This window comes from Magnolia sinica, chromosome 11, assembly GCF_029962835.1.
Source record: "Magnolia sinica isolate HGM2019 chromosome 11, MsV1, whole genome shotgun sequence".
Taxonomy (NCBI): Eukaryota; Viridiplantae; Streptophyta; class Magnoliopsida; order Magnoliales; family Magnoliaceae; genus Magnolia; species Magnolia sinica.
In genome coordinates this window covers 77,081,113-77,153,201 of record NC_080583.1, presented here as the reverse complement: position 1 = coordinate 77,153,201, position 72,089 = coordinate 77,081,113, and the positions used below count along the sequence as shown (strand labels likewise).

The 72,089-nt window shown below is 40.0% G+C and overlaps 3 protein-coding genes across 10 annotated transcripts in view; 2 read left to right on the top strand and 1 right to left on the bottom strand.

Annotated features, from left to right (window-relative positions):
* Positions 1-3,366, top strand: part of LOC131219416 (tRNA (guanine(26)-N(2))-dimethyltransferase 2) — a 16,562-nt gene extending 13,196 nt beyond the window's left edge. Inside the window, exon 12 of the mRNA XM_058214539.1 lies at positions 2,943-3,366. Coding sequence (XP_058070522.1) covers positions 2,943-3,176 — 234 coding nt within the window. The 3' untranslated portion in view covers positions 3,177-3,366. The remainder of the gene's footprint in view (positions 1-2,942) is intronic.
* A 10,166-nt stretch (positions 3,367-13,532) lies between these two features.
* On the top strand, positions 13,533-54,785 carry LOC131219413 (uncharacterized). 8 transcript variants are annotated; one of them, XM_058214534.1, is made up of 14 exons: positions 13,533-13,698; positions 23,710-23,817; positions 24,335-24,469; positions 29,260-29,971; positions 31,429-31,557; positions 32,080-32,649; positions 33,142-33,207; positions 33,280-35,129; positions 35,633-35,718; positions 35,817-36,035; positions 36,551-36,679; positions 50,311-50,679; positions 52,461-52,576; positions 54,462-54,782. In XM_058214534.1, exons 1-14 carry the CDS (start codon positions 13,591-13,593, stop codon positions 54,569-54,571), a joined length of 4,707 nt encoding a protein of 1,568 aa, XP_058070517.1. In that variant the 5' UTR covers positions 13,533-13,590; the 3' UTR covers positions 54,572-54,782. The 8 variants fall into 8 exon arrangements, 6 of the variants coding, with proteins under 6 accessions (XP_058070517.1, XP_058070515.1, XP_058070516.1 ...); XM_058214532.1 differs by having other exon boundaries at positions 33,142-35,129; positions 54,462-54,783; XM_058214533.1 differs by having other exon boundaries at positions 32,092-32,649; positions 33,142-35,129.
* Positions 54,786-57,087: 2,302 nt separating this feature from the next.
* On the bottom strand, positions 57,088-61,285 carry LOC131219414 (UDP-arabinopyranose mutase 1-like). The gene is made up of 4 exons (XM_058214538.1): positions 60,920-61,285; positions 58,833-59,083; positions 58,561-58,729; positions 57,088-57,690 (listed from the first exon to the last, which is right to left on the bottom strand). The coding sequence occupies exons 1-4, from the start codon at positions 61,235-61,237 to the stop codon at positions 57,337-57,339; spliced, it is 1,092 nt and encodes a 363-aa protein (XP_058070521.1). The 5' UTR covers positions 61,238-61,285; the 3' UTR covers positions 57,088-57,336.
* Between the last annotated feature and the right edge of the window lie 10,804 nt (positions 61,286-72,089).

Here is a 72,089-nt window from a genome sequence, read left to right as displayed (position 1 = left end):
TTCGCTTAAGACTTTGAATTCTGCCTTGCTCCATACCTTTTATTTGCCCTTTAGCATTCTCAACTTCTCAATGAATTTAGACCCCGCCTAACCATATAGTTTGAACTCAGCTCACCACTATACAGCAGGAAGGAAATGGGGATGAATCCACCCGTATGATCTCAAACCTAAGGTGTTTAGCTCCCCAGGACTCGATCTTGGTAGTTGTGCAGATCATTTGTGGTCAAACATTCTTCTCAGTAGGGCTTTCTGGTAGCCTTCAGAAACATAACCTCCGACGGACCATAGATCAGAAATCTATCAAGTCTGCACATGATAGGATTCTCCTTGTTGTTAGTCCAAGTGAATTTTGGCACTGTGATGGAGAATGTCAATTAGCTCCATGCTTTCTGTGAACTGATTGATCCCATTCATGCTGGAACCGGTTCTGGACCCACCTCTTCTTGTATCGAAACCCGATCACATTAAAATCTCCACCAATGTACCATGGGACCCTCCACCTGTCTTGAACTCTATGTGGCTCCTCCCATAGTTCCCATCACAGGGGCACATCATTTGGCCCATAGACTACAAACAAGCACCAAGGATTTCCTCCATCTCCCACTTGCTCTAGCAGGAAAGAAACTGACCATCGGCCGACTGTGGAGCTAGATATTTTCAGTCATCGAGTTGTAAACGACTGAGATACACCCCTGATCTCCCTGACAATTTCAGGCTCTCCCATCTGCAGGCCCCATTATCTCACACCTCCTTGACTATCGAGGCATCCATTTCCTCTCTTTTAGTTTCTGGGATAATAAGGATTTTACCTTGTTTGACCTTACCATCTCTCTTACGGTTCTCCTCGTTACTGCCACCCAGCCCTCTGACATTCCAGGAGAGAATATTCATTTGATAGTCATCGCGTCTTCTCCCTTGCTATCTCATGTTTTCTCATAATTGATGCTACACTTGAGGTTTTGGATCTCTCTAAAAGCTTTCAGATGTTTGGGACACCTGATCATCCCTCTCTCCCTTCCTCCAGCTTCTTCCTCAATTCTCACCCAAGGTGAATCTCCCTTCCCAGCCACAATGAATGGTGCCAATGCATTATCGACGGCCACCAGGGCTGCTTCTTCTTTCCCTTCTTCGACCCAAGACACCCCTCCTTTCGTAGAACCTAAAACTACCCTCCTCTTTACCCCTCCTCACAGCTGATCCCCACCCCCCATTGCTGACCCTTCCTGACCTCTGCACAACAAGCTTCAACTTGGCCCTGAGACTCAATGATCCTTCTCCAATTCCCCCTAGCAAACACCATAGAGTGACTGTGCCCACACTCTTCCACTGACCGGCAAGGGCAAGAGGTCTCTTTCCTTGAAGAGAGCTCGAAAAATCCAGCAGGTTTGCAGCTTTTGGAGAAGCTGAGCTTAAGGATATCAACATCCCACAGTCTTGATAAAACCAGACTCAACACCAATCTGACACAAATCAGCAAACAGCATCTGCGACAGGGGCATCTCGTCCACCTTCAATAACTCCGAATACAACTTGTCTAGAATTTGAATTTTGAACCAGACTTGAAACACCTTTACATCCATAACCCAGACTTAAGACCATTTCACATCCCCATGCTGTGTCAACTACACCATACACCGGATTCAAAAGCTGGTGGAATCCATGGATCCCCCTCTCTACTAAAATGAGCTGGCATGATCGCCCAGCTTAAGGTGGACTGGCTGGAAGCCTCTTGATGACTTCTGATGGCAACGATGAGCTGTGCTGGACTGTGGGGATGCCCCTGAGCTCTCCTCTCTCCCGACCTCCTTTCCCTTCCCTTACAAGGCCTTGCTTCTAACCCACTTTCTCCTCCTCGGATCCAACCTCATCTCTGGCTCTTTCTCAGGGACCTTGGCACCCGACACCTGAGTTTCTGGCTTCTCCTGATTTATTGCTCAAACTGGATATCAACGGAGGTTCCACCATAGCTGAAACTGGGAAGTATAACATTTGCCAGAGTTCTTTTCAACTAGTAATTGAAAGTGAAGCTGCATATCAATTCACCAATTTTAAGAGAGAGAGAGAGAGAGAGAGAGAGAGAGAGAGAGATTTACTGAAAAAAACTCCCCACGGCCTGTGATTGTACCATACAATGCCTCCACCTTTTTTAAATTATGGCAGAGCCGTTTCCAGTGAGTAAAATTACTAAAATGCCCTTAGTTATTACTTCTCTTATCAGGGGTTAGAGCCAACGCATGGACCCATTATGATTTGAATTTTGTGAACTTTCAAACTCAAACGGTCTATGTTTAGGAATGAGTAATGCTATGATCCGCTCGGGAGCGATTGCTGTGTATTGACTACAAGTGTCCTCTCCCTTCCCATATTTAACTGGACCAGAGAGCACTACAACGAAAAGCTCTATAAGGGCCACCGTGATGTGTCTGTGAAATCCACTCCGTACATCAGTTTCATCAGCTCCTATTAGGACACGAGTCCTTAAATCGGTGGATAAAAAGCTCAAGTGGGCCACAAGATAGGGAACAGTGGGAATAATGAGCCCACAATTAAAACCTTCATGGGCTCACTGTGATGTTTATATGACATCAAACCCATTCATAAGGTACAGATGAAGGCAAAAACCCAAATATCTTGGCAGGCTCCATGAAGATTTCAGCAGGTTTCACATCCCAATCATTCCCGTCTATGGCCCACTTGAAGCTTTCTATCAGCCTGATTCTTCGGCTCACATTCCACCATGAACTGGCACAAATGATGGATGGAGTAGATGTCACATAAACATCAAGGTAGGCCCCACAATTTTTTGTTGTATACACTTCCTCCATTCAATTAAAGCAGGGAGGATGGGAATTACTGTAGCACTACTCTTTAGGAACTCACCAACTTTGGCCAGTTATGCCTTAAGCACTCTTTGTAACTCTTTATCTCCACATGTCAACCAGGCTAATTTTACAAGAGCGTTCGCCTCCCTTAGCAAAGCACAAGCCAAGAAGGTGGCCCGTTTCCTTCCGAATCCCGAACGGCATTGGGGCCCGAAGGTTCGTGCGGGTCGTCAAATCACAAGCAAGCATGCTTCTCTGTTGGGTCCACAGAATATCAACGAGCCTGCTAGTCATGAGGGAGATGAACCGGACCCCAAGCGCCAAAAGACAGATGAGGCCACACCAGATTCATGACGACATGGTTAGTTTTTTCTAGTTTAAGTTTGTTGCGGGACCCTTCAATGGAGGGAGAGGTTTTGTTTGTTTTAAGTTATTTTTCCTAATCTATGGTAAGCTCTCTAAACTATTTATTTTATTTTTAAGGAAATGATATAAATGCGCATATTGTATTCCAAAAATATTACATAAATGCCCAATTTGAGTACATCATGCAAGCCTGCCTTACATAATTTGAAGAGTAACGTAAGGGTACTATTGTCAATTTCTTTTATTGCAAGCTTTTCACTTCGAATCCTAACTTGCCCCAGTCAGGGCTGAACCTGTCGGACTCGCCGGAGTCTGGGGTGACTCATGTCTCGGGACGTATTGGGTCTGACCGAGTTGAGCTCGGTACTGGAAAAGAACTGTGGGCCCCACCATGATGTAAGTGTTTTATCCGTGTTTGTCCATTCATGTTGTGAGCTCATTTTAGGGTATGAGCCCAAAAATGAGGCAGTTCCGTGATAGACTCTCAGGAGTTTCAACACCTGGTTGAGAGTTAAGAGTACCCATAGGTGGTGATATCCCACTACTGCGTGAGTGTGTGTGGTGGTGTGTGTGCGTGTGTGAAAAAAAATAAAAAGGCAGTTCCAAAGCTCAAGTAGACCACACCATAGGAAGCAGTGGGGATTACGACGCCCACTGTTGAAACCTTCCTAGGGCTCACCGTAATGTTTATTTGCCATCCAACCTGTTCATAAAGTTGCATAAACTGGATGAAAGGAAAACATAAAAATCAGCTTGATCCACAACCTGTGGCCCACAAGAAGTTTTCAATGGTGGGCATTCAATCTCCACTGTTTCCTGTGGTGGGGTCCAGTTGAGATTTGGATCTGCCTCATTTTTGGGAAGATGCCCTAAAATGAGCTGGCAAAATAGATGGACGACATGGATAAAACGCATACATCATGGTGGGGCCTACAGAGCTTCCTTCAATACCTAGCTCAGTTACGGAGGGGTCACTACGGAATCCGAATCCCTTTTAGGGCGAGTTATATGTACTCGGGCAGCGCTTGATACACGGGCACTTGAAAATTTTGCATCAGCTTAAATTAAACCGTGTGGCTGAGTCAACAGTCCAAAATCAGATTGGTTGAGGAAATCGTATCCACCGCATATTTGTGGATGCTTGTTGAAATGTATTGGATGTTTTCCATTTTAGCCATAAGATAAACGCCCACCTGATGGATGGTCAGATGACCAAATAAGTGTTACTTTTGGTTCATGATACGTCTAAAATGGCAACATTAATTTGGACTGTTGAGTTTGACTTGCATGTACTTTTTAAGTGCCTGCGTATCATCTATCACACTGCCAGAGCATCAAAATATCTTCTGTCTTCCTTTTATTCGTTCTTTTTTTTACTCCTAAATCCCAAAGCTGCAATGGAGATGTTTTACCATGATCCACATGCCAGACCATGCGAACATCCAAGATGTGGGCCCCACTGCCCTTTGCCCAAACATCAGCCCAGCCACTCATCAGGTGAGAGGGGACATGTCATCCAACCTCTTCATAAGATCACAAAGACATGGATGAAGGAAAAACACAAATATCAGCTTTATCCAAAACTTATATGGCCCCTAAGAATTTTTCAACCGTACACGTTCTTGATCTTTGGATATGCTTCATTTTTGGGCTCAAGCCCTAAATTTATCTGGGAAAATGGATGGACGGAGTGAATAAAATACATAAATCACAGTGGGCCCCACAGATTACTCAGTAAGCAATCAGCTTCCCATGGTCTGATTTGACATACAGCTGTGGCCCAGCTAGTGAGTGGACTAACCTGATTTTCAAGAACAAGGGTCTTCATGGTGGGCCATACCCTTTTAATGGTACCGATGTCCTGTGCAACTGGCACCTTGGCCCCAAAGATTGTATGACCCCACAAGTTGTGGCCCCTAAGTTTTCTTTCTGAAAATGACCACCTATCTAGGTCTGGCTCATTGGTCTTCTAGGCCCACTCCATTCTGGGTTTATTTCTTATTGAACCCTGTGGGTCTGATTTCAACCCTAATTAATGAATGGAGTGGGACTATGCCCAAGCACAGCTCTTTTTTAGGCCCACTGGAACCTGTTTCTTGCCTGTATGTGACTAATACAAACCGGGTCAAGGCCAGATTGCTAAATGGGCCAACCCAATCAGGACCTTATATAGTCCAGCGCGAACATGGCAGCATCATCCCTACCCATGTTTTTAAGACTCAGTGAGCCCGATATAACCTCTCCGACTCGGACTAGGTACTCGATCTGGTTTGATGTCACGATGCGCATGAGTCGCCTTGGACTCGGGTGAGTCCTAAATCGACTCGGGCCGGAGCAAGCCCATCCAAGTCGTTGAGTCTTTTAACCACGGCCCGCCATACTTGGAGCCTGAAGTGCTGCCCAATGGGCTTGTCAAACCCTACCATAATCTGATTATCTACCTTAATAGAATGTGGAAGAAAATGTAATTTATATATAGGTAGAACACAAATCATGAAAGAAATTGGCATGTTTGGTAGACCTCTGAAAATGGGTTCATCTCTTTTTAGCTAATCATAATTTAATCACTATAATATAAATTATGATTAACTAAAATGTAATTAATTCATTTCAAGCATCTACCAAGTAGGCTCATAGATTTTTATGGCCCATGTGTGGATTGATTTTTGCATTAAACATACCTGGAAGGATTGGGAGATTGAAGAGGATATTTCTAACGGAATTAGACCTGCTTGGAGTGGAGGTGTAATGGTTTCATGCCGATAAAACTCGGGGAAAAGATAATTGACCAAGTGTGGTGAATCATCCGCGGGCTCTTGACATATGGTGACTTTAAATCAAAGCATCCAAATAGTGGGTCTTGGCTTGTAATCCCTAAAGTACATTGATTAGATTTACTAATAATCATGCACAATCAATTCTAGCACACCCGCATAAGTCACACATGATCGAACCAAACCAAAAGTCAACATAATGGTTTCATGCCGATAAAACTCGGGGAAAAGATAATTGACCAAGTGTGGTGAATCATTTGCAGGCTCTCGACATATGGTGACTTAAAATCAAAGCATCCAAATAGTGGGTCTTGGCTTGTAATCCCAAAAGCACATTGATTAGATTTACTAATAATCAAATTGGTGGACATTTAATGGATGAACAAAATGAAAGGCAGCCAACGGTTAAAATTCAACAAGCAAATGGCCATTGATAAGAGGTTGGGATAGTTCAATCAATCCTCCTTTTCATTCACTTATTAAGCAAATGAAAATGCTGCAGTTGTAAGTAAGAAATAGGAAATTGTTGTACCTTATTTTTGGACGTTCCTGAAATAGCAAATGAGGAAAGTACGTGTTATTGTATGGAAATGTACAGCATGTGAAGGATATTTAAAGATATTTGGAGCATTTTCCACGGAAGTACATTTGGCATTGAGCTAAATGATAAGCGACGAGACACAACTGAGAAAGCAAAAAAAATGATAAGAGGTATAGGAAGAGATAAAAGGATCCGGGATATCGACATGGCAATAGTTCAACTACTATAATCGTTGAAATAAAGAAAAGAAGCTCCATAAAATAAATTGCAACCAAGATCTATAAATAGCAAGAAGTTTGGCAAGGTAAATCATCTCATAACAAATCAAATTATAGTTCCTTATCATATCTTAAAGCTATCCTACGAGTAGTTGTAATCCTTATTTATAATACACTTGTGGTAATCTTTAACTGTAATCTGAGTCTATACTTCTGCACTGAACTATTTCCAATATTAATGCAATCACTTCACCTTTTAAAAATGTTATCTTATTGTTTCTCTATGTGATCAACCGTAAGTTTTTTTTTTTTTTTTTTGCTCGATTGTTTCATTTATAAAAGCCATTTTGTACGGAAGGCAATGTGTAACTCATCTTCAAAGGAAAAATCCACCCCCTGACAATCACCTGACCATCTTACAACCATATTGTGGGTGATTGAATAGGCAACCAATTTTCTAAGATCTCGATCATATACGCTCACGTTTGATGTATCTACCTATTTTAGGTGTTTTGGTTTGAATCAAGCTGCACAATCAATTCTAAGACACCTGCATAAGTCACACATGATCAAACTAAACCAAAAGTCAACATAATGACTTTGGCGAGGAAGGTAAAATTAATTAGGGTTATATGGGTAAGAAGGAGAGGACCATTGTTTTATCCTTCAATTTAATTTCTCTATTATGACCAGGATGAGGAACAAAACGCCCCATTTTTAGGCCAGATGATCTAAACAATGTGGATTGCATGCTCCCATGCATGTGTGGAATCTTGCAAATACGTAGCAAGCGTATGGAATAAAGAGAAGTGATCATCGGATAGCCCCCGAATCTATGAATAGATTTAAATCCCTAATTTAAAAAATAAAAGTAATATTATTAATGAAAAGTTCTGATTCAAATGCATCTCATGAACATATATAAGTAAAAGAGACCCTAGACTCTTAACCATGTAAGAAATTGAAAACTTTTCCAAAAAATGAAATAAATAATAAAAATAGTAATATATACCTAACCTATCAAAAATCATAGGAAGCTCTTGGATGACATGGGCCACAAAACAAACTCTTAAAACTCTAAAATAATAATAATAAATCAAACTTACTAAAAATAGTAAATTTTTGTTTAAACACATACTTCAACCTCTAAAATAATTGATTTTTGCGAAGCCCTCGGAAAACCAATAAATCTTAGATAATTGGTTAAGATATAAAATTCTCAAATTGCTTTTCAACCATATATTATACAAACACAAAATAAATAACCGATCACAAAGTTATGGCCATCAAAACTTATAGTCCGTGTCTAAATCATTTTTACCCTACTTTAAGACTTCAATCCAACTTCTTCCAATCATGGCCATCCATGAAGTCCATGTTCATTCTGGAATGTTTAAATCATACAATGTGATTTTTCAACTATCCATACCATCTAAATTACTATCATAGTCCTAAAATTCAGTCATTTGAAACTTTAATTAGTCAAGTCGAATCCAATTACTCAATTGAAAGATAGCTTTTCAACAAAAAGGAGTTGAAATTTGATTCAGTGACCTCTATAGAAGCCGAGTTCCCACTCCTCAACAAAACTTAGTTTGTAGATTGAGGGCCATGGTTGGTCTAATCCAAGCCGTTGATCTGATGGCCCCATCAAACCATTCCCCCAAAATCTCCAAAATTGGAAGATCCCAGTGTCGATTTTCGTAGCCTTTCCTCCATTAAATGTGTTTTGTTTGCAAAATTCTTTCTAACTATGTATTTGCATGCCAACAATGGGAAGGCTAAAGTGACCAATTGAGAGGATAATTTGAGAATGGTCCATCCATGATGGGGCCATAAGATCAATGGTGGGATAGACCAACCATGGCCCCACATCTACAAACTAAGTTCCATGTCTAAAACTAATAAAGAACGTACCTTTATACGTACCTTTATTAGACGGTTAGGATTGTTTGATCAATTCAAGCTTTAGCTGGTAGATATTCAATTGTGGGAATCATCATAGGCATTTAAAAGTTAGTAATTAGATATATTTTATTTGAACGAACTTTCCACGAGGTCGTTGCAGTATAGTGGTGAGTATTCCCGCCTCTCACTCGGGTGACCCGGGTTCGATCCCGGGCAACGGCGTTTTTCTAATTTTTATTTCTTTAAAACCATTTCTAGTGCCTGCGTATCATCCATCACACTCTCTAGAGTAGCAAAGTTTTTCTGTTTTCTTATTTATTTATTTATTTTCTTTTTATTTTTATTTTTTCTAATGAGAAATTATTTGATGGAAACCGTTTGGCTAGTGACTTCAAAGCTCTGTAGGCCCCACCATGATGTATATACTTTATCCACACCGTCCATCCATTTTTCCATCTGATTTTAGGGCATGAAGCCAAAAGTTCGCAGTTCAAAATCACAGATGGACCACACCACAAGAAAACAATATTCATTGAACGTCCACCATTCATAAGGCCCCTTGTAAAGCTTATTTACCATCCAACTTGTTGATAAGGTCACACAGTCTTGGATGGAGGGAAAATACAAATATCAGCTTGATCCAAAACTTCTAAGACCTCCAAAAAATTTTCAATGGCAAGTGTTCAATCCCCATTGTTTCCTATGGTGTGGTCCAACTGAGATTTGGATCTACCACATTCTTGAGCACGTGCACTAAAATGATATGGAAAAATAGATGGAAGGTGTGGATAAAACACGGACATCACGGTAGGGCTTACAGAGCTTTGACATTATCTAGCTAGCTAGTGTTGGAGTCACTAGCCAAATCCCATCCTTATTTGATACAAGGGCAGAGTATGGCCCTTGATACACGTGCACTCGTAAAGCATTACCTCAAATAAACCGACTAAATTGTACAAACCACTGTATTTAAGTCACCGTCCAAAAAATATCTTGGTTGAAAATTGCTAACCTCTGATTCGTGGATGCTTGTTTGTTTAATTAAGGCTATTGGATTTTCCAATTTTCAACCGTCCAATAAATTTCCACCAATCTGATAGGCAAATAATTAAATAAGTCTAGATTTTGGTTTGATGGTACATATGATCTTAGATCCGTAATTTTGACAGTTTATTTTAATTTATTTGCAACTCCAATATGTAATTTCTAAGTAATTTTTAAGTGCCTGTTTATCACACATCACACTCTGCCAGCGACAGCTTCTTAAAGATTTTCCTTTTTTATCTGATAAACATGGAATTGGATTGCGTACGTAGTAAACTCTACGGGGCCCACATGTGCGTATCTCATCAATAAGATCATTTCAAGGCATGAGCCCAGCATCGAAGCATATATGAAGCTTAGGTGAACGACACCATATGAAATAATAGGGATAATGATGAAAGTTAAAACTTTACTAGATTCCACGTGATGTTTATTTGTTATCTAACCTGCTCATAAGGTCAAAAAATATAAATGATGGGAAATACAAATATCAGCTTCGTTCAGAACTTTTGTAAACCCGAAAGTATTTCAAAAGTAGGTGTTCAATTTACATAGTTTATGCAGTGTAAGTCCACTTAAGCTTGATCCATAGCTCAAGTGGTAGACTGAGTGAAAGATACCCCGTTTCAATCAACACTGAGGTCATGGTATTGATTCCCTGGTGAAGGTTATTATATTTTGTTTTAAAATAGTATTAAAATTTGAATTTTCAAATTTTCGGTAATTTCTCTCCATGTTTGAAAAGTTGTAGTACTTTTGAGTTGTGGGTTTTATCCCACATCGGATTTGACATAGTAAACTATCTTGTATATAAGATAGTCTTTTTGCCTAGGACTTGAGCCCATTTCAGGGGACATGTGAATTTGGTTCTGTGGAGGGGCTATGTCAATAGCTCTAATCTATGCCATTGACCACACGCGCGCGCGCGCCGAGCCGAGCCGAGCGAAGTCCGAGTGGGCGTGGGCATGGGTGCAAGTGCGAGTGCGAGTGCAATGTGTGTGTACTCGCATGGGTGTGTGTATGGGTACTCGCAGGACTGTATGTGCGGGAGTGTACTCGCACTTGCGCTTTTTTATTTTAAACCAGAGAGATGCGTCACTTCCGGTTGGTCACTCTGTTGGGTTTAAACCCAATGGACCTAATCTTTTATAAAAGGTGCTTATGCACCACTTCGGAGTCTATATAAAGACAACCGATTCCAGTTTCAAATATACGAATTTATTATCTCTCTTATAAAACTCTCTCTGATACAATTTTAAGAATTTTACTGAGTTCATCGCCGAGTCAACTCAGCACTTTCGGATTAAACTGCAAATAGTTCGAGCCCGTGTACAGTGAGTGCATCACTGGGACCGGGTCATAGTCGTTGTATCCTGGAGGTCGATTGCTTTGGAAACCTGTTGCACTTGGGACGCTGTCCCAGGGGAGTAAATTCGATTTCAAGCCGAGTGACTCAGTCACGCATCGACTCAATTCAATAAGTTCTTCTTTCTCAAAATTTATTTTTTATTTTTTTTTGTTCTCGATTTTTATTAGTCTATTTAATTCAACCAAATATTCTAACAAAGGTAGCTAACAGTGAAGTGTGAACTGACAGTGGGGTGTACTGACAAGTTTTTTTTTAAAAAAAACAAAAGCTTTGAATATGCTTCAATTTTAAAGCTCATACTTTTACTCTGAAAAAAAAAAATAATAATAAAAAAAATACCTGATGAACAATGTGGTTAAGACACATACATTATGGTGGGCCCTATAGAGTTTACTCAATATGCCATCAGCTTTTCATGGAGTTAAATGGTAGGCAGAAGGATGATGCTTGATACTCGGGAACTCACCAATGGCGGCAAATTGCCTGGTGAACAAACTTCATAAGGCCAACGTTACGTATGAATTTCATCTACACTGCTCCATGTCGCTTGTTTTAAAGGATGGGGCAAAAAATAAAATAAATCTAAAGCTAAAGTAAAAACCATAATGCAAGGAAATAAGGGATATTGAATGCCGGCCATCAAAAACTTCTTAAGGCCAAAGGGGTTTTGGAACAAGCCGATATTTAAGTTTTCCACTCATCCCATGGGATCTTAAGAACATGTTGGATGGCAAATAAACAACATGAGAGGGCTCCCCTACCCTGTGGATTGCCAGCTTTGGAAAGTGCTATGTGGGTCCCACTATGATATGTGTTTTATTCACATGTTCATCTATTTAAATAGATTTTAGAGAAAGAGAGAGAAAAAAAGGGCCTTAGAATCGAGATTTTAAAGTTAAAAGTAAGGCTAGACATTGAGCTAAGTTGAGTCGAGGTGAGCTAAGATTGACTTGATCTATTTGTGCTCTCCTCAAGCTTGCAATAGGAGCTTGACTTGTTTGTCAAACTTTTCGAGTCAAGCTCGAGGCGAGCTAGTGGATCGAGTCAAGGCAAGCTTACCTCGAATTGAGTCGAGCCTGCTCCAAAACTAGCATACAACTTACACTCGACCTAACCCATAACCAATTCAACCCAGCCACCCGACCTAGCTGACCCAACCTGTATCTAACCCAACTCCCAAATCAAATATTCAATTAATAATATATATAAAATATTAGATAAAGTCATAGAGGTACATTGTTGTTAATGCTAAAAGAGAGAGAGAGAGAGAGAGAGAGAGAGAGAGCTCAGGTACGATGAGTTAGGCAAGGAAGGAAAAGGGTAAGAAAGGGACGGATAGGTAGAATTTAAGTTTTAACTTGTACACACACGAGTTGAGCCAAGCTGAGTTCGAGCCGAGTTAAGATCCATTGCGATTGAACTTGGCTTGTTTAAGCTTAGTTCACCTCAAGTCATCATTCAAGCTAAGCTAGATCGAGCTGAGCCGAGCAAACTTTTCAAGCTAGCTTGGGTAGTGTACAGCCCCGGTCGAAAGCAAACGTTACTGAACTAATTGCTGGATCGCATCCCATTATTAGCTTTAGGCCTACCCTTTTAGATTATTTTAAGTCATGACCCTGATCCAAATATCAAGTGAATCACATTACGAGACTGGTAAAAAACTTACTAAGGCCATTGTAATTTTTATTTTCCATCCAACCTATTGATTAGGTCTAACGTTACCTGGATGAAATGAGAAAACAAATATCAGCTGCATCCAAAACTTTTGTGCCCCCAAGCAAATTTTAATGGTAGGCCTTCAATCACCACAGTTTCATGAGATGTGGTCCACAAGTGACTTCGATCTGTCTCAGTTTTGGGCTCGCACACTAAAATAATCTGAAAAAATGTATAGACGGCGTGGATAAAACAAATACATGATAGTGGTCCCACATAGCACCGTCCAGTCGCTACCAGTCAGTAGGGAATCCGCGTCCCCCGCGCGTGTGAACTCGCAAACAATCCCATAGTTCCGCTCAGGGCTAAGGACTGGGGAGCTTTGATAAGCCCACGCGCGTACAAGTCAGCTAATGCACCAGCCACCATATATGCCACCCTAGCAGACATAATAAAAATCCAATCCATTCATCAGAAGCTTATACCTATATATATTTCTCATTCCAATAATATGGACGGTCCATTAACTATGTGGGACACAATTAATTGAAAAACTGCACGGTTATGAAAGACTCAATCGAAGTTTATAATCCTTTAAATTATTTATAATATCATGGAACATCTAATGAATCGAATACTTAAATATTTCTTCAGTAACATATAGGAAGTAAGGTCCACCTGATGGATGGCTTGGATATTCCACATATCTGCTATACTCGCACATATGGTGGCGTTTGCATTAGTGACTTGTACACGCGTGTGGGCTTAGCAAAGCTCGCCGCTCGTGTATATACCTCCCTCCAAAAATCGTCTACCCTTTCGAGTGTTGGCGGGAAAAGAGGAGAGAGAGAGAGAGAGAGAGAGAGAGAGAGAGAGAGAGAGATTTCCAGTCATGGAAAGATCGAAAGGTGAGATGCCATCGGACGACCTGGAAATCACCTCAATCGGAGCTCTGTATGGAGGTGGGCCATGGGAGAAGAAATACTGGAACTGCTCTAGGGTTTGAATTCTTCTCCCCTCTCCTCTGTTTTTCCTCGTCCATGTTCCGATGTATATACGATTCTGCTACTTCTGATTTCTGGTTTTTACAGATTAGATTTTGCGGGAAAAGGGATTCTGATTTTTGTCGTTGATTGTGCTTTTTATGGGCTATTATTATTATTATTATTATTATTATTATTTATGAAATGCCACCTGTTTTATTGTGTAATTAGACAGAACCACCCATTTTAAAAAAAAAATTTTATTTTTAGATATTGGCCCCCACATTTTTTGTTCTCTTTATTTAACGGCTTTCCGTCAAATCCAAGTAATGGCTGTTAGCCTATTTCTCAAAATGACAAAAGTACCCTTAGAAGTTGTCATATATTTGCATATGTTGTGGAAGGATTGGGCCCACATTGATATGCACCTACTCTTGAACGGTCTAGATCGCTGTCCACCGTCTTGGAACTGTTGAGATTGATTTCCACCATCTTGGAACGGTCCAGATCGCTGCCCATTTACCTGATGGTACAGATAGCTGTCCACCTACTTTGAAGCGCTCCAAATTGCTAAGCACATCATGTTGAGCGGTCTAGATCGCTGTCCGCCATCTTGGAATGGTCCACATACTTATGAACGGTTCAGATCCCTGTCCAAGGTTACCACTTCTTTCGTCATTTTCGGAAATAGGCTAACAGCTGTTTCTCGTATTTGACTGAAAGTGGTAAGATATCTCAAAATTGGGCGTTGACATCTAAAAAGAAAATTCTTTTGGGTGGTTCTGTCTAACTAGGTCCAGAAGTGGGTGGCATGTCATAAAAATCCCTTCTATACGTCTAGAACTGGATCTACTGTTTGTTACTCTGTTGGAGTATGGTTGATTTTACTCATGCATACATCCAACTATTCATGTAGAGTACACTTGGTCCAGGCCACCTAAAGTGTGGGTGTTGTTGCGATTGGGCGTAAGCCATGTAACTTGAAATTTGCACTGATTGAACAGTTGTGGTCAAATTGATGGGTGTTCGCCTGTTGAAGTTGGACTCTTGACTGCCTCCCCTTTTAACCTTCCAGTCGATGGTTGCCGATTGAATCGTTTGTGCTGCTTGGTCGATTTGATTTTTGAGGTGTGCTTTGTAAGGAGTGGGGCCAACCATTTGGATGGTTGTGGTTGAGCAAGTCTATGCTACAATGTCAAGTGATACATGTATGAATATCGTCCATTGTACAATGCCCATGTATCATATTATCACCTCTATTAATGCATTGTGAGCTTTGTGCAACGACTGTAATGTGAAAGTCATCATTGATTGCCATTTTATAAACTCTCTTTTCTTTTTGTTTGGTGGGCGGACAACTGCTTATTGAAGTGATAGGGACAACAATTGTTTGGTTGTCGTCCAAGCAATAGATTGTTGGAATCCTATCAATTTTCTCCATTTTGAGGCAATATTTTGTTACTATTTGCATCATTTGAAGTTCTTTATAATATCTTTGAGCACAATGGGAAGATCATTAAAAAGGTGAAAAGCATGTGAGTTTATGATCAATGTTATAAGATTTGAATCTAATTACTAAAATTCTTTATTTTTTTAAATCCTTTTTCCTGGAAACCTGATTGAAACCTTTGATTTTCCTTGAATCTTACAATTCACAAGTTTAATCTTAAAATTTCACTAGAATTTTAGGTTCTATAAAAGGAAGTGTAATGTATACCATACAAAAGGAAGTGTAATGTATACCACACAGGCTTTGACGAGAACAGTTGAATGTTGTGATTCCTTAGAGAGACAAATCCTTGCACCGTTTTTCTCTTCCTTTTGAGAGAAAAATGTTGGCACAGGTTGATATTACTTAAGAGCATTGCATTGCTAAACATTTGAATAGAAGAAACAAAGCTTCAGTTGAGGAACACATTGATGGCAATGATGGTGGTTGATGTCTGATGGCATAGTTGATTTCATGACACTTGATGTTTGGGCATCAATATACATATTAGCAATTTTGAAGAAGGCAAGAAAGACGAGAGTAGAAGTTGCTTTGGAATACGATGTGGAACTTAAAGGTGAAAATGTCAGTTTTAGAAAGCAAGTGATAGAACATGGCAAGTGAAATCTTGAAGTGAAGGGGGTCCTTCCTCATGGCTCAATGGTAGACACTGTTTTTCAACGCTGAGATCATGGGTTCGAGTACCCATGTGGTGTGTGTGGGTGTGAGTGTGTCTGTATATAAAAAAAAGTGAAGTCTTGAAGTAAAGGTTGGGATGATGTGCATAATGGTTACTGACTGTATAAAAAGAGCAGTGCAAGAAGTTCTTTCAAAATTTAAAGGCAAGAAAGGCATGCACAAACCCACAAAAATGATGGTGGAGGGATAGGGTATATAAGGCGATTAGCAAAAAGTGGTCCAATTATAAAGAGTGGCAGGGAAGTGGATGTGGAAAAGCCGAAAACCTTGAAAAATATATAAATGATAAATCTGAGTCAAACAAAGTAGTAAGGCCAAGTATAAATTGTACGATGAATTTTACAATTGGTTAAGGAGAGAGATGTAGAATTTTGACCAAAATTGGGGGAGAAAGTCAGTCAGCCACTTGTTCTAAAAGCTTACCTTTTCCATCGAGAATCTCAAGAACAAAGCCTCATACAAGCCCTAGGTTGACGGGTTCCTCTACAACCCTCAAAGAAAAGAATCATATAAATATACGAGACCAATTACAAGAATACCCCTTTACAAGAATAACAACCTATCATAGGCTAGGGCCAAAGGGGGAAAGGATCGAATAACAACAACATACACACAAGTATACATGAGCTAGCCCCCCCAAAAAAATAAAAAAACACTTAGGCGGGTGATTCATCAGCATGAGTTTGACAACTAGGAAGGAATGGCGGGCCGAAGGTCGTCTTGTTTAGAATGTTAGCGATCTGATCTTGGGACGCCACCTGAAGAAGGGAGATGATGCTGGATTGATATTTCTCGTGGATGAAGTGGCAATCAACCTCTATGTGCTTCATTCTCTCATGAAAGACAAGGTTGGAGGCAATCTGAATGGCACTGATGTTATCAACACAAAGAGGAGTTGGGGTCGAAAAATGAATCCCAAATTCAGAAAGAACTCCACGGAGCCACACAACTTCACTGCATGTAGCAGACATCGCACGCTACTCAAACTCCGTGCTGGACTTAGAGACTGCTGGTTGCTTCTTGCACTTCCAAGAGATAAGCAAGGAGCCAAGAAACACGCAATACCCGGTGGTGAACCGGCGAGTAACCACACACCCCTCCCTATCATCATCGGAATATGCTTGAGGCTTTAAAGGAGCACTGGAAGAGAAAAACATAGATCGGTCCATAGTCCCACGTAAATACTGGATTATCTGAAGAACAACAGTCATATGCAGAGTTCGGGGCACCGAGACGAATTGACCGATGACTTGAACAACATAAGCAATGTCGGGCGAGTCATTGTCAAATATACCAAACCACCAACTAAACGACGGTAAAGAGTAGGCTACTTCAACAAGTCCCCATCATCAGGACCATATTGAACATTTAGTTCCATGGGAGTTTGATAGGATTTCTGATCCGTCAACTGAGCCATAACAATGAGGTCCTGAGTATATTTATGTTGGCTTACAAGAATCCCACGTTCAGAGCGCAAGACGTCAAGTCCCAAGAAGTAGGTGAGAGGGCCCAAGTCCTTCATTTTGAAGGAAGAGGAGAGAACCATCTGAAGCTCGATAATCCCAACAAAATCACTACCAGTCAATATGAGATTATCCACGTATACCAGAATAATGACGAGGCCCTGGGAGGTAGTGTGGGTAAATAAGGAGGGATTGTGGCCACTGAGAAAAAACCAACATCGACAACTATATTGAACTGCTAAAACCAGGCACGCGGAGCTTGCTTAAGACCATACACATCCTCTTTTAGGCAGCAAACCATATCACTAGTACTAGTATTAGACCATGGAAGCAATTTCATATACATTGTCTTTTGAAGGTCGCCATGAAGAAAGACATTCTTCACATTCATTTGAAAAGTGGGCTAAGCATGAATAGAGCCAAGGGCAAGACGAGTTCTAACAGTTTTCATTTTGGCAACAGAGGCAAAAGTCTCGTCATAATCAATACCATACTCTTGTTTGTACCCTTAGGCGACTAGCCTTGCCTTGTATTTATCCAGAGAGCCATCAGATTTTAGCTTTATGGAAATTAAATACACCCATTTACTGTCGATAAGTTGTTGGTATGGAGGACGCGGGACAAGTTCCCCTGTATAATTCTCATCTAAAGCCCGAAGCTCCTCTGCCATAGCATCTCTCCAACAACTATGAGCAGCAACTTGTGAGTAAGAGATGGGAATGGAAATGGAGGCCAAAGTGGAAGTCATGGCCGATGTAGAATAAATGAGACGATCGGGAGCTCTGTGAGGCCGGGTAGAGTGATGTATCGAAGGAGGATCCGGATCGGCAGCGGGAGTAGTGGCGGGCGTGGGCAAAGGAGGAGGAGCTCTGGGCCGGTGAGTATAGACTTGTAAGGAGCAAGGTGGCACACTAGAAGTAGATGGTATGTTAGGGGAAAAAAGTGAAGTCATGTGATGGAGATGTAGAGGCAGAAATAACAGACGACGTATGGAAAGGAACATGTTCAAGAAAAATAACATTACAAGATACTCGTAATTGACGAGCAATGTGCTCATAGAACCAGACCCTTTCTGTGTCTCCTCAAAGCCCAAATACACGCATCTGGTTGATATGGGTGAAAGTTTATTATGTTCACAAGAAGCAAGGTGAACATAACAAACACATGCAAAGACTTGAAATTTTGAATAATCAAGATGAGAACCATACAGGACAAAATACGGATAAGTGTTATCTTGAAGTTTAGTAGGCATACGATTGATTAAGTAGATTGAGTGTAACATGGGTTCAGCCCAAAGAGAACGAGGAACAAACATATCGGTAATTAATGTGTTCGCAGTCTCAACTATGTGTTGATTTTTCCTTTCAGCCACCCTATTCTGTTGAGGAGTATTAGGACAAGTCCTCTGATGAATAATCCCACGGTCCCGAAGGTAAGTACTGAAATCCAAGGAGACATACCTCCCCAAATTGAGTGTCAACCATAGAAGCAAATTGTTTGAAGATACCAAAGACTTGCATAAAGTAGATCCATGTGTAGTGAGTGAAATCATCAATGAAATATAATGTAATAGGGTAACCTAGACATGGATAAAATAGGGGAAAGCCCCCAGACATCAGAACGGACAAGCTCAAATATAAAAGCAGACTAAGTTGTGCTTAAAGAGAACGGAGCACATTTACTTTTAGATAAGCGGCAGGAAGAACAAGCAAGATCCAAAGTAGTTTTGTTAACTTTCAAGTTATCCAACATGCGAGAAAAAAAACAAATGAAGCAACCGGTCAGAATGTGGATGACCAAGACGACAGTGCCATAGTTTCCAATTCCGGTTTGCCAATGAAACGTCAATATCAGATGGTGCAAAAAAACACGGGGTTGGTGACATAGATGAATCGAAATCCCGCATGAAGAGACGCCCTCTCCTCCTACCATGTTAGTTAATCACTTGCTCTAAAAGCTTACCTTTTCTATGGAAAATTTCAAGAACAAAGTGATGCAGGGACATGTAATGACCTAATCCTAGATGCATGTATAATCAGGTTAAAGAATGTTCAAATAAATACACGAATCAACTAACTGTTTCCAATCAAAGGGATTAGGTAAATTTCAACACAAAGAGAAGGTCATTCCGTCAGGATCATGCCTCGTAGCATAAAATCGCATAAATGGTAAAAAAAAAGAAGAGGGAGGACCTAGGGATATGAGGATATCCCATATCTAGCATTAGTCAGTCCACGGTTATGTTTGGATCTGATTCTATTGACTAACCATCCCTCTTTTTTGCTCAAACTAGAAAGGGGATATCCAGAGATGAACGAAAGGGGTGAAGAATGAAGGGTTTGAAATGAAGAAAGTACAAGTCCTTTTGTTGTCAACAGAAAAGGAGGATGATTCTTACATTTTCTTGCACCTTGAAGATCTAAAAAGAAGGAAACCTGAAATCGGGGTGGAATCCTCAACACCCAAGGGCCAATCCTGAAACCCTAATCTCTCGAATAAAGAGGAAGAAAAGATACGAATTTCTATTCATTCAATAATAATGAAAATAGGGTTTCTGACAACATATATATAAGCTATGGAAAAAGTAAAAGTGCACTAAAGCCCTTGAAAACAAAAAAAAAATTAACGAAAAGATGAAAAAATAAAGAAAGTGCAATCAAGTCCTTGAAATAAGAAAAAAGAACAAAACACGCTTAAAACTAAAACACCCGTGTGGTAGGGTGTGAAATCCGACCCATGGATCTATGGTCAGGGTGTGGTCATGTCGCTTCTGCACTCGTAGCGCGTCAGAAAATGAGTCCGATGGACCTAACGTCCATCCACATCAACTCCTCCGCTCCGGTACTTTGTCGGCGATGCCTCCTTCTCTGGTACACTTTAAAGGGTGCACCACTGATGTCTGCATCATAAAGCCTCATACAAGCCCTAGGTTGATGGGTTTTTCTACAATCCTTAAAGAAAAGAATCATATAAATATATGAGACTAATTACAAGAGTACCCCTTTACAAGAATAACAGCCAGCATAGGCCAGGGGCAAAGTGATGTAGGACGACCTAATCCAACCTTAAATGAGCATGGTATATGAAAGGGGCAGATTTATGCAATCTTAAAAAACAAATAAAATATCAGCCTTATACGTCATAAAACAAGAAAGAAATGAGGTTAATATAGTATTGATTATGGCCATCCATCACAAACATGAAGTATTGAATCTTAAAATCTGAGTTTAGTTGGATACGGCGAAAGATAGAACTTTCATCTTGCAATAGGTCCGTCTAACGATCCAAGTGGATTGTAAATAGGAATTTCCTAGATTGGGAAATCTGGAAAATTCAGAAAAGAATTGGTGGTTCTTCAAATTTAGATTTGGGTGATGGATTTTATGTGGGGATGAGAATCTTTTGAGATCTAATGATTTAAATAAAAAGAAACAAGATTTGGCTTCTAGATTTAAAGATTCTGGGAGAAAAGGAAGAGAATGGGGTTAAAGAAAAGAGTACCTTGAGAAAAGAAAGAAGGAGAAAGAAGTAGATGATGAGAAATTGTTTACCCGAGCCTCACACCCTCTTTCAATCACTAGAAGTTGAAGACGAAATCGTCAGAAGCAAAATTAACTCTCTCTCTCTCTCTCTTTTTTCATAAAAGATAACATTACATGCTATGGGTTTAGGGCAACCCTTATAAATTCGTAATTACATGAAATTACCAAAATACCCCTACTAAAAAAAGTTCAAAAAAAAAAAGAAATTCGCACAAAATTGTGCACAAACTGTCTCAAAACTTAAATAAGTCAAATGTTCATAAACTAAATGCAAATTGAAAATGCTCGATGGGCCCCGATGATAGTGCCATGAAGGTGGGCTGTGACGATCCAACGGTCCGATCACACCATCCTCGCAATCCAACGGTCCAAATGTCTCCTCTAAGCAACTTACACATGTCACGAATACATGTGGAAGGTCTTCAACCTCTAGAGACCCGACCCGTATCCGTCATTTAACCACATTGACACGGGTAACGCATGCCTCCTGCGTTGATATACTTTGAATGGCCCGGTGTCCGCATCACAAAGGGGGAAAAAGATAAAATAACACAAACATATACATAAGTATACATGAGTTAATAATAGAGAGAAAAAGTACTAGGAGGGGCCTTAGATCCTTAACTTGGGAGGGCATGTGGATCATCGTAGAATTAGGATAGGGAAAGTAAAGGTAGCCATGGCAAAGATGTTAAAGGAAAGGCCACATGACATTATATTCTTATAGAGTTGCTTGGTACTATGTGAAATTGGATTAGTTTGGTTGGCTAGTCTTTTCATGAAAATTTTACTGACAAACCAAATTCTAGATGAATGGAAGAGAAGCATTGCAATACCAATTTACAAAAACAAAACAGATGAACAAAGTTGCACGAACCATCAGGGGATCAAACTTATGACTCATGAGTGACACAAGAAACTTTGGAGGAAGGTGGTGGAAAAAATTGAGACAAGAATAAGGATCGTAGAAAATCAATTTTCTTTCATCTCAGGGAGATCAACAACCGAAGTTGATGGTCTACTCAGATATTTGATGGAAAAACATAGGGATAAGGGGGGAGAATTAACAACGGTTTTTATGGATCTGGAGCAATGGGGAAAGGGATGAGGATCTATAAGAATTACCAATGGTTTCTTTCATTAGATAAAGTTCCTAGGTAGATTATGCAGTGAGCAATGAGGAAAGGGATGAGGATCTATTGACATCGTCAAGGTCATGCCGTAACAAGGGTGTGAACAACCTTTGGTGAGTGAGATTGATGAGTGGTGAGTGGTAGTGGTGGGCCTTAACATGTTAAAATATTACCTTTTTGAGCTTGTTATATATGAGCTAATTGCCAGTGTCCAAGATGAGGTCCCTTGGTGTATGTTTTGCATATGACATATTATTGATTGATGAGACTAGAAAGGGTTCATATGCTACGTTGGAGGTTTGGTGGAAGGCAAAGAGTCTAGAGGCTTAAAAATCAGTAGAACCAAAAAAAGAAAAAGAAAAAGAAAAAAAGAATTCAGAATGCTCTTTTCACCAATGTAATTATATATGTGCGATTTTAATATAAGTCGATGCTCAAGAGACTTCTTAAGACTTGGAAGAGTAGAATTAAAAATGAGGTCATTCGAAGTAACCTATAAGCACTCCCAATAGTAGCTAAAATGAAGACGAGCATATTAAGATGGTTTAGTCACATGTTACTAAATTAGAGATGGCTCCTAGGAGTAGGGGTGTACACGAACCGAGCTAGCTCGGTTAGCTCGCTCGACTCGACTCAAAAAAGCTCGATTCGACTCGGTTCGAAGCTGAGTTCGAGCCGATTCAAGCTGATTTTTTGAGCTCGAAAATGAGTTCGAGCCGAGTTTGAGTAGGCCCCGGCTCGACTCGACTCGACTCGGATCGAATCCAGCTCGAATCGAACTCGAATCGAACCAGTTCGGTGACTCGGTTACTTTGCCATTTATGTTGCTCACCAAGTGTTTGATAAAATGACTCAACGAAGTGTGGCTGGTGGCAAGGAAGGTATGTACATGAAACAAATACCCTTTTTTTCTTGGTTTTTCTTGGTTTTTATGTTGCTTAGAAGGTATTTGATAAAATACTTGTAAAACCATTGCTTCTGTTCACATACACAGGGATTTTGAAGGTGCAGTCCAGGTGTTTGTGGAAATGCCTCAATGACGAACTCGGCTCAATCTTGGCTCGAACTCGGCCCGAGCTGCTAACCAAACCGAGCTGAGCTGGCCAGTTAGGCTCGAGGACCGAGCCGAGCTGAGTTCAAGCTGAGGTCATCTAGTGGCAAAGCCGAGTTGAGTTGAGGCCAACTCAACTCAGTTCGACTCAATGTACACCCCTACCTAGGAGGGGAACATTGATTAGGTTTGAAACACCTGAAAAGGGAATGAAAAGAAGGCCTAAAGTTATTGGAATTGAGGTGGTGAGAAGGGATATGAAGGCTTGTTCACTTCTCAAGGATAGGGCTTTAGATAGGATTGATTGGCAAAATAGGATTTCTAAAAACTGACCCAAAATAGCTTGGACAAGGCTATGACAACAGTGACCATGATGGTGATTAACACTTTAGAAACAATTATCCAATTTCCCTGGGTCAATTGACTTGAAGCCATAATAATGTCTATTAGTTGCTATAGACACTAGATGCGGTCCATGACTCCATATGGATAAGATAGATAATGGATCGGTAGCTTATTTTTGTCTCTAATTTGTTCTCTAAATTGTAGATTTTTAAGTAGTGTGGTGAAGTTTTACATTTACAATCACTGATTCTTTTGTTAGAGCTTTGTTCGTGAAATTAATCAAGTCAATTTTTATGTTATTTGCAGGGTAAAGATCGGTACCCTTATCCGATTGGTTATCACGCTGTTCGAACTCATGCAGGAAACATGTACAGGATGGAGATTCATGAAGGTCCCAATGGGCCTCTATTTGTGGTGTGTATTGAGCAAAAATGACTTTTCAGTTTTCACATCCATAGGAGGTTGTGCTTTTTAGGTGTTTCTTCTCTGACAACTTTTACAGTTTATTGTTGTAACATGTACAGATTTTGGATCTTTTGGTTTTATAACATTAGATTAGACAAATGAGGATATTTAGAATGCACATCAGTAAGTTATGTGCACTACCTCCACATGGCACTGTGATTGGTCATTGAGATCATCCACGTGGTTGGTCTAATGTAGAGTCTCATGCACATTATTTCTAACTGTCCATTTGATGCCAGCAATTGACTGGGTGGCTCGATGCTGATGTTCATTTTCCACGTGGCTTGTCAATCTTAAGACCACTGGATCAACTGGATGAGGGTCTACATCTCTACAGTGCCATGAGGAGGTGGTTCACATCACATCATATAACCCCTTATAACATTATTTATGTCATGGTAGTTTGTACAATTGTTGTCCTGGTTCCATTCACTCCTAAACACATGGACCGTCTTTTAATCTGCAGATCACTTCCACAGAAGGAGATTCATGTACTGGACAGACTCCAGATATTGCTTGGGAGCATTTTCAAAAGAGAAATGGTCCCCGTGTAAAGACGTGGCATGCAAAGAGATTTTCTTGCAAGATAGACGGGGTTGAGGCAAGTGTAAATGTTTTTTAGTAGTTATTATAATTAAACTATTTGCTAAAATAGCAATGTGAAACATAGAACTCTGTTTTGGTTGGAACTGTACAAGTCATGATGCTTTGTACTGCTTAGTTGGGAATCTGGGATTGAGGCATAATATTTTCTCAAAATGATATGTCAGGCCTTGGGACCATATGGTTTGACTTTGAGTCTATGAAGTATTCTTAGGGAGGCTGGTTGATACAGTGAAGGAGGTTCGAAATTTAATTCGATGGACCTATTGGACGAGATTTACAGAATCTGACCTTCTCTTTCTCTAATCCCTCCCTCAACTACTACAATCCAAAATTTCTATTAAGATCTTGGGGGTTCACACCTCAAAACTCTTTTGTTTCTGGCGGCCACAAATGATAAATGACTAGATTTATCTGTCAATGTTGTCATTGATAAAAAGTTTCATCATTGATACTATTTTTTCTCTGCTTAAAATATCCTAATGCTCTATAACTTGCATCCTCCAAATTACACGAAGTACCTAAGTCTACACTCTATAGGATACAACTCAGGTGCGGGCATAGGCATGGAATATGACTGGGATAGTAAAATCAATCCTACCTTAAAATGACTAGGACTTATTAATTTATTTTATTGAGAATTTAAAATGACCAGGACTTTAACTGTTGACCTGATAGTGCAGTGGAAGTCTCTTGCCATGAGTTTAGTTTTAACCTCATTATTATTTTAAACTAAGTAAATAACATTACTTTAACATAAGATCCTTAAAAAGCGAAAAGCAAAAAAAAAGAAAAAGAAAAAAAAGGGACCCTCCATGCATTTATATGTGTCTAGCAGTCTTGGAACCCTTGCCACCTGTATCTCAAGATTTTGGTGGAAGATCTTCCATAATCTACCCTTCACGTCCTTGACAGCTACCTGTATCCGCTAAAATAGTTTAAAAAATCATAAGCAAACATTCTGTAAAGGTTGTGGTGACATTGGTCACTGAAAGGTCCATTTGACCAAGATCCGAACAAGTCGTCAATTGATGCTTGAAAACCCGTGATATCCCAAAAGGATTTTGAGAGCAATGTCACCTAAATCGCTCAACCCTTACATTTCCCTTTTCGAATCCTTTGATCTGGACTGTGGGTTATTTACAATATGGATCGCTATTTTACCAACCTGTACTCATGGTTTCCATTCTTGTTGCTGATTAAGTGGGGGTTTAAATTTATATTTATAATGTTGAGATTTATTCTTTGATTTATGTAATATCGGGCATATAAGTTATAATATTACACATGCAGGATTTGCAATAATGATATTCATCATTTCATATATAAATTACATTATCAATTTTGGATAACTAACTAAATTGTGTATGCTTAGTAGTATGTATTGTAGTGATCCACATGATCCTACCCCTAAGGTACCATGTATAGGAGGAAATATTGTACTCCATACCCATTCCTATACCATGTTCCCAAGCGAGCCGCTGCAATACGGGTATCATTGTTTGAGAGAAGCTCCAAACCTGCCTCTTCATTAAGCAACCAAGGAAATGGTGATTTCTGATTCATCCTCTTTCTATAGATGAAGCAAACACTTCAGATTGAATGTTCTGATTTTTTTTTTTAGATGATCATAATTCATGTGAGATCAACATCTAACAAAATGTTTCAACGCTACATGATCAAGGTGTTCCGTATCTGTTATGATATGGCCGTAAAGGCCGATACTACAAGTAATGGTTGTGACCGTTACATGATACGGGGGTGAAAAGGGGCAGTTGATTTTTTGGGACCATATCGGCCATTATAGGGGTTGTAGAATAACAACCGTTACCTTTGTAACTGTTAAAAAAACCAATTTTTCTCTATTTAAATCTATTTTCTCCTCATTTTTTCACTTTTCTCATTAAAAAAACTATTCTAGACCATTCTACAGCAGATTTTGATCACTCTTACTATAGTTTTTAGGGTTAAAATCATATATTGAAGCAATTTGAGCGAATAAAAGGTCCAAGGGCCATTTTTTCACAAAATTTTAAAAAAGTGGTATTTATGCCTTTTTTCTAATTTCTAGTTATAATGCTTGATTGCGATGTGTAAACATTAGAGACATATAACCACGTTCATAAATTAACCAGACAACTCAATACAACACTCTCACCAAAGAGTGGACCGTTACACTGCCATAAACATGTTCAAAACAAAAATGAATACATATTTATAATATTTACATTATTCGGGATTTTTTAGATATTTTTCTAGAATTTTTTGAGTATTTTTTTCTGACTGTTATAGGAGTCACAATGGTTGTTACGCTTCCACATTAGCCGTTACAGCCACCGTTACCGATATGGAATACCTTGGACAAGATATTCCCACACAATAGTTCTCACCCATTGATGGTCCCTAGATGAATATAACTTTTGCAAATGACTTGTGAGTTGAAAATACATTAATGTTCCCAAGTACCCACCTTCATTGAGGAATGCACACCTCTAGCCTACCATATAGATTTGAGCACCGACTTTCTTCCTCATTTGCGTTCCTCCTAAAATCTAGATGCCAAAAAACCCCACCTATCGTCTCCATCTTCTACGCTCTAGAGGATCATCGTGTCACCAAGGGTCCGGGTGTTCATCTGGTTGGCCATGGCGATGTGTTGAGGACGATTGAGAGATGTGTTGTGCAACAAAGGAACTCTTAACATATTCAGAACAACGAGCTTATTGAAGGATCAAAGAGGCAAGTGGGTGTGTCATCAAAAGGGATTTCGAGGGGTGAGTGGGGGTGTGTATGAATGGTCAAAGAGAGAAGAGGTTGAGAGGGAGATCAAAAGGGAGAGTGAGAGGAGGAAAGGGAAGGGGTGGGGAGGGAGATAGTTTCAGAAGGGGAACAAAGGGCTCTAAGTTAAGGGGGAGATTGAGGGGAAGGGTGAGAGGGAGGTTTGGGGGAAGGGTAGGTTTTGAGAAGAGAGGCATTAGGAGCGTGGCGATGGAAAGCAAAGGGACTGGGTGTAGGGAGGAAGGGAAGAAGAGAAGGGGGGAGAGGCCTTTTTCATGTTTTATGAGCAAAATGGTATAAGAAAGAAGAAAAATTGAATTATTTTTTTTAAAAATTAGAATTTTAAGTAAATTTTGGGCCCATTTATGTAATCTACGATTATCGTAGGATTCATACGATTCGATATGATTTGATACGATTCGTACGATTATTTGGGATTTGCAATTTGGGTGTACGATTCAAATCGTACACCCATACAATACGATATGAATCGTACTATTTGTATTGTAAATTGTACGATTTTGATAACACTGCCTTGCACTTTTAGAGCCAACTTGTTTCACTCCTAGCTGGTGCTGTTCTTGGTCCGCGTTGCACATGACCAAACCATCTAAGTCTAATTTCCCTAATCTTGTTACCTATTGGTGCTACTCCTAAGTTCCTTCAAATGATTCATTTCTAATTCTATCCTTCCTCGTCTTGCCACTCATCCATTTTAACATTCTCATTTCAGCTATACTCATCCTCTAAACATGTTCCTTAAAGCATGGCTTGTCTTAATTCTATCCTATAAAATTTCCCTTTCAGTTTGAGTGGTACACGACAATCACATAAAACTCCAGACACACATCTCTGTTTCTTTCTCCTAGCTTGAATTATATGGGCAACATCCTTCTCAATCTCTCCACTCTTGTGAATAATATAAGGTATCGAAAGTGGTCATTTTGAGGTGCTTACTTGGTCATCAATCTTAATTAATTAATCATTTTCACTCCTATTGTAACTAAATTGCACTCCATATACTTTGTTTTAGTCCGACTAATTTTAAATCCTTTTGTAACAGGAAAAACCATCTTAATGATATTTTGTGAGCAAATTGCACCTTTAAGTAATTTATATTATTGTCAGATTGAACTAGTTAATGTTGTTTGACATTTAAAGACATCTTCCTGTTTTTGGTGATCTCGTTGATTTGCTTGGTTTTTTTTTTTTTTTTTTTTTTTTTTGTTTTGTTTTTGTTTTGTGGTAATTTTGGTTCTTTGCCTGTGAAAAATTGCTACATATTCAATAAATAATCTTGGCCTTCTTTGTAAAAATATAGTGCATCATTTATTTATTAGAAATGCTTCAGTGCTCTCAGAGCACTATGACTAACAATGCATGTAGTTGTATTGGTACACATAGACAGCCCAATCCCTTAATCTACACTGTTCCTTAGGTCCAGCAAACATTTTATGGGCTATCATGCAAATATCACATAGATCTGACGACGACTAATCCACTTGATCAGTGGCCCTTAATATGGATCACTGATCATATAGTTGCATGTAAGATCTACGATTTAAAAATAGTTTGAGTCATCAATTTGATCCATTTATTTTTTAGCTCTCATCAGGGATTGCTTATGATTCTAAAGAATTACCTTTGATAGGCAATCATAACCATCTCATCTGTGGCTTGGAAAAAGGATAGGTGGATAAAAATGCCAAACCAAGGACAGACTGGATCATCCGATCAGTGTGATTCTTGGTTGTACACTAAATGTGTTCTAGATTTAATGTACAGTTCAGATTGATCAATTGACAAGCTGTCCAAGTGAGCTGATGCCATGCAACTATGAGCAGTGGAACTTATAGTGCTCTGAGGAGTACTTCTCTTTATTTTTTGTCTCCCTGTCCTTATTTTCTTCATCTCTCTCTCCCTCCACTTAGAGAATGTGGAGGGAGCTGTTATTCAAATCTGGGAATCAGCCAGTTAACTATAGTTCCTTTTCTCTATGGTGAAATGCAGCTTTTTGGGTTCAGAAACCCACATGTCCAGCGGCTGCTTCGTGAACTTGCGGCAAATGTCAATGGAACGGCTGAACGTAGTTCGATACACCCTAATTTCTGTAATGGAGCTTCGAGCTTAGAGCAGGAAATACGATCTCCTGAATCATGTACTTATCCTGACTTGCTCCCATACTTGGGAAAGCGACAAAGTACTGGGAAGAGAAGTAGGAAACAGAAAAAAATTGCTAAAAGTTCCATTAGTGGGGCTAACCTAAAAAGATTTCGAAGTCAAGAACTGTTGAATGATGCAATGGTTGGAATTGCTAGAAAAGTGAATAGAGGGAATCGTGTTGATAATCACCCCACTTTATTGGAGAGATCTACTGAATCTGAGATTCCTAACCATCATCTTACTTACTCAAAGAAGGAAAGTGTTGTTACAGTGAATGGTGAAATCCCTTATTTTGCGGGCGTGGAGCATCATAGCGATGGGAAATATATGACTCTAACATCCTCTACTTTTGATGAAAATTGTATGGTACATGAAGAGCTGGGAAATATTTCAAAACTGGACCCGACTGCTGTAGCTGAGAGAGGCAAAGATGCCATTTTGGTCAAGGGTGATTTGTTCTTGGAGTCTCCTAAACTTTCCAACCGTTTTGTGAAGGAACCTATTCTTTCTCAGGAACACAGCAAGCTTGTTGGTGCCGAAGTTTCTTGTTGTGTAGCTGGTATGCTTTCCAATGTGAACAAGAAACAAGTAAACACTGCAATGCTAGTTTGTTAATATTGCTTGTTGAAAATATGTTCAATGCATGAATATTCTGATCACCTACTATGTACATATGCTCATTACATTTTCAAGTGCTTTCTACTTGCACGTAAGCCAATGTCTTTAGTTTATGAATGCTACTTGTTCCGATGGAACTCCTTTTGTTACTTAAAAATTTGGATATAAGCTCAGAGTTGAATCTAGATCAGAGAACTTCAGCATAGCCTTCTTGATCTTTATTCACTTTTTTCTTGTCCCTGTACTTGTCTAACTACACCATATGATGGTACAAACACCTGACCTGAGAAACATGGATACGTAATTTCATATGTTCCTTGAGACTGCGTTACTTGAAGCCTTAGGGCCCTACTGGTTTACAGAAGTTTCCATATTTGATCTTTGCTCAATATTCAATGTCGCAACGGGTGCATCTGCAACTGCTTTCATGTTTGTGGATCCTTCAGTTTTTAACTATATCTTCTTAAAACCAGTGCTCAAAGTTCTCTTCCATTTGCTTCATGTGATGTGGCACCATTTTTTGAGCACACAGGAAATCACTCAAAACTCGGAGATTTTCATTCCTTGATATTTCTTAGAGACATGTTTTGAGGGATGCAAACTTACTGGTGAATTCCCTATAGCAAGAAAATGGGTTCTGGCCGATCCTCTCATGTGGTTCGTCTTATCCACTAGCTTGATGGATATTGTGTCTCAGTAACAAGTTTCATTCCCTACCAGAAATAGAACACCATTCCTGAATTCATTTGATGGTTTTTCTATCACATCACTGTTTTTAAAGTTCTGAAATTTTCCATGGAATAGCTGGGTTGCTTGTGTATTATTGGCTCATTGTCCACTAATTTTTCATAATGCTTATCTGAGGATTTTTACGCATTGCCATTCATGATTTGCATTGCATTGCATGTTCTCTGCCTACACTTGAATGGTAAGTTGAGTAATGCTTATTTATTTGCTATTCATTTACACTTTTTTTTTTGGGGGTTCCTGATGGATGAGATTTTTGCGCTTGTTCACGAGTTCAGTCTCTTTCTGGAAGGCATGTTGATCAGGGTACTGATTAAGTTTGGAATGCCTTACACACTGATGGTGTTTTAGGAAGAGCTTCCACTTGGAGGACTCTACTCTTGGGCTGATGTGTGCACTGTTTCTAAGGCTGATATGGCCTTCAATTTCTTCTTTTCTTTCCACTACTTATCTAATTCCTTTTGGTTATTTTGACCAATAAAATGGTTACCTATTACTTCTACTTCAAAGTTATGTCCCTAGTTTTAGAAGTACATTTCTCCAATGAATCTTGAGGATGGAACCTTGATACTGAACTTGCAGTACAGCTACAGTTATATCTTCCTTTGATCTCAACAAGTGAAAATTTCTCACAGCTTGATAGGTTCACAGATGTGGATTTGCAAGTTGATGATTCCTTGGCTGCAACAAAAGAAAGTGATGGAGAAATCCCAGTGTTGACAGAGTTTAAAACTGTGAAGGATTTGGATTATTGTGTGCCTGATACATTGGACCTACAAGGTAATGGTAAATACTTGACCTGAGGATACATAATATCCACAGGTCCTTACTCTATACTTGTGGGGGCCATGGTTTGGTAATCTAGACTGTTGATATGATCGGTCCTGTGGTGGATGGATGACACCCTGAAAATCTCCTTGATAAACAATCCTAACCCTTTGATAAGTTGCCTGAAAATAGGCAGTTGAGAAGAAAAACAGCAGTGGCCAACATTCAACCGACAAAATGGCAAATGATTGGATAACCAGGATCTTCCAATCTTGGAGGTTTTGGGGGGCACGGTACATTCAAGATGGGGTCCTCGGGTCAACAATCTGGACCATGAACCATGGGTCGCACATTTACAAACTAAAGACCTGATACTTTGCATATCCTGCTGAGGATCATAAAATTACTTCTTCGACTATGTTGCAAACTTCAACAGCTGTCCGTTGAAAGCTATCCTTCTTCGACTATGTTCTCATTTTTAAGCACTGGTCACATACCCTTCATCGGCATCCTTTAGTTATTAGTGAAAGATAGTGTTATTTGCAGATGATGTTGCTGATTCTGATTCCGATTCTGAGGGCTGCAAGGGTGGTCCCTGTAACGTCAAAGATGAACTTATGGCAGCTGAAAAATTGTTGGGAAACTCAACATCACATGTTGATCAGGTAGTTGCGGAAGATATGCCTGAGCTGAAACGCAAAAGTAGAACATGCTCTTTGAAATGCATGGATGCTCCTCACAAGAATTCACAAGACAATGAAGAGACGTCCTTCCCTGTGATATTCTCACAAGACGTAGTTCTATCTGAGGGGCCCATAGTGGGATCACATCCGGAAGAAGAAATAGGCACATCCAGCGCTTCGAATGCAAGTTCTGGAAAGAGTGACTTTGATTCTGTGGGGCAGGATTTAGTAAAATCTATGATGACATTGCTGCTACCACAAGCGCTTCCTTTACTGAAGAAAACCTCAAAGAAGAAAAGGGCGTTGGTTGAGAACGCAGGAGTTCCTTTCACTAAATGTGACCCTTGTATAAATTTGGAAGGGTTGAAGTCTCTGAAGGAAAATGATGGGACACACCACGTCACAGATGTTATATCTCAAGGTAAGGATGTTCAACCTTGTAAAGTTACAACCATAGTGAGAAAAGTCATCTAAAACTTGAAAATATAGCAACATTTTGAGCTATTTTCAGAAACTGAAAAGTATCAGTAAAACATCATGGTATTCCTCTTTGTATCACTAAACTTAAATATCATGGTATTTATATGTTATAATGTTTGTTCTTTATTTTCAAGATTAATTTTATTTTTATCATTTTAATTATTATTTTTCAATATTCTTTAATTTATCTTATTTTGCAAGATATTCCTTAATGTATCCTGTGACAACTCCCATGATAAATTCCCATGCAGAGAAATAGCCAAAAATGAGATATGTCACTTTCTATACAAAGCCTGGTAGGATTGCTTTTTCTCGATTTATAGTTTCTCTTTGTTTATTTAGCCTTATGGTTGGTTTATTTGGTCCTATGGTTGTTGAGTTGACAATAGAGTGGCATATCATCTTGTGAATGATGGATTTTGTGTTTTTGCAGGTGAGCTTGCAGCTGGACCTAATATGGGATCCAACATTGATAAGGAGCAAAAAATGCATGTTTCTGGTATAATTCTTGCCAATTCCCTATTTAGAGAGAATAGATGTAATGAGTGTTTAGCCAATCTGCCTTTTATAGAAAGAGGGAGCCCTCCAGATGTCAAGTCTGTTATTCCCGACAGCTTTGAAGATGAACAATGTGCATGTGATGTTATTAATCTGAGAACACTGCATCATGATCTTGGTAAAGCTGGTCCAGCACTTCTCGATAAAAAAGCACGTGATCCTGATATCTCAAGGTTTCTGGGCGATGCTGATGGGGTTAAAGAATCATCAAATTGTCATTTTGGAAATGGCAGTAAGGATGAAATCTTGCTTGATGAAGCAGCTATGCTGTTGAATGATCCTCCAGAGAATGATACGATTCTTGTATCTGTTGCTCCTTTCAGTTGTACATCTCCCAGTAGACATAATCTTTTGGAAGGAGAAAATAATAAACACAAAAATTGGGATGGGAGCACAATATTTACTGAAATCAATCCTGAAGTGGAAAGTTCTAAAGACAAGGGAATCAAGATCATCTCTGATGGTATTGAAGGTATCGCTACTTCGGGGACTGTTGCTGTTGTTGATGGTATTTCTCGGTATTCCTGTTGTGAGTTTGTATGCAAACATGAAGTTCCCGATGTACCAGCTGATAAACCAACATACTGTCCTGGTTTCAGGAGCAATAAGACTGGTTTTAGTACTGAGTTTGAGCATGCTGCCATTCTGCCTTCCAGTTCAAGCAAGAGTTTGGGAACTGCGAATATTGAAATTGGGGAAACTTCTTCTCATTTTAGACATAGCTCTCCAGGAACAGATTTTCAAAGAATCAATATTCAATGTGATCCTGCTAACTCCGATACACACAGGTTACCAACAACCACAGATAATCAAGATGCTAACTTTGACACCTCCAGATTATCCACAACGACAGATGCAAGAACTGTGAACTTCGTTGGTGGGGTAGGTACTATTCCAGAAATGCAAATTGATGACAATACAGCAGCTACTGGAACAGGCAATTCCTTTTTTGGTATTCACAAGACAGATGCAGCTGCTTCAACTGGAGACTACACCGTTTCTAGTCACCATGTGGGGAAGCTTCCATGTTCACTTCGTCCTTCCCTGAAGTACAGTGGTCCTCATTCTGAAAGTATAGTTTTTAGGAATATAGAAAACAATAGTATCCCTGAGACGAATTCTACTATGAACACTTTACACACCACAGAGATTGGTCAGGCCACTGCTGCTGATGGAAGCATAAATAAGTTACCATCATTTGCCCATGAAATCAAGCTTGAAAGGCAACACCACAATATGAACATTTCTGAACCTGAAGGCATGTTGTTCAACACAGCACCCCATGTAACCCAAAATCAAGCATTGGTTGTGCCGGCCACTGATGAAAGTGGTTTTGGTCTGTCCATCCAAGATGTGGAGAGGCATCAAAGGGATACTGTCAACAAGCTGGTTGCATCATACAAACCTACAGAATGCAGCAATGCTGCATCATGTATGCAGGGGAGAATTTCCCCCGATAACAATGGAACTGATGTCAGGGAAAATCTAGCTTCTTCAGATCTTCCCTGCTATGGGAAGTCTGTTAATAATGAATGTGAAGGTCCTTTTTCTCGGAGTGAGATAAACCAGAAAAATGTGCTACAGGATGATTTCTTTCCAAAAGAGACTAAGCCTTGTAATGAGTTTGGGGGATTTGTCGAGCTTGTTGGTTGCTATGTTCACCCCATGCCGATCTTATCTGTACTGTTAAGCATGAAGGATGATATTATACATATTTGTGTTTTATGTGGCCCTTTGGGAGAACAGAGAAGAACCCTTTTCATTTATGATGTCCCAGCCAAGGCACTGAGTGAAAAGTGCCCTTCTTTTCTTGGTTATGCATCAATCATGTTGCCGCTTTCTAAGGGCACATTCAACAAAGATGTAAGTTTCCTGGGTGGTACATGACACTGATTTTGGCTTATGAGATTGTGTTATATACTGATTTCAGCATTTGATGAAGGCTACTATAACCTGCTGTTCATAGAGTTTCATAAAGAATGAACTAAAACATCCATGTTGTTTGTGTAACGTGGACAGGACTGTTGATATGTGCCACTTCCCAAAATGCAAGGGGATCATAATTTTGCACCCAATACGCATCGAATCAGTTGCCTGGAAAGAGTTGGTTAACCCAGAAAGTGAGCAACTGTGCTCATTCAACAGGCAAAACAAGATTTGGATTGATAGAGTTGTCCAATTACTATGGATTTTGACCTATATCCCATTCTCATGTTGGCCCATCAGATCAAAGGTCCTGATCACCCTACGTAATTGCGACATGTATGGTGTAGAAGACAGTTATAGAACTTCTGTAAAGTGCTTGTTGCATATCCTTTCTCTTTGGCGTTTTGCAAGTTACTTAAATTTGTTATTCCTTTTACCAGATTGCATTTGAGAGATCTGGCTTACAATTCACTCCAGATGGACAGTGCCTTGTTTTACTTAACAGTATCAAGGTACCTTGTTGCAGGTTGTTTGCCGTCCTATTTTTGTATGACTCACAACTGTACTGATTGGCTTTATGAACCATGAGTGACAATGTTGATTCTAACTTATTCTGCATCTCAGGGAACAAAATATCGATTGTTTGTGCTCGGTGTGCACATCAGATTGCTGCGAAGAAAATGCTGTAAAAGTTGTCCATGTGCAGCTTGGTTGTGTTTCAGTTGTTGTCAAGTTGACAACTGCTGAGAGTATTTGCTGTGTATTAGTTTATGAACCATGCTATCTTGTTGTAGCTGAAGAGAGCGGGAGACTGCATGTGTGGATAATGAACTCGACATGGAGGTGAATTTTCTCTAGGACATACATTTATTTGGAGTCTCGTCTTTTGCATGGTCCAATACACTTTATATCTTGATATGCACTTTCAAGTTACTTTATATCCAGTGGATGGTCTGAAGTGCTATTATTTGTGTTGAAAGTCCTCAATCAATGAATTTGGAGAGTTATTTTTCTTAGCTGGCTAGGGACAGATCATTTAAATATCAAATACAGCGATTTTAACCCTGTTGTTGACACCTTACACTTTGGGCATCCAATAATCTTGCAGTGTTCTAAAAATGCTTGGTCCTGTGAGAGATTTCGTCATCTCATTTCCTATATTTTTGCTAATTTCTTGTTTTAATGGGAATATATAACTGAGATGATGAGTGGCAAGATGAGGAAGGATAGAATTAGAAATGAATGCATTTGAGGGAACAAGTTCTATATATGTATATTTTTCCTTATGTGCTTGAGTTCAGGTGTTTCTATGCTGAATACAGATACAAGTTCATTTATCTTCTCATACATGTTTGCAGTGCGTGGGTGGAGGAATTCACTCTTCCAAGCTTTGATTACTTATGTCCTTCTCTACTGGAATTAAGAAGAATACCAAAGTGTGCTTCTCTTTTTGTTGGTCATAATGGTATTGGAGGCTTTGGCTTATGGTACGCCGTGCTCCCTCACATCACAAGCTCAATTTTTTATTGTTCATGTGTCTTACGTATCCTTCCATATTTCTTCTCCTTATCGTATTTTGGTGATCTGGTTCCTCGGACTTGGTATACATTGTGATATTGTCTGCACGATTAAATGCTTGGGGTCCTTTCTATTTCCTTTTCTAGGTTTTCCGACTCCCTACATTGGTTATGTTGTTGTAATCACTAATATATTCACTTGCATTTTTGTCCTTGGGCTTATTCTGCCACAATGTGTACTATATTGGAAATATCAAGGGACACCATTAGTTATTGTATCCAGATCATCTTCGTCATTTTCTACAGGCTTTTGGAGATTAGTGACCATTGCAGTGTTATTTCATTGGTTAAACTCCAAACTCTCCCGGCCAAGCAAGTACCTCAATAATTTCTTCCTTGATACTTTTGTGCATCATTCAATCAGGTAGTCGAGTGCCTCATATAAATCATGACATTTAAGCTACACTTGGGACATGCTGTATAGGCTTGCAAAAAAAGTTGGTACAATAACATGAAGAAAGTTATGCTTGGTTTTGGTGAGTTCTATGGTGTTTTTCACCTTTAAATGGGCAACATCATTGTAAGCAGAAAGGAGCCTGAAAAGCTGCAATCAAATTATCAAATCTTTAGGTCAGAGCTAATATTTTGGTGGAAGTTGGAATACTACGATATATTGTTGTCTTGCAAACTAAATTAAATGAGTTCTTCTCTGAGTTTGCAACCTTGTTGGCTATTGTCTTGATGAGTTGGTTTTCTTTGACTCTTGGGGCATACAACATGAAAAAGAGTTGAGTTAAGTAGGAAGATGAGAATTGGATAATATTACAAGAGCCAACAAAGTGATGCAGGACATGAAAATTAAATATGATATGCGAGATTTCAGGCTTAAGATCACATGAGTTCAGAAACAATTACACAAATTCCATATCCTACATGAAAGTCTAAACATTCAATTAAGGGGAATCTATGCGGGTCCAGGCCTACACATGATAGGGCTGGATCAATAAAAATTATGAACCAAACGATACTTAAAAATAAGAAATAATCATCCACACATGCATAGTAATCAGTCCCTAATTCAAGGGATTCACCAATTTCAAATCAAGGAACCCTAGGGTAAGAAAAGGGGTATAAAATTAGAGATTTGAGTAATTTAGGGTTAGGTTTAGGGATTTTGGGTAAAAGCAGAGTAAAAGAGAGGAGAGAGACGAACCAAAGAAGTACCGTACGCGTGGACAACAACAATGACCTAGACGCACGTGCGTGTGATCTCGGCCGCACGTGTGTGGGGCCCACTATTCAGAAAAAGACCACCTTAGCCCTGGTCGGCCGGGGATGGATTCCAAGACCCCCAAATCTCAGCTCGATCTGATATACGGTTTGTGCGTGGTGCTCCGCCGAAGTTTCAGCCCTCCTGTAGGGCCAGATTCTGAAATTCTGCTGTAGGGAGGAGAATTGTTGCAATAGATGATTGATTCGAAGTGTAGATGATGGGGTAAGATGAGAAGAAGGGATGGTAGAAGATGGGTAGTAGAGATGGCGATGGATGAGGCGAATCGGGATAGATGTGGCTTCGCACCACGGTAGTTAACCCTTCGATGAAGGGAGGGCTTCGCACCCAATTAGGCTTCACAACTCAGAGAGTAGGAAAACGTAGAATTTTTATTAATCTTGAATGAATGAAAAAAGCTACAAGGGGTGCCTATTTATAAGAAAACCCTATACCCCAAAACTCACGCCATGTCTGCAACCTATTACTTGGCGATGAAGTAAACCAAAATAAAAACTAATCAAAGAAATCTAAAGCATCCATGATGTTCTAAATAACATTAATAAGCAAAACCTAAAATATGAAATCAATCTGACTAGTGGGCCATGATCATGAGATCCCATGATGGACTTTTCTTGACTAACGGGCCCACTCTTTTGAATCAAAACTTCGTCTTCTAGCTAGGAGGCCCTCCCTGGATGTCCTCATCAATCCAGATCAATGGTGGGGCTCTCCTTTTGGCGTACGAGCGTAGGGAGGGTGGTGTGCGTGCACGTGTGGATGGCGTGCGCGGGATGTCCCCATCAATTCTCTTCGGCTGCGAAGATTTCGCCATTGGAGAAATAAAACTCCTGAACCGCTTCAAGATGTAAGGATCAAGTCTCTGAAACTCCTCCTCAGCGAGCCGCGTATTGGTTGAAGCTGGACGTGACTTCCACTGGACCAGGTACTTCTGAAACCCGCCGTCCGACGTTGAAACTATCTGATGGTCCAGGATATCCTCTATTTTCTCTCTGGGTGTGTGAAGGTTAGGTATGGGAGGCAGAGGCTGAGAAGAAATGTCAGGAAGAGTAAGTATGGGAGGTAGAGGTTGGGAAAATGGGTCGGGATAGGTAGATATGGGAGGTAGAGGCTGGGAAAATGGGTTGGGACGGGTAGGTATGAGACGTAGAGGCTGAAAAAATGGGTCGGGAAAGGTAGGTATGGGAGGTAGAGGCTGAAAAAATGGGTCGGGACGGGTAAGTATAGGAGATAGAGGTTGGAAAAATGGGTCGGGACGGGTAGGTATGGGACGTAGAGGCTGAGAAAATGAGTCGAGAAGGGGCCATGGTTCAAGGGATAAATATGGGGAATGAGGACGGGTAGGAGAAGGGCTGGACAAAGTATTAATGGTCCCCTGAAAAGTAACTAGATCCTCCACGTTGAATGTGGAACTAATTCCCATAAAAGGTGGAAGATCTACCTCATACGCATTGAGACCATTTCGTTTTATAATTTTGAAGGGTCCAGCGCTAAGCGCGTGTAACTTACGAATGACCCCCGGAAGGTACCGCTCGGGCCAGATGCGGACTATTTCTTTGAAACGTTTATGTTGGTATGTAGAAAATTTATAATGTTCATTACTAGTAGTGATCTTCTGCCGATTTCTTGATGACATGAATGAATGTGATGCGCAAAAGACTCTGCAGGCTCTGACACCCTATGAGACAGTGACATAGGGACAAAATCAATAGGTTTTTCAGGTTTATAAACAGTAACGACTTCATAAGGACTGAGATCTGTGGACCTATCGACAGAACTATTAAACGCAAACTCGACTGTACGTATTACCGTGTCCCATGTTCTGGTGTGCTCTATATCCCTCCTAGGGGGAGACTCATCTGGTAGATCATCAGGAAAGACATCATGTAACTCATCCATTATCGGAATGGCCTCAGTGGGTAACTCTACACTAACCTCTGGTGCACTCTCCAGTCACAAGGCCGCACATGTCGTACCCTTCAAAATAGTGGTCTTGATGTCTCTCATAGGGTGGGTGCACGGGTGCATACCCATAATTGATTCCTTCACCAACTCCATTCATTGGTCTATCCTTTAGGCCACCTGCCTGAGATTGGACATCTATCCCAATGGTGGGGTTTGTCTTGTTGATGGTCTTTAGTCGGGTAATGCGTACATCAAGCTGTTCAAAGCATTGGTCCATTTCCAAGCGCTTAATCAAAAGCTCCAACTTCTGGGACAACTTGTTTAGTGACTCTTGCAATTGTTCCATGTTTAGTGTAGGGTGCCAATCAAAATTCAGTAATATAGTTGTCAAAATATAAGATTTATTTATTTATTTATTTTTATTTTTTAAGAAACAACCTAGTTTCTAAAAGCGAAAAAGGAAAGTTTTTTGAAACAAGTTAGGAAAGTTTCTAAAAAAAGTAGCCTAGTTTCTAAAAATGAAAGAGGAAAGTTTCTAAAAAAAACAAATTAGGAAAGTTTCTAAAGAAAAGCGACCTAGTTTCTAAAAATGAAAAAGGAAAGTTTCTTAAAACAAATTAGGAAAGATTCTAAAGAAACAAATTAGGAAAGCTTCTAAAAAAAGCAAATTAGAAAAGTTTCTAAAAAAAAAAAACAACCTAGTTTCTAAAGAAAAAGAAAAAGGAAAGTTTCTAAAAATAGAAAGTAAGTTAGTTTCTAAAAAAGAAAAAGGAAAGTGAACTAGTTTCTAAAAAAGAAAAAGGAAAGGAAGTTAGTTTCTACAAACAGATTAAGAAAGTTTCTAAAAAATTAGTTTCTAAAAATAGAAAGCCAAGTTAATTTCTAAAATAATTCAAATAAGGGGATAATAGAAAATTTCAGCAGCTTATTTCAGGGTTTATGGACTTCTAAACAGCCACATATGATGAGAATTGATGCGTTATGGACATAAATAACCAAACCCCAAACATGTAATGAATTCCCCTACAAGAACCCTAGGCTTTGATACCAAATTTGATGAAGGACATGAAAATTAAATATTATATGCGAGATTTCAGGCTTAAGATCACGTTAGTTCAGAAACAATTACACAAATTTCATATCCCACATGAAAGTCCAAATATTCAATTAAGGGGAATTTATGCGGGTCCAGGCTTACACATGATAGGGCTGGTTCAATAAAAATTATGAACCAAACAATACTCAAAGATAAGAAATAATCATCCACACATGCATAGTAATCAGTCTCTAATCCGAGGGATTCACCAATTTCAAATCAATGAACCCTAGGGTAAGAAAAAGGGCATAAAATTGGAGATTTGAGTAATTTAGGGTTAGGTTTAGTGATTTTGGGTGAAAGCGGAGTAAAAGAGAGGAGAGAGATGAATCAGAAAAGTACCGCACGCGTGGACAACAACGATGGCCCAGACGCACGTGCGTGTGATCTTGGCCGCACGTGTGTGGGGCCCACTATTCAGAAAAAGGCCACCTTGGCCCTGGTCGGCCGGGGATGGACTCCAAAACTCCCAAATCTCAGCTCGATCCGATGTACGATTTGTGCGTGGTGCTCCGTTGAAGTTTCAGCCCTCCTGTAGGGCCAGATTCTGAAATTCTGCTGTGGGGAGGAGAATTGCTGCAATAGATGATTGATTCGAAGTGCAGATGATGGGGTAAGATGAGAAGAAGGGATGGTGGAAGATGGGTAGTAGAGATGGCGATGGATGGGGCGAATCAGGATAGATGTGGCTTCGCACCATGGTAGTTAACCCTTCGATGAAGGAAGGGCTTCGCACCTAATTAGGCTTCACAACTCAGAGAGTAGGAAAACGCAGAATTTTTATTAATCTTGAATGAATGAAAAAAGCTACAAGGGGTGCCTATTTATAAGAAAACCCTATACCCCAAAACTCACGCCATGTATGCAACCTATTACTTGGCGATGAAGTAAACCAAAATAAAAACTAATCAAAGAAATCTAAAGCGTCCATGATTTTCTAAATAACATTAATAAGCAAAACCTAAAATATGAAATTACATCTGACTAGTGGGCCACGATCATGAGATCCCATGATAGGCTTTTCTTGACTAATAGGCCTACTCTTTTGAATCAAAACTTCGTCTTCTAGTTAGGAGGCCTTCCCTGGACGTCGTCATCGATCCAGATTAATGGTGGGGCCCTCCTTCTGGCGTGCGAGTGCAGGGAGGGTGGTGTGCGTGCACGTGTGGACGGCGTGCGCGGGATGTCCCCATCACAAAGCCTGGAGCTTTCTTGTCATAGTAGAAAATCAACACATTAGAGCACTTTAGGGTGGATGTTGGTCTATGAGTAAGAATCTTATGCATCTTCTCCTAATGCTCTGAGCAAGAAATGAGTGTTCTTAGTGTAACAAATGCACTTCAATAGGATCTGCCCATGTAATTTTAGAATCATTGGATCCATGAAAGATGTGTTGCTTCTCATAATTAACATTGAAGTCTTTGAACTTGTTTTGATTCTTCATTTTTGTTAATATCTTTGTGCTTGTAGTGTACAAAACATATTATCGAAAGTAAACAGGTACTATTACTCCCTGTATACCAAGTTTCTCCTATCATAAAGAATTTGATGAACAAAAGGAGTTCTTCTTCTTCTTCTTTTTTTTTTTTTGAAAATTACAGAACTTTATTGAAAAGCAACAAAGAAGGCACACCTACTACAACCACACAAAAACAACCCAGCTCAAAGAAGAGGAAAATTTCAATCTCTAAGAGCCTCTATACAAGAAATCCAGCCCACCAAGCAATACTTGGAGGAGCTTAGATTGTTGAAGCATCTCCCATTCCTTTTCCCCCTAAATAGACCAAAGACCAGCTAGCAAGGATAATCTTCACACCACCCACTCTTGCTTGCAAAGCATTACCTCATGCCATGAAGAAAACAACTCCACTGGATCTAGCATTGTCCATGACATGCCAACATTTTTTAGGAAACTAGCCCAAATCTCGTTAGTACACGGGCAATGGATGAAGAAAATGATCCACTGACTCCGTGTCTCTCATATACAAGATACAAACATTTAGGATTGTCATTGCCCTTTTTGAATATTGTTGATCGTCGATACTCTCAGTAGAGAATGATTTGATGATGATAATGTGAAGAAGAGATGAGAATATTGAGAGAGAGAAGAAGGAGAGTTTGGGAGAGATGATGTGTTGGGCTTACTTGCCCTAACATATAATATTTTATTATAATAAAACATATAGTACACTGCAGGAGAAGAGGGAAGTGTGCACATGCACTTACCCTAAAAGGGGCCGCTAACTACATACACAATACACTAGCATTCTCTATACTCCCCCTCAAGTTGGAGCATAGATGTTGATCATGCCCAACTTGTCACGAACACGATGAAGAGCATCTCGACTCAAAGACTTTGTAAGAACATCAGCAAGTTGATCCCCAAATCAAACAAAAGGAGTAACGATTTCCTTAGAAGCGACTTTCTCCCGAATAAAGTGACAGTCGACCTCAATATGCTTGGTTCGCCCTTGGAAAACTGGGTTACGAGCAATATGGATGGCCGCTTGGTTGTCACAGTGAAGAGGAACAGGATCCGAAGGAGGATAGCCAAGTTTTTCAAGAATGTTGCAAAGCCACACGAGGTCACACATCGCATGAGCCATAGCATGATATTTTGCTTCAGTCGAGGACTGGGCAACAACTGGCTGCTTTTTGCTCTTTCAGGTTATAAGATTGCCACCTAGGAAGGTACAGAAGCTGGATGTAGAGCGGCGATCAAAAGTACTACCTGCACAATCAACATCAGAATAGCTAGAAAGATGAAGATGATCATGCAACTGAAAGCGGAGGCGAAGACCCGAGGTTGATTTTAAATACCGAAGTATGCGGCAGACAGCCATGAGATGGGAAGTACGGGGAGCTTGCATGAATTGGCTAACAACCCCCACCGCAAATGAGAGATCTGGGCGAGTAATAGTCAGGTAAATAAGCTGGCCTACAAGTCATCGATACATCTCGGGATCAGTAAGGAGAGCATCATCATTTGGTCGAAGCTTCTGTGAAGTTTCCATGGGAGTGGTAGCAGGCTTGCACCCTAACATGCCGGTCTCCATGAGAAGATCAAGCGCATATTTTCGTTGTGATAAGACCAATCTGGATGATGAGCGAGCAACTTCAATTCCGAGGAAGTAGCGAAGAGGACCGAGATCTTTGATCTCAAACTTGGTCTTCAAAAAATCTTTGACCTCCCTCATTCCAGTAGAATCACTACTGGACAGAACAATATCATCCACATAGACAATGAGAACCATGATGCCCATCGATCGACGACATATAAAGAGAGAATGATCGGCATGACTACGAACAAAGCCAAACTCCAAGAGAGCCTGACTAAATTTTTCGAACTATGCACGTTAGGATTGTTTGAGTCAATAAAGAGCTTTCTTCAACCGACATATAAGTGCAGGGTTGTGAGAAGCAACAAAGCCAGGAGGTTGATGCATGTAAACTTCCTCTGTAAGATCCACATGGAGAAATGCATTCTTAACATCAAGTTAAAACAAGGGCCATGATAAATTAACGGCCAAGGAGAGCACAACGTGAATCGAATTAAGCTTAGTCATCGGAGAGAATGTCTCGAAGTAATCCACACCATGAGGCTGTGTGTAACCTTTAGCAACAAGACGGGCTTTATAGCGATCAATTGAGCCGTCTGGAAGAAACTTGATCGTATAAACTCATCGAGAGCCGACAGGTTTATGGCCTAAAGGAAGTGGCACAAGGTCCCAGGTATGATTCTTCTCAAGAGCAGACATTTCTTCTATCATCGCCTTTGTCCAATCAGGACTCTGAAGAGCATGTGAGAGAGATCTAGGAATAGTCTGTGGTGAAAGGGAAGCTGCAAACGACTGAAAAGACGGTGAAGGATGATCATATGAAACGAAATTACTAATAAGGTGTTGAGTACAAGATCGTGACCCTTTGCGCAAGGCAATGGGAAGATCTAAACTCGAGGTAGGAGAGTCACCTGAGCCAACATCCAAAGTGAGCGGAAGGGTGGATGGCTGAGCGTGTGAAGATTTATCTCGACGATGATACACCCGCAGAGGCTTAGGCTCACCCATATCACCAACAAGATGCTGAATAGAGGGGAGGAGTTTTTCCATGATCACTAGTGGAAAGAGGAGAAGAGTTATACTCTCCCTGACTCGCAAGAGGATCACAAAGGGATCGGCCTGGAGCGAAGAAAAAAGAAATATCCTCAAAGAAGGTTACATCGGCAGAGACATATTTCTTGCGAGTTAATGGGTCAAAGCATTTATACCCTTTCTGACCCCGAGTATACCCCTAGAAAGACACATTTAATTGCCCTGGGGCTAAGTTTATCATTACTCCCATTCAAAATTTGAACAAAGCATGTACAACCAAAAACTTTAGGTGGGAGAGGAAATGGATTATCATGAGGATACATTGTAGTAAATGAAGATTTGTAAGACAAAATACGAGAGGGTATACGATTAATAAGAAAAGTAGCAGTGAGAAGAGCATCACCCCAAAAATGTTTAGGTAGATGCATACCAAGCAGAAGGGTGCGAGCAACTTCAAGAAGATGACGATTCTTTCGTTCTGCAATACCATTTTGTTGAGGTGTGCGAGCACATGACGTCCTGGACAAAATATCACGTTCCTGCAAGAAGGACAAAGGCATTAGACATGTATTCCCCCCATTATCAGAATGGAGGGATTTGATGGAACAATGAAATTGAGTGCACACTTCATGATAAAATACTTTAAATGCATCAAATACTTCACATTTAGATTTCAAAAGATAAATCCAAGTCATGTAGGAATAATCAAAGGTAACAAAATATCTAAATCCAAAACTAGAGGTAACTGGAGCAGGTTCCCAGACATCCGAGTGAATCAGAAGAAAAGGTTGAGATTTCCTCCCAGAAGAGCTAGGAGGAAATGTAGCACGATGATTTTTAGACAATTCACAAATATCACAGCATAATGTTTTAGTGACAGGTAAGGAGGGAAACAAAAGTCTCAATCTAGCAATGGATGGGTGGCCTAAGCGGCAATGCCACCGAGTCATGGACTCTTGATCTAGAGAAAAGGTACTAGAAGCGGCAATGGATGTATCATCGAGAAGATAAACGCCAACTCGCTCATGCCCCCCACCAATCACTCTCTTCGTCTGTAAGTCCTGAAACAAACAATAAGAAGGGAAGAAGGTAATGGAACAATTGAATGATTTAGTAAGAGAGCTAACAGACAATAAGTTTAATGGAAAACGAGGCACATACAAGATTGAGGACAGACAAGGAAGAAGAGAGGGATGGAACCAATCCCAGAGATGGAAGATTGGGTTCCATCTGCAACTGTGACATTCTGAGTGTGAGGAGAATAAGAAGAAAAGAATTGACACTTACCAATCATATGGGAGGAAGCTCCAGAGTCGATGACCTAGGAGGTAGGAGATGATGACGCAAGAAGGGCAGTACCTGACTGGGCCGAAGCTGCGTGAGAAGACTCAGGAATATCATGAATGTGAAGCCGCATAAGGGCATCATATGCAGCCTGAGAAATGATAAGAGACTCCCCTGAAGTAGACTGCTCAGCTGTCAGGATGGAAGATTGTATCTCAGAAGCAACCGTGGATACAACAGAAGTAGCGACATATGTCGGACGACTATGTAGCTGCCAGCAATAATCAACCGTGTGATTAGTTCCACAGCAATGTGAACAAATGCGGGAACCATCACGTCCACATCCATCACGACCACGAAGACTACGGTTGCCACGACTGCGATCTCCCTCGCGGCCTCTACCACGATCACCAAAGCCAGAAATGCACCCCGAACCCAAGAATGGTACTCGAAGACCAAGAGAGGACTGATTGCCAGCAAGATGTGCCGAACGCTTAGGTGGCACAAATGAATGAGAAGGAAGAGTAGAGGCAGTAACACGCTGACACATGGCATAGACTGTCTTCAATGGGGGAAGAGGATCCTGCAAAACAACTTGATCTCGAACATGAAGGTAATCAGAACTCAACCTAGTTAGGAACTGCATGATACGAGTATCATCCCGTTGCTTATGAGCATGTTCATGATCCTCTTTACATTTGGAAGGAAGAGGCTGATACATATCCAACTCATCCAACATACCCCGAAGCGTCGAATAGTAATCTTTTAAGGATCTGGAGTTTTGTTGGAACCGACCAATTTCTTGAATAAGCTGGAATATCCGTGAAAAATTTTGAGATTCCGAGAACATATCATGAAGCGTATCCTAAATACCTTTAGCCGATGATAAAAACATCATTGAGTGGCTAATCGAGGAATCCATACTATTCAACAACCATGCAATAACTTGATAATTCTCTTTTGTCCAAGACTTGTAGGTAACATTTATAGAGTTTAGGGGATCATCCAAAATATAAGACAACTTGTCACGGGCTCCTAAAAATACTTTTACAGATTGTGCCCATTGAAGATAGTTGTCATCATTCAACTTAGTGGAGGTAATCTGCAAGGGGTTGGATTCAAGAGACCTTATACCAAGAGATGAGGGCCCTTTATCAGCCATAGGAGAGTTCAAGAGAGATAAACCTATGCCAAGAGATCACCTACTCTAAGAAAGATTGATTCAAACAACTCTATCTCACTCAATCCTTCAAGTTAATAAGAGATAAACCTCAAACAAATATCAATCATCCAAAATACCATGAAACGCAATCAAAAAAGCCCTAACCGAGTGAAAAAAGGGCCCAGCCGCACGTCCGTTTGAGGTTAAAAACCTCTTAAACATTGATCTTAAGTAAAAAATTCACCAGAAGAAGGTTTCGGTCCACCTTGAGGAAAGAAACCAAAGAAAAGCTTACCGATTTGAGGTATATCGAAGAAAAACGGAAGATGGGCCCAATTTTTGAATTTCTCTATTTCGCCCAAAATATCATGAAAGGAGGTCCAATAAATTCTGAAAAAATCATGACAAATCTTCTAAAATCAAGATCTTTCAAACCCCTAAACTTTTAGCTCAAACGGAGTCCATGTGTCCGTACAATGCTGACGTCAGCCGTACGGCTGCTAACATCAGCAAGGTGACGTGTCGCCTCTCAAATTGTTGGATGCAGAATGCCTGGATCTAAGCTCTGATACCAAGTAGAGAATGATTTGATGATGATAATGTGAAGAAGAGATGAGAATATTGAGAGAGAGAAGAAGAAGAAGGAGAGTTTGAGAGAGATGATGTGTTGGGCTTACTTGCCCTAGCACATAATATTTTATTATAATAAAGCATATAGTACACTGCAGGAGAAGAGGGAAGTGTGCACATGCACTTACAATAAAAGGGGCCACTAACCACATACACAATACACTAGCATTCTCTATACTCTTTTCCTCCCAACCAGTGTTCGAAATATCGATATCGCGTTACATGTCACATCCTTGGGTTATCTCACGGGATGTATCGTTTGTATTGGGTAATTTATCGCACTTTTTAGGAAACATGGGGAAACATTAGGAAAATGGTTGAATTTTTCAATGAAACTTTATGTATTGTTAAAAAATACCTTAATACACACTTTTAAATCATAACATCTCAAAAAAGAAGTGCACGTAATAGGTTTCCTTTGTATATGGTCCTAAGTTATACACTGTTTGACTGAACTAATGCAACTATTTTCAAATTGAATGCATAACATATAGAGTGTATGTGATGATTATTTCATCAAACCTCCTAAATACTTTAAAATTAGTGTCAATTTACAGCTGGTTGAAGGGAAATTTTGAAAAAAATAATATTTTAATAATTTTCTATTAATTTTTAATTAAAACATATATATATATTCTAAGAATTGACAAGGACTTGACAAACCAATAGATCAGCCCTCATACATGCTTGGTTTCATGTTTGGAGTACAACATTGCAAACAATTTGGGAGAAATTGGGGAAAATTTTGAATTTTCCCCAATCCTACACTCAAATTTCCAAATTAAAGTGCATGTGATGATCATTTCATCAGATATTCTACACATCTTTTCATGAATAGTCACATCTCCTTTCATGGTGTCTCTTGATTGGTTTCGACTTTTCACCAGCATTTGAATTTAATTTTCTCCCAACAAACAACTACCCACAAGAGACCCTTATAAACACCCCTTACGTGTCCAATGGCCATGATTGAATCCCACAAATTGCTTATATATTTATTTTAAATCCCAACACGAAATTCATGCAATCTGTGGGAGTCATCCCACTAATGCATACTCCTAATCATTCTACACTATTTTCCTACAGAAATTTGAGGAAAAATTTTAAAATCCTGTTATTATTCATAGCAAAAGTGAGCCATTACGGGCTGGAAAAGACCTATTACAAGCCTGTTACGGCCATTACGGGCCCATTGCAAGCCTTTTTTTTCCTGTAACAGCCATTATGGCCCCAGATCGTGTAATGGTGCCGACTGTTACTAGTACATGATGGCTGTTACATAACTGTTTCTGGATATCATGGTCTTTGGACATAATTGCATTTATTTGAGTTTGCATCAGCTTTTTCTTACGGTATTAGTATAAGACAAGACTTAAAACAGAGAAAACTAGAATGCATGGTGGCATTGCAGACTCAAAGATGGGATCTGTGTAAAATATGATTTGTTTTGAACACATGACCAACATTACAAAATCAAATGCTACCAACTGTGCTACATGTGTTTAGTTTATTCCTATCATTCTATTTATTTAAACATGTCACAGGTCCAACAAAATAGACTGCCAGCTGAACCTGTTTATATCAAACCACCAACAAATGTTGCTTTAAGCACATTTTTGACTCCCAACTTCTTCTTCTTATTTTTCTTTTTCCTTATCCTATTTGCTCATGCGATTTTGAATTTCTATCACTTGTGAAACATCGTTTCATACTAGTTTGGAAATCTGATTTTTTGTTAGTGCTGCTTCTGTTTTCTTCTTCATTTGCAAATAAAACTGGATTCCTGGAATTAAATATGGTATTTCAGCTACATCTCCTCTATGGTAGACATGTTTGAATGCTTAGTGCTTCTCTGTTCATTTCATTATTGGTCTTTGCATGTGCATGCAACCACACATGTGTGCATGCACACTATGACCTTGCATTTTGTTCACAATCTAAATGCTCTGGTGGGAATTCCTATACATTGTAGTACCAACCCTTGCGATATCTTGCAGATAACCTTTTTTCCTTCTGTTTGTTTTATCCATTTCACGGGTGTTTCTCCTCTTTTTAAGCCCTTGTTGAATTTCTAAGATATGGTTTCCTGTCACTCTCCCATGCAGTCTTTCTATGCACAACTTAGTTTTTCATTTCTTTCAGGGACATTTCCAAGCGGGTCCTCCTATCAAGCTTTTCTTCCCCTGGCATTTCAATCTTTCAGGTCCTTCCAGTTGGCTTGTTCGGTTGGCAAATGAATTGTCCTATTTCAACAAGTTCTAAGGTAGAGGAGCATATCAAAGAGATCATAGCTGCAACAGAGAGTTGGTTTTCAAGGGTTGATGAGAACTATGACTATCTTCTGCCGAATGGGGAAGATATAGCTGTTTGGCTTCTTGTCTCCGCTGCTTCAAATTCTGAAGCACAATATGATTGTCCAGGAAATGACCTCAATGCTACTCCAGTTGGATGGTGGAGGCTAGCTCTGCTTGTTAAAAATACAGTGATCATGGGAAGCATATTGGATCCAAGGTGCTTTAGTTTTCCATATTTGTTTGCAATCAAAATCTGGATACTGTGATAATGCCTTTATTCAGGAAGCCAACACAACACCATGGTTAATTAAATAAAGCTAAAACACACCATGTAGCTGCTGACGTGGTTCTATAAAGTTTTTTTTTTTCCCTGGATCATACACACAGGAACTGAGCATTTTAGGTGGATGGATTAGTTGGTGTATGGTTCCATTGATAGCTTCTATTAGTAAAAGATCAGTTGCCTGAATATAGAAGCAGGTCCTGCTTTTTCAGGGAACTAAAATTAAGTACCCTTCTATCTGGTTCTCCTTTGACATTTAGAGACAGTTCAGGAGCTTGAAAAGTATTTGGGTGGAAAATACTTTCCAAGAAAATGACATTTTTTTCCCTGGTTGGGAGTTTTTACTTCTGGTGGAAAACATTTTCCAAGAACCCCTATGCTTTCTTAGAAAACAACTATCAAAGAAAATGTCATTTCCTCTCCTTCTATTTTTCCAAGCTCCCAAACAGGTTTTTCAGTGCACTGATTATATCTGCCTACTCGATTCATATTTTTTGTCTGATCAGAGAAATAAGCCATCTATACATGATTTTCCTTATCATCAGTAAGCAGTAAAGTACTGATAGGTGAGTCTGGCACTTCTCATGATTGTCACTTGTCCACTTACAAGGTTGGAAACTTACCATTAAATACAAAACTGAGGTTCTGGTTTGATGTGACCAATTAAATCATGTGGTGTCACATTTCTTATTGACTGACTGACCAACTTGTGCTTGCACGTTTTTTATTGTAAAAATGCGGGCATGCATTTTTACAATGATCAGGGTCTTTGATTTGATGTCCCATCACTTGGATGGGTCATAACCCATTCATCACGGTGATCAGACGATCCTAGCTACCTAATTGGTGTAGTTTTTGCCCATCAAATGTGTGCAATTGCTGATTTCTTACACTACTAATTATCATACTAAATGTTTTAAAACCTGGACTGGATCTAGACCAGTTTCAGTCAGCAGTCCAATCTCAAATGGTCCAACCGCTGGTCCAATTGGTCTGGTCCGTGATTTCTCTTTAATAAGTATATGAAATTGTACCTTTCGTACACCCTGATCCATATCTCAATTGGTAGACTGAGTGGAGATACCTCGTTTCAACACTTGAGGTCTTGGTATCGATCCCTAGTGGGGGTGGCTAACAGTGGAGTGTGTGTACTGACATGGGTGTATACTAACAAGCTAACCCAAAAAAAAAATAAAAAAATAAAAAATTGTACCTTTCGTACAACAAGAGCATCTGTAGTACAGTGGCAATTATCATGATTTCCTATAGGTCATTGGTTTATATATCTAAATTTTGATAAGAAAGAAGTTAACTAGTTGACCTGCATGGTTCAACACCTGATCTGGACACTTGGCTCGGCTGAACTGGGCAGTCTGAACAGTTTCTTCCTAAAACAGGCTTCTAAGCGATATAGTCTACTGTCCCACCTGATTGAGGTCCATTCCACTTGCTGTAATGCAATCTAGCAATTAGATGGCTAAGGAAGTTTGATCGCAGTGTTTAGATGCTACTATCCATCCAGTGATCCATGCGGCTGCTAACCAGATCAAAAGTTCCAATGGTCCAATCACACTACACATGCAGTTGAGATGGCGGGGACAAGCCATGTTGTTGTCTAGATCCAGCCATAGTAGAAAAAATTCTTTTGATTTGTTTTTTGTTTTTTCCCTCCATCAGCACACATCCACTTATGTAAGTTCCTATATGCTGTGCAGGGCTTCTGCTGCAGTTGCATCAGCTGGTCATGGGATTATTGGCACGTGCGACGGGCTGGTCTACATGTGGGAATTGTCTACGGGTAAAAAACTGGCTAATTTGAAGTCTTTGAATGGTAAGATTAATTCATTTGTTACCCTTCAAAACAAAAAGATTAATTCATTTGTTTTAAAAACTCCATGCCTTTTCATGTTGACCATATTATTTCTTAATGAGCATGAGTATTTCAGTGTTTGCACAACAAACCATTAGTAGGGCTAGATGACAATCTAGTTAACTTCCATACATGCATGTCAATAGGAATTGGGACTGTACAAAATTGTGGTCCATTGTGGATGGAGCTAGTTGCACAAACCTTCTACTAGGTGCCACTTCTGCTTCCAATCTCCTTGTGCTTCTGCTCCTGCTTCCTACCTGTTTATACTCACTCACATTTTGAATAAGACATTTCTTTGCTACCACACCCAAATCTGCTGTCTAGGGCTGCAACTTAGGTTTGGGTCAACCTGAACCTGACTAACCTAACCCAAGTATGGGTTGGGTTGGGTTGAATTGGGTTGTCAGGGTCCTAGGGTCAGGTTAGGGTTGGAAAACTACAATCCAATTTGAAATCAGGTGGGTTCAGATTGAGTAAATTCGGGTTGGGTTCGGTCAGGCTGGGAACAATCACATGTATCTGGGTAGGCTTGGGTCGCTTTAGGGTTAAGTATAGAGGAATTCGGGTTGAAATTTGGGTTGGGTCAAGTTGCGGAGTGGTTCCTATTGAGATTGGGTTTGGGTTGACCCTCAACCCCAACCCAACCGGCCCAAGTTGTACCCCTACTTCTGCCTCTTATCTTTATGTTTTGTGCAAATTTAGGATGGACTGTAGCTTGAAAGCCACACTGACCTGGACATTCAGGTGGTTAAAAGGAAAATGATCAGCTGTTCAAACTCAGTGGGCAGAGTCAGGTGGTTAAGAATGTCTGATTTTGGGCGATTATCTTTCCACAATGGGGCCACTATTTGGACATTTGGATCAGCATGCACACATGCCACATGTATGGTGATGAGTTGCCACAACCTAAATAGCTTCCAGCTGATGCATATTGTAGTCTGGCCTGTCAAAATCTTAAAAGTTCTGTAAGTTGCCAACATGCAGCCGATGGGTTTCCAAGATTGCTCAACAGAAGCTCTACTTCATTTTGAAGCTGGAAAACAAAATTGCTGTTTTTTGATATTACAGTTATTTCCAGAATTCTAACTAATTCAAGGGGTTCCAAGTAGCTGCTTTCAATTCATTATATTACTGATTAAACCTTGCCATCAAACAGTTGAGGCAGACTTTTGTGCATGAATATTTTGGTCAGTGGAAACTTTTCTGGGTTTTATATATTAGAAAAGATTCAAATGGATTCTGGAGAAATTTGACAATGCAATGCAAGTGGTCACGAAACCAGAAAATTCTGAAAATTTTGAGTTTCTTTAAATGGAACAATATAAATTCCTTTTGTTTTTTTGGCTTTTGTAATTACTGAAAAATTCTTGCATTGTTTGGGAAAAAAATTGTTTCCAGAAAAATTTACAAACCATTGGCATTGTTCTTCAAATGGAGAATTTTATGATTATGAATTCAGGACATGTTTGGTTGTCACCAATTCCATGAAAAACTATGGAAACGAAAAGCTTTTGTATTGATGTGACAGTTTGAGATGTTTGGCTAGTAAAGAAAAGGATGGATTCCACAGTGCAATAATTGCACTTTTCCATAGTTTTGATTCTCTGGCAGAAGAAACTATGTGACCACTGTTTTACCAATATGAGCTTTTCACTTGCTATCCAAACAAGTCCTCTGAAAATGAAATTCATATTTCGGTAGCACTAATGAAAATAATCATTACTTTTCTTTTCTCCTGAAATACATGTCCTTCAATGAACTCGAGTTGGAAGTGAGTTCTATAGAATGCTCATAGGGATGTTTATGGATACCTAATTGCATTTTTCGCTTCTTGGTATGTCAGGTGGAGTTTCATGCATTGCTACGGATGCAAATTCAGGTGCACTAGCTGTGGCTGGTAACGAATGCCAGTTACTGTTGTATATTCAATCTCCAAAGCATTTGCAATGTTGATGAGAGAGAAAGGGGAAGCTGACTAGTTTCAACCATCTTCTGTCTAAGGTGCGCTAGCAGCAAAAATGTGTAGACTTTCTAGTCTTTATTAAAAGACAGCGTGTCTCACATGTGTGTTACAAAGGTACAGAAACCAAATGCATCTCTGAATTGACCAATAAAGATAAAAAAAAATCTTTTTTCAGTTCTTTTCTTAGGCGTCATCTTGAATGTCATCAAGTTCCCATAAGGTTTAAAATCGGTGCATGGGTTATCATGCCGTTTACCACCTATACAGCACTATATCATCCCATATTGCCCTGTATTGGGCTGATTCAGGACCAATACTTGCGTATCCTTCATGGCCGATACCTTTATGTATCCGACAATACAAGCTGGTTTCAGCCTATACTTTAATTCTTCCCATTGATTAGAATTGGCCATTTTGCATGTTTCTTCTATCATAAGAAATTATAGATGCAACTTGGGTTTGGGTTCAACCCAAACCCAATGACACAACCTGAACTTAAGATCAGGTTGGGTTGGGCTCAGGGTGAAAATCATCAACCCTACCCTAAGTTGACTTGGGTTGAGGCCTTGTGCAACCGGGTCAACTCAAAATGATAATCAATGCTTGCATGGAAAATAGAGTTCGTGATTGGAATCATCCATGTTGTGGAGTCTGCGCCATGTAGGGTTCAACATTTATCTGTCAATCATGGAGAAAAAGGTTTATGATCGAACCGACCTGTTCCCCACATGATGAGTGGTCCAATGATCAGACTGTTCATATTGTGGACTCTTTTATGTTGTGTGGGCCTATCAAAATTGCACTGAATGGATGATGACCGTCACCATCATTAGATGAATTTCGAACATCAGAGAGAATTTTCAATGGCTCTCATTCAACTCTAAAAATCAAAGGTTAGAATCACCAGTAAATCATGGTTGTGAAAAAAATGGCTCATTGATGGCAGTAAAGGGAATATGGATGGATCAAATGATTGGACCATCTCAGCAGGTGGGCCCCAGGGGGTGATCCAGCTCGACCCAACCCAATACGAATTGTGTCAAAACAATCAAAAGGAGAAAACCGACCACCTTGATTTTATTTTTTCTCAGAAATTGACCATTGACCATTGCAAAGGGACATTTTGGTGATTTAAATGGCTCTGACGTGCAGGAATGCATTGGTTTTGGAGGGAAGAAGATAGGATTTAAAATGGTGGATGGTGTGGTTAAACAGATCACGAGGCATATATGATGATGGTCTAAGGTCCGTACGTGGATCTGATCATTGGTCTAGGCCAACCATGATCCAATCCGGCCGATTGCCATCCCTACTTGTCAGACGCCCATTATGAGAGGGGCGAATGCTTTTAACTCTCCCACCATCCAACGGTGAAATCTCCACCTAAAAGACAATGGTTTCCAGTTATTCCAGTCAACGGTGGTAACCTTCTAGATGGATTGTACACCTAGCTCATGATTAAACGATTCCATTTATGGTTCGCCCGTTGGATGGTTAGGATCTTTTAATCATGTGTTAGGTGTACAATCCATCTTGAAGGTTACCCCAGAAGTTGATTTGATGGATCACCACCGTCTAAATCTTTGAGATTGCAGGTGGCCCATCATGCTCCACAGGTTATGTTTGGGAGCTATTTGAAGAATGGTCTCTTCACAGCCTGCACGGTCGTATCAAGGGTCTGGATCACCGAGCTGTAGCACTGTTCATATGATATATTCCCAAACCAAGGATCAATAAATTCCTGTTAATCGATGCCCTAGATCCAAAAAGGTGGCCCACCATGTTGCCCAAAAATCATGCATTCTTGCCATTCATTGTTTTTCTGGTCCAGTTGACTCTAAATTCAGATTAATCTACGGCCCAGCCCAGTTGAGTAGTGAAACGTCTGATTCAGGATATAGTGGCAGAGGGGTTGGATCTGGCTCACCTTGTGATGCATCAAGCAACCCCCTTTGCAGTAATATGTAGGCCCATAATATCCAGACCAAGATCTGAATGAGGGCTGCTTAAAAAGCCAAAACACTGGAAAAGACGAGCAGAAAGAAACTAGCAATACCCCAAACCACATCAGTTACCCCACCACAAACCACATAGTAAAGATCACCAAAAAGACCATTTTGGCAGAAAACAAATTAGAATGGTTTTCTATTATCTACCCAAACGCGCCAAATTCAAATCAGATACTTAAAAAAAAAAAAAAAAAAAGGCCCGAAAGACCAAGAAGATCAGACAGAGAAAGAAACAAGCAGTGCCCCACACCACATCAATTACCCCAGCACGAACCAATATCAGAACGATCACCCAAAAAAACAAAAATTGATCCGGTTGGAATAATAATAATAAGCTGGTTTTTGAATGTACACCCAAAAATAGACTGATATAGTTCAAATTCAATACTAGCTCATAAAACCAAAGATCAAAAACATCAGGCAAGAGTCCTATAATGATCATTTTGGTTGAAAATAAATTAGAATGGTTTTCTGATGGCCACCCAAACACACCCTCAGAAATCAAATCCAACACTACATCAATTACCACAACAGGAGTACTATAATGATCCCCCAAAAGACCACTTATTACTAGTACAAAATGAAGGAAAAAAGAAGAGCTACAAATAAGATTACATCCCACCCATCTGCAAAAATACCTCAAATTTCTATCCCAGAAATCGCAGAAAATACAGCTAAAAAATAACCAGTCCCAAACTAACAAAAAGATTTAAATTAAAAGGGGTAGAATAGTTCATCAAAGTTCTCTATTTTGTCTTGGCAGGAGGGGGCCCATTTGGTAGCTCACCGGCTGCCTTTCCAGATGGGTTGAGCTCGTCCCAAGCTTCGATCCATGTAAGCATGGCATCAGCAAGCTTGACGAAGTACGGGTCCACCTTCCCAAGTTTGGCTTTCACCTGTTTGGATAGCTCGATGTAACATTTCTGAACAGTGGTGCATTCCTTCGGGAGGGCCACTTGCTGGAAGAACGGGATGAGCTCTTCCTGCCAGTAGATCCCATTGTATTCCTTCTTGAGGTTAACAAACGGGTTGCTCGCTTTGCTGTGCCAGATGTACGGAAGGCCTGTCTTGATCCCCCAACCCAAGTGGTCACAGATCAGCTGCAAAACCATTGAATGGATGGATGTCAGCAATGCTGTGTGTTTTAAGGATAAGGAACCGGCTGTTTACAAGTAATCACAAGTTACCTAAATTGCCAATCACCCTACATTTTAACATTCTGAATCAGGTGGTCTGAGATCCTGATCGCTGGTTTTACCGAGACCCAAAATCATGGTTCTATCTCCTAATGTCAATTAGGTTGTCGGGTAGATAAACACCTTGATTTACTTAATATTCATATGCACGATGTCCACATAATAATACCATACGCCATATGTGCTCATTCCCTTCAAGGGATCATATTCACAGAAACCCATTTAAGCATGGTACTGATAACCCACACAGTCACCAGTGCCAACCAGAACATGTGGGACAACTGCACCTTACATTCTTTTAATATGAAGGTGTCCCCCATCCCCCACTTATAAGCAGACTAGCCCAGATGCGGCATATGGATCTGCTTTAAGTGCAGCTCAGATTTCCCACAAAATTGGCAGATCTGACCATCTAAAGATGCTTCTTGGACTACGACTAAACGCTATGAAGCACATATCAAAGAAAAACTGAAGAAAGTTCCCAATCATGTTCTGTTGCAAAAGGAAAATTAAAAACATGGAAACTAAAAGATCGTCAAGATACTAAACTTGGAAAAAGGCAGACCGATACTGTGAAAAAGATCCAAGATTGGTTTTAACCATTCCATGCTTCAAAATAAAATGGTAATTCGATAGAATCATCATCATCTAAGCCTTATTACAATTAATTGGGGTCAGCTAGTAATTTGAATAGAACAATTTATAAACAGAATTTAGATAAATCGGTGATTCAAATGAAACAGTGAGAGATCTAGGTGAGGAGATATGACAAACCTTTGTGCACCAGCCTGCCCACATATCATCGTAGCGTCCAATTGGTTGACCATCACCCATCAGTCCAAAGTACATTGCAGGGCCAATCAGCTCACGGTTGAATGCCAAATTCATCCCGCACATTGGGAACAAAGTCCCCTTGGGGATCGTTAGAACCGCATCAACAAACCTAATACAGATAAGATGACATTCAAAACAAAGTAAATGAGTTGAATAAGTTAGTTTTTTAGAAGTCACCCACGACAGTGTTCCAATGCAAAACGATCCGATACCTGGTATTTCTCTCGAGAGGCTTGACTAGCTGTGTTGGGGCATCATAGTCGGGGATGTTGAGCCAGAGGCCATGAGAAACAGCTGTAGGAACACCTTCCCGGAGACTGAAAGGGTACCCACGAACAAAGTCCGCGCCATCACGGTATGGATCGTACAAAGTGTTGAAGAAAAAGGGGGTGGAAGGGCAGAGAAGGTTCTTTATGTGCTGCTCAAGAGCATTGATCTCTTTTCCAGATGGATCTTTAGCAACCTATTCACAATAAATAAATAAATAAAGCTCTACTTTAGACACGGAAAAACTCAACCACAAATGCGACCTCGGGATTACAATTGTAGATTAATTGTGAGAGGCAAAGTGCGTTTCAACATTGAGGTCATGGGTTCGAACGCCCATGTTACCTTCCAAAAAAAAGTGAGAGGGCCGTTATCAACCCCAAAAACTCGTAAAAGAGGAACAGAAGATTCTGCTATTCTTTAATTAATAAAGATCATGTTACTACTTGCTAGGCCCAACCAACCACGCCAGAAATGGCCAACAAGATTAACAGAACGCACATGCATTGCACTGAAAAGAGAAATATATTTTGGGACGACTTTATTTTATTTTATTATTATTTTCTCAAAAAAAAAAAAAAAAGGATAAATAGGTATGCAAGAAGATTTTTAAATTGCACCTATGTCAAGTGCAGTTGGCAACCATGACTCAAAATCAGAAACCCAAGTGGCCATAACAGATCCAGCAACCAAATGTCATAATTCAAATTTGGAAATTTCAAATGTAAGATTCTGGATTGAATGGGAACCTGCCGACGAAATGGGTAGATCACTGTAAAATCAGGTCAGTTGAAGAAACAACTGTTGTGTTAAAAAACAAAAATAAAATGACTACATCACTTGAAATGCGAAACCACAACTACTACTTACAAATCAAATGTTCTAACACTAGTTTAACAGCATATTGGTTGCTAATTCCTACTGTTCTGATTGTTTTGGATTAAGTAGATATCTGGGCCAAAATGGCCTGGATGGGTCTGACTGGTTGGATCAAACCACCCACAAAAACACATTACAGTCCGGCCTGGTTTTAGAACATCGTTACAATTGGATCAATATATATTGGCCCACAAGAATTACAAATGGAAAATATCAGAGGTCAAAATGCCGATCGATCATTTTAAGTTGCTAAAAATCAATGAGAATACGCTGGAAAAAAAGAAAATTGCAAGATCTAATCTGAGATCAAACTCAAAAGGCTGTGTCTGGATCTCTCAACTGGAAACCAATGTTTGTATGTAAAATTCTAAATCTACAAACCTGCAACCTCACACAAATTCAGATCAGAGACAACCAATCCCTTCAAAAATTCTCAAATCGAAAACAGAAAATCATAGATCTAAGTTAGAAACTGCCATATTGCCGAACAACAGAACTGTAAGATCGCATAGTGGATCAAAAATCAAATGTGCTACAATTCCAAAACACACACGTGTGTGACACACACACAACCATTAGCCTACCAAAAAAAAAAAAAAAAAAACAGAAGATCCATTCACAAAACACCCTGAAATCCACACAAATCCAAAGATCCATAAAAGAAAAACGATCAACAAATTAAAAAAAAATAATAAAAAAAAATCCGATCTTTCTTAAAATCCAGGAAAACCCAGGTCAAAAAACACCCAAAAATAAAATTCCAAAACCCCATCACAGTCCTTAAAAAATCAACAAATTTCTAAAGCAAAAAAGATTAAATAAAAAACCCAAAATACCCATATCCAAAAACACCCAAAAAATACATTAAAAATCCCCAAATCTCATCTTCCTTCTAAAAATCAACAAATTAAATATAAAAAACCATCAAACAAAAAACCCACAAAGAATCCATACTTTCACCCAAACCCCCAAAAATCCCAGATCCAAAAACATCCGAAAAAAAAAAACGACTTCCATCCTTCTACTTAAGAATCAGAAAATTCAAGAGAAACCCATAAAAAAAAAAAAACATTCCAAATATCCAATCTTCCACCCAATCCCGAAAAACCCAGATCCAAAAACACCCCAAAAAGATAAAATAAAAAAGACTTACGAAGCAATCATCATCGATTGTGTAGATGTACTTCTTCTTGGAGACCATATAACCAAAGCAACGGCAAGCCGAGTCCTTGAAAGAGATACACGACGCCTTGGGTCCCAGTATACGGTTGATATCGTTCCTGTTGTAGAGCTCGTAATCGAATCCTTCAGGGACCTTGATCGTCTTTGTTGGGTCACCATCTTGGACGATGATCAGATGGTATGGCTGGAAGAAGGGCCTCCACATCTCCAAGAATTCCAGGTTTCTGATGGTTGGGATGACGATGTCCAGCTCATCTTTCAGGAGTGGGGTCGAAGGAACGGCTGCCATTGATTCCCTTCGTTGCCTGAGAGAGAGTGGGGGTTTCTGTGAGAAATGGAGGGGGAGGGGTTTTTATAAGAGAGAGGGATTGTTGGGTCCTGATGCATTAGGACTGTGGTGGAGGATGCTGTTTTTCCTCCTGTGGCACTTTGTTTTTTTTAGGTGGGGCCATTTGGTAAAATCCAGCCGGTGATCTGAAGGGAGTGGCAGATGGTGCCGTTTATTTCTTCTTTTGGTTAGGGCGTGGATCTCTGACTGTGGGGTCCACTCTAATTTATGTGACTTATATCAATGCTGTCCATCCGTTTTTACAGCTCATTTTAGGGAAAGGTTTATATAAAATGATGCATATTTAAATCCCCACCCGGATTTGTCAGGCGTGCCAAACAGACTGGGTTCCTGATCGCAGGATATAGCAATCCCATGAATTTTAAGACAATCCACTACCTTCATCATCATCATAACCTTTAAATCCCATCCAATCCACCTTAAAGGCCTGTTCGGCTGGTCAGATTGGATGGGATTGAATGGTATTAGAGGGGATTGCCTGGATTTCAAGGTAATGGTAGCTGGGTGGGTGGATTGGTGCAAGATCTATGGGATTGCTATCTCCCAACTTTGCAATATCCGGTCCATTTGGTATGCCCAGCCAATCTCTGGATTAAACCTTCCAATCCATAAAACCAAACACGTCCCAAGCAATTTTGAATGGATTAGGATGAATTGGATGGGATTTAAAGGTACTGATGATTATGTCCATGGATTGTTTTAAGATCCATGGGATTGTCATATCTCCAGTGTTTGTTTGGCACGCTTGGCCAATCTCAGGATCTATCTTCTAATCCCTTCCAATCCCATCCAATCTGCCTTGCCAAACAAGCCCTAATCCCTTCAAAATTACCTAGGACGTGTTTGGTTTGAAGGATTGAAAGGGATTGAAAGGTTTAATCCCACGATAGGCCGGGCGTGCCAAATAGACCGATATAGCAATCCCATGAATCTTCCACCAATTTATTGACGCAGCTATCATTATTTTGAAATTCGTGCAATCCACTCTTATGCCATCCAATACCATTTAAATTTGCCCGGCCAAACAGGCCCTTATGGGTCCAATAGAATGCTCGTTTCCCATTTTTCACGAGGACTTAGGAGTACAAAAATTAGCTTGATTTAGAACGATTTTAGGAGTTTTTAATAGTTAATTACCAATGTTTCATGTGGTGTAGCCCACTTGAGATTTGGATCCATTTTATTTTTTTGGATCATGCCATTATATAAGCTACAGAAAATGGATGGATTAAAGGAGCATACATTACGATGGCCCCACAGAGGAATTCATTCAATAGCAATTTAATCGATATCTATCATGATAGTCTTATGGAATGATGTTAGCTCTAAAATAACCTATTTCTAGAGGGGTTGTGTCTTTTTGACCCTGAAATGGAAGTTTGTTCTTCGTTTTTTTTTTTTTTAAATAAAAAATTAATATACGGCATTACCATTCTACCCACCCGGTGCATGTTACAACCTTGCTTACAATGGAAGTTTTGAAGAAGATCTCATCCGTTCGTTCGCTTCAAGGCGTTAATGGATATTGGAAAGCGTTGATGTTATCTTCAATCAAGGCCTTTGTGCCCTCAACAGAGAGAATGATGGCATTTCTTCGTTTACTTGTTTCCTATTCTGTAGTCCATCCGTGCTATCTTCTTTCTCAATTTTTGTGATCATGTTCTTAAATTATTTCAGCAAGCTAATGGTCAAAATTGATTTTAATAGAGATGTATGGTGGACCCCATATTATCATTCCTTAAGCATATATATAAGGTCAGACCCACATTATAACCTATTTCCAGGGACTAAAGCCACCATCAATTTCAAAAGGAGAGAGAGGAGAGAACCACCACCACCACCACCAACACCACCAAAAAAGGTGTTCCAAAAAGAAGGAAGAGGATACCACCACCACTACCACTGCCACCACCACCCAAGAAGGCGGTTAAGACCATTAGGGTCTGTTTGGGCGAAGGGATTAGGTGGGATGGGATTCATCTGGTCCTGTGCCAATTCCACTTTATGTTTGGGAAGAACGGGAAATGCTTGGCATTACATTAAATGGAATTGCATTGAGTCTTGTGCCAATTTCACTCAATGTCTAGCAAGTTGTGTAGGTCCCACCATGATGTGTGAGCTATATCCAAACCGTCCACCCATTTATTGAGATTATTTTAAAGCATGGGCCAAAAAATCAGGTAAATTTAAAGCTCAAGTGGACCCCACCATAGAAAGCAACAGGGATTGAATACTTACCGTTGAAAACTTCTCTGAGACCACATAAGTTTTGGATCTACCTCAATTTTAAGCCCTTGCTATAAAATGAGGTTACAAAACAAATAAACGGTTTGGATATAACACATGTGTTATTCTCAATAATTTCAAATGATGATGGGTATATTCCATCAATATACCACTGTATTATCGACAAAGCATGGCATTAAATTTATCCCATGGTATTAGGGGACAATCCCCTGTAATGGGTAATAATTATGTTTTTTGAATCCCATCCCACCGCCCAAACAGACACTTGCGTCCATCTTTGTGGGATCCGACAATCTTGCGCTATGGTTATGATGAAAGTATCTTTATTTCGGCAATAATTTAAGGTGATAATACCATTAATCCAATTACAATCTTCATTCTATCAATGTATTTCAATTATTTCAATTTTTTTCTTCAGGGGAGTGAACCAATAAAAGTAAGAATATACAGTGTGATTTTTTATTTTTTATTTTAAAACAAAAGGCTGCTACTGTAAAGTGTACATAGGCAATGTGGATCGTATATGACCTAATATGAATACCTCATTAAAGTATACCGTACAACCTCTACATTTACATAGTATGGTACAGCATTTTAGACTATTACGATTTTTGGGTAATTTTTTCCCTCCTCAGGAGGCACATCAGATGGATGGATTGGATGGAAAATAAACACCACGGTAGGCCCTACACAAAACTAACGGTGAGTGTCCTATACCAACATTTTCTGAGGGTGTGGCCTACCTGACTTCTGAATGGTCACGATTTCTAATTTCTAGCGTGAGTATGGGGCATCATACCTGATGGACGGAGCGGATCGCATCAAAGTTCCACCCACATGGATCTATACGAGGTATCAAGTGCGATGTACGCCAGCAGGCCTCATATTGCACCCCAGGCCGAGTAGTAATGAGAAGTGGGGCCAGAATCGTCTGCAACACCCTATTTAGGCAGCGCATAAAAGCTCTATGGGCCCCACCATGTTTTATATGAAATCCGTCCATAAGGACAAAAAATTATTTTAACCGTACATAAAAAATATTTTTAATTTCAAGGAGTGTCTTACATGAGTGTTTTATCTGGCTGAATTACGCATCTTTGCTTCTTACCGTTGATTTACACCTGATTAACGGGTTTGATGAAAGAAATGCACCATGTGGCCCCAAAAACAAATCTATGGTTGGCATCCCATCGCTCTGGTTCCCTGTGATCTGGCACACCTGAGTTTTAGATCTCGCTGATTTTTTTTTTTCACTGTCTAGAATCAAGAATAGAACCTGATGGACGGAGTGGATGTTACATATTCAATATTGTGGGCCCCGCAGAGGTTAGGAGTTTCAGGCGCTGCGTAAAACCCCTATAGAGCCGCAGGTGTTCCGGTTCTAAGAATTGGAAATCCGTCGGAGGGTATTGATTGTGACCTCTCTGTGGCTTGGGCTCTGTGGGGTCCACAGAGATGTCTGTGACAAATCAACTCCGTCCATCTGTTTTTAAAGACTACTATAGTATACGATTCTAAAAATCAGACAGACCCAAATCTCAGGTGGGCCATACCAATAAGACAGTGGGAACAGCAACGTACACCGTTGAAACCTTCTTGGAGCTGACCATGATGTTTATATGCCATCCAAACCGTTCATGGAATTATCACAAACTCAGATAAACTTTAGGAATAGATATCATTCTAAAACAATAACTTCTGTAACTGACAGGCGTTCAATCCCCAATGTTTCGTGTGATATGGCCCACATGAGTTTTGGACTTGATTTTTAGAATCCTTTATTATCGTGGTCTTTCAAAACAGATGGACGGAGTGGATTTGTCACGGACATCTCCATGGGCTCCACACAAGATCTCTCTCTTCGCAAGTCCGTACAATTAGGGCCAGTGGGCCTTGGCCGTTGATCCATGCCATTGATATGATGGGACTCGTAGTGAAAGGATGTAAATAAACAACGAACAGAAAAAGGCACAAAAAAAAAAAAAAAAAAACACTTTGATACTCTGGCCGAGTGTGATGGGTGATCCAGGCCGTTCATATGATGAGATCTGGTCCATCTACGACGGGCCCATCAGATGAATGGTCTGTAATCCGGACCACTGAACCTGTATCCCTACAGAATCCTACAACTCAGGTACACTATCCAAATCCTCGGATCTAGGACCTAATCAAAGCGTCTGTCTCAAAGCATTCAGCACGTGCGGGCACGTGCGAGACCGGCGGAGTCGCCACGAGTGGGAAGACGGAGAACACGTGTATTATACGCTGGTGGTGGGCGACTCCGTCAAAGTCGACGGTGTTTGGACGCATGTGGGAAAGACACAAGGAGCGTTGCAAGTTCTGTAGCCCGCACATGACCACTCTAATTGGTGGTCCGCCTGGCCGGCCAGCCGGGACGCGGTTTGGATAGTGATCCCAACACCAGCCACCTATCTGGTAAGAAGGCTATGCAGACCACACTATTTTATATATATATATATATATGTTTTATGCACGCAGTCCATCCATTTTTCTGGAAAATTATAGGGCTTGAACCAAAAAATGAAGTAGATATACATCTCAGGGGCCACACCACGGGAAATAGTGAGAATTGGATAGTTACCACCGAAAATTTGTGGGCGTTAGAAGTTTTGGATCAAGCTGGTATTTGAAAGTTATTAGTGATGGAAGCTCAATCAACACTATTTTCCTGTGGTGTGGCCTATTTGAGAATTTAATCTTCTTATATTTTGGGTTTATTCACTAAAATGAGCTGGGAAAATCTATAGACAGTATGAATAAAACACAACACATCAAAGTGGGGCCCACAGAGCTTTGACACCAGCTAGCTGGCTGGTGTTAGCCAGCCCGGCGTCTATTACAATGATCGTAAACGTCCATTTGATTGGGGCTCCAAAATGATGAGCCATGGTGACTGGGCCGTCCTAATTTCACAGTCAGGATGATCTGAAAACAGGTAGTTGGGAACTAAAATGACCAACGGTTCAGATACACAGGGCAAAAGGTCACTGATGAATGGTGCGATCTTTCGAGCCATGGCCTACCCATGGTGAGGCTAATTAGAGGAAACGTCCAGATCACGGTCCATGAAGGAAATATAAGGTGGAGATCGAGCGGACCACCGATTCAGGAAGTGCCTTTCTCAAATTTCAGAAGGGGCATGTGATTCAAAGATGGAATAACAGATAAGGCTATCTGACAAGTGGGACCCCATAATTAGGTAATCTAGGCCGTTGGTCTATTGTGTCTCATCGTTGATGGACCATATTTTAAGAATCTCCCAGATTGGATGATCCTAGCCGCAGATCTCGCAATGATTTTCATTTGTGTGGACTACGAAGACAAAGTCCCGACTCATTCGGTCGAGCTCCACTGAGTCGTATTAGACTCGTAAGCCACGAATATTCAACACCAAAAAGAAAACCATTCCATCCTCGACCGGAGGATAGGTAGTATACATGGGTTTTCAATCTTAGCAAGTGGAGCCAACAGTTCATGATCCAGACCGTTGAAACGATAAGGTCTACTGTAGATGGACCACGTCACAAAAATCTCTTAAAACGAACAACATTAATTTATAGATTTGAGGTCTATAAATAGACTATTAAGAAGAGAAAGAAATAAAAGATCAGCAAGATCATTGGCTAGGAAGATCCTCTGATCTTGGATATTTCCATAGAGGGTAGAATTAGAAAATTGGACCCACTTTCGCATTTTTTTAAAAATCGACTAGGAGGTGATGTTATCTTTCTTCCTTTGAAGTGGACCACTGATGGTATCTTTCCCAACCATGTATTTGACTAGGGCTGCTGCAGCTTGTGTTTGGGTTGACCAAATCTTTCAAGTTGGGTTGTTAAAGTCCTTGGGTGGGATTGGGTTAGGTGTAAAAACAAGAACCCCATTTGAATATGGGTTGGATCCAAGTGGCCACCTCGAGTTGGAGAATGAGTTAGTTTGGACTGTGGGTTGGGTTCTTTTGAGGTTGGGTTGGGTTTGGGTTAACCCTTAACCTGACCCAACTCACTTGAGTTGTGCTCATGGTTAGAACCTTCCTATACGTAAGCAAACCTGTAGGTTGGTTCTATTATCTTAGATAGTCTTGATGTGTGCGGGTCATGTGGTCTTAGATAAGGCTCTTAGTGTTTATTAGGTAAAACTTATTTTCAGCGCTTATTATTAAATGGACTATTTTTTGTGATTTTTTCTGATTCACATTGTTCGGTAAATCCAAGACCTTAAGTGCTTAGTTTGATTTTTTATTTAAAATATTATTTTTTCAAGATTCCCTCCTCTCGCTTAATTTTTAACGGAGAATGTGGTAAGTGATTTTAAATTATTTTATTCTATAAATTATTGAAAATATTATTTTTTCAAGATTCCCTCCTTACAAGCTTTCACAGAGCTGATCATGCTAAGCTGCCTTGACGCGGCAAAGATCTTTGGCCCTCATCATGACGTGTGCATTATATCAACTCCATCCATCCTTTTTTTTTTTTTTTTTCCAAATCATTTTAGGCCCAAGCCAAAAATCCAGGCAAACCCAAAGCTTACGGGGGCCGCACCGCAGAAAGTCATGGGGATAATGACATCCACTGTTGGAACCTTCCTAGGCCCACCATAATGTTTGTTGGCTGTAAAATTTGTTTATAATGCCATGTATACCTAGCTTAATCCAGAACTTCTGTGATGCAAAGAGTTTTTTAATGTTAGACATTTAATTCCTATTGTTTTATATGGTGTGGTTCACTTGAGCTTTACATCTATATCATTTTTGGGCTTAGGAACTAAAATATTGAATAGACGATTAGGATATATAACACATATTATGGTGGGGTTGGTATGTAATGTTCTAAATTTTCATTATTTTGAATTTTTAAAAACTCTTTAAAATCTTCGATATGACTAGCTTACGATAGTATGTAAAGCCTTGACCTGTTCAATACTCAAGTATCAAAAGTCCTTACCAAGAAGTTAGTATAATTTGTGTATATTACAATACAAATATAATTATCCTTACCTTACACTTATACCCTGATTTAAATTTAACCATTGGGAATGACTCCCAAGCATAAATTAGGTCATTCGACCGTTGATCACGTGAACACCCCCTCAAGCTAAATTAATGTGTGATCCTTCATCCATAAGGATTTAGACATAGGTCCCTTCATAAGAATTACTTAGCAACATGGCCACAACCATGTAGGACCATTAGATTTCGCAAAACTCTCAGATTTACGATAATTATGAAAATGCTATTAACTAAGACCTTGAATTCCGGATCACCTAGTTCCTTGATCTTTTTAGCACGAAACTTTATACCAGGCCCATACATCATAAATGAACCGCACAAAACGAAGGAAGACCGTTGGATCATTGTAATCAGTGGCCAAAACACATGATCGTATGGTAAGGACCATCCGATCTTTAGACATAATTCAATTTTGGGCCGACCCCTCAAAATGGGATGGAAAAGTGGATGGATGGAGTAAATGGTACTGGATCACCAAGATGGATCCCATATCGTGTGGCCGGAGCGCACAGCGGAGGTACGACCGTTATGTACCGGACCAACTGGACGGTCAAACCACGTTTGACCTGTCATTGCAGGCAGATTCAAATCTCTGCCGCTGCGAGGGAAAGCAGGGATCTGCAGGTGATTTAACGGACCACCAAGATCAACCCAGATGGAAGATCTGGGCTGTCCATTCGAAGCGGGACAGGACGCCGACCAAGACCTGACGGAAACCCGACGGAAACCGACGTGGTTGTGGGCCTCACTGAGACTACCGCAACCTGCCTTACGCAGGGACGTGCGTCTGAGAAATCCGGACGGTCCGACGTGTAAACCCAAGATCAAGAAGATGATCTGATCCGTCCAAACGCTGGAGTGGAGACTTTCGACCACACCCACGTGGTCGGATTTCTCGGATGGAGCGATCCTTCGCCCCAAACTCGGACCAACCGCAAGGCATCTCCCGATTTCGTAAAGCAAAAACAGGGTTGCATAACTCCGTTCGGCGAAAGAATTCGGTGGAATGCTCCAGAGAAAATACGCACCCCCTATAAATAGAATGCTGTCCGGTGACGAGGAGAGGCATAGAAAAAGAAAACACAAAGAACAAACAAGAGAAAAAGCTTCGGCCGAGCGTCCGCTGCAGGGGAAGTTCGTCTGCGCCTGCTGTCGCCCAGCAAGCAGAGAGAGAAGAAAGGGATTGTTGCCCGATCCAGAAAGAAAAAGAAAGAGAGAGAGAGAGAGAGAGAGAGAGAGAGAGAGAGAGAGAGAGAGAGAGAGAGAGAGAGAGAGAGAGAGAGAGAGCAATCGCTGTCAGGTTGGGACTCGCTAGCGTGACTCGGTAAGTCTCTGAGTCACCACCCAACCTGCAGTCTGGTTCAAGTTCAGGGACTGCTAGGCTTTCAGCAGAGGAAAAGGACAGAAGGAGGAGTGGAGAAGCAAAATAAAGAAGAAGAAGTGCGGCTGAGGTTTGAGTCGGCAGCTGAGGTTGTTGTCGAGATTCCCGATTGAGTCGACTCAGCAAAGGGACTGTTGAACCTCTGGGTTTGTGACGGAGAATTGGGGTTGCAGCGAAGTTAGTAAAATTCTGAGTCCAAATACCTAATATTGAATCATATTTTGTAAATTAGGCCTATAACCATAACCGTGAAATCTAACCACAAGGATTCTCTTAAATATGATAGAATCCAATGCTACATACATCAAGTTCTAATAAATATGTAGAAAACAATTCCAATTTAGAGATGAGGGTTTCATCCTTCAAGCTTACATGAATTTAAAATGATATATTTATTTCACCCTTCATGCCTTCTTGATATTTTATTGTGCCTATTGCGTACCTTTGTCTTAATTGAATTAGTGTATTTATCCTGTCCTTTTATCTGTTCTCGAATTATCATTACATTCCCTCTGTTTTCATTTTAATATGTTATCATCAACCATTGACCCTTTGGGATTATGGCATGATGCCAAATACAAGTGATTTCTCTGAATTTATGTGAGGCCATGGATACATGCCTTCCCCTACCTTATCAAATGTATTTGAGCTGGTACTTGCCACTCTTCTTGTTATTGAGTTGGCCTTTGCCACTCTTCTATCTATTGAGATAGCTATTGCTACTCTTCTTTTGTTGAGTTGACCATTGTCACTCTTCTTTTTATTATGTTGGCCTCGTGCCGTCTATCTTTAGGGCTTGGGCATGTGTCTTGCTACTCCAGAACCTCCATGATTCAGATTATATTCTTCATGATTCAATTCATATTTTCTTGATGCAAGTACTATGTTGGAAATCCCTCCTTTAGCAATCGATTAAATATAGTGAATGTAATGCATTTTCGGTAGCGGCCCTGGGACGACACATAATTCCACATTCTCGGGTGAGAGTACAACAGCTGGTGTGTGTAAATCGTTTTATATACGTGACACATAAGTTTGGGGAATTGGATGTCACTTAGTCACTCCTTTTCCAGTCTTTGGGGAATTGGATGTCGCTTAGTCACTCCTTTTCCGATTTTTCTTGGGGAACTGGATGTCGCTTTTTAGTCACTCCTTTTCCGATTTTTGGGGGTTGGTTGTCGCTTTAGTCGCTACAATCCGGGTTGCAAGATTCACCTGGTCATGTGTGGTGTTCGTCTTGACACAACCGCGTCTAACCATGTTAAGCGTAGGACACGCCGATGAATATCTATAGTATGGGATGCGGGTCGAGTCAGATAACTATAACCATATTCCACATTATGGTGATTGTTAAGTGTGATACACCGTATATACTTTGCTAGTTATGCATCTCATATAGATTGCTTGTGCATTGATACCTCTTGTAGTGTGGAATACTTGACATATTAGAACCTTTACATTGTTTTGTGAATATCTTGAATTATTGTTAATCTTAAAGGATAACCTTCACTATGAGTAGGGCATTGACCCTCTCCCAACCGTACAAATTACGTAGATAACGTATAGATTTAAAGACTTAGAGGGCCATCTCCCTATAGAAGACGATACCGAAAGAATGCAAAGATAGTTTATTTATCTAGCTTTGTACTTCCGCTGCGAACTCGATGAATGTAATAAGCTTCTATTGGGAAGGCCATTGATTATTATTTTTACTCTGATGAAATATTATCAATATAGTTGATTTTATTCTTATGAATGTTACCTTTATGAATGTATCTGGATGTAAACCAAACGAAAAAAAATAAGATATGATTTTAAAGCATCCAGGTTTATACATTATTAACAATTCGGTTTTCTCGGGCACGAGTAGAAACTCTGGCCGTGAAATTTCAGGATGTTACATAGTACCAGTAAAGAACCACACAAATCTGATCAATCAACCGTAGGAAGCCAACGAATCCGCCCGATCACTTAAACATCAAGCTTAGCCTCAGGATTTGTTCATGTCGGGTCCAAATCCAGCCGACCTATCACTGACAAATCGAGACAACAGTAACTAAATAAAGATCTACCTAAAGCCGTGACAAGTAGGGGTCAGATCTTAATTAACCAATCAAATCAATCTAGTTACTCCT

Bases quoted from the DNA above. Each gene is read 5' to 3' on its own strand.
- LOC131219414 (XM_058214538.1), bottom strand. From the start codon at position 61,237: ATGGCAGCCGTTCCTTCGACCCCACTCCTGAAAGATGAGCTGGACATC. The intron at 59,084-60,919 runs GTAAGTCTTTTT...TATTGTGAATAG, and splicing joins CAATCGATGATGATTGCTTC to GTTGCTAAAGATCCATCTGG. The intron at 57,691-58,560 runs GTTTGTCATATC...ATGGTTTTGCAG, and splicing joins GGGCAGGCTGGTGCACAAAG to CTGATCTGTGACCACTTGGG.
- LOC131219413 (XM_058214532.1), top strand. From the start codon at position 13,591: ATGGAAAGATCGAAAGGTGAGATGCCATCGGACGACCTGGAAATCACC. The intron at 29,972-31,428 runs GTATGCTTTCCA...ATAGGTTCACAG, and splicing joins AGTTTCTTGTTGTGTAGCTG to ATGTGGATTTGCAAGTTGAT. The intron at 35,719-35,816 runs GTTGTTTGCCGT...TCTGCATCTCAG, and splicing joins ATCAAGGTACCTTGTTGCAG to GGAACAAAATATCGATTGTT.